Consider the following 60,948-nt stretch of genomic DNA (forward strand, 5'->3'; position numbering starts at 1 on the left):
CAATTTGTCCTCAACAAGATACGGCTGGTAAAGTCTCAATGATCTTCCTCTTGCTAACATTTATCTTGCTGTTTGTAGCCTTTCTGAATTGGTGCTCTGGATTTTTGTGCAAATCCCTGTGGGGTTTCAATGAGATCCTTAAATAGTACAGATTTTCTCTAGAAAACAAGGGGTTAAAATAGCTCAGCTACAGATAAGCTTTTTGATTACATTCAGAGAAGATACTGTGCTTTGTAGTAGTAAGTTGGAGAGGAGTTGGAGTCCCTCTATTAGCTTGACTTTCAATCATTTCCCCATAGGGGGTTCCTTAGGTCCTATTATAGATGTTTTAGTGAGTTCAAAATAGCAGGAGTATATGGTCTGGTCTCAAAGCTACCATCCGGTCTCTCTTTGTAGGCGAATATCATTAGTGAGGCCTGAAATGAAGAAAATTGAAAAGCCATCGGGAATGGGGAAACAAAGATAACCTAGCTAGATTGCATTCAAAGAGATTCCACAGCAGCAGAATGATTGTAAAGACAAATCTCTTTCTTGTTTCAGCTCCAGAAAAAAAATGTAAATAATCGTGGATGTGATTGCAGTCATGTAAATAAGCAGTTGAGCTGAAAGGTTAATCACCGGCTAAGAAAGATGTACATTAAGGATTTAATTTATTTGATTTAGCTGCTCAAATCAATATTTATATTAAGAAATCACTGATGTCTCATGGGAAACTTTTAAAATCATTATTTTAAAATCAATGCTGTTCCTTCAAAATATTTTTGTTTTTACACTTTTTTTCCTTTTTCATTCTTAATTACTAACACATTTGCCTCAAATGCCATCAATGTTTCCTGGGTTCCTGGGTTCAATGTTTCCTGACCGGTTTCCTGGGTTCAATGTTTCCTGTTGCCAAAATGCTGGTAAAGTCACCAACTGGCATTCCCTCCCTTTTATTGTTGAACACTATTTACATCAGAAATACAGAACCAGAAACCTGAGGTTAGTGTAGCTGGTCGGGAATTTTCCAACAACATGTATTTTCAATGGAAAATGCAATTTACCCACATAAGTGAAATTTTCCATGAGAGAATTTCAGTTTTTCTGAAATGTTTCAAATTTCCGTCTAACAAAATATTCCGAGGGGGGGCAACCCACATCGAAACACACTTGTTTGTCAACCTGACTCAAAATGTTTGTTTCTGGATCAATTTGGTGTTAATCTGTGTCTGCCTGTGCTGCTGCTATGCCTCTGTAGTTGGGTACCTTATTTGCCCATCTTCCTCTATGGGCTGGGCTGGGCTAGCTGTCTGGACTACATCTGTCAGGATGTGCCACCTCCTACTTCTATCTCCAGCCTGCTGTGTGACCTTAGGAAAGTCAGTTCCCTTCTCTGTGCCTCAATTTCACCTTCTGTAAAATGGAGATTTTTTGGCCATACTGGGTCAGATCAATGGTCCATCTAGCCCAGTATCCTGTCCTCAGACAGTGACCAATGCTAGATGCTTCAGAGGAAATTAACAGAACAGGGCAATTATCAAGTGATCCATCCCATCTTCCAACCCCAGCTTCTAGCAATCAGAGGCCAGGAACACCCAGAGCATGGGGTTGCATCCCTGATCATCTTGGCTAATAACCATTGATGGACCTGTCTTCCATGAACTTATCTAATTCTTTGTTAAAACTAGTTATACTTTCGGCTTTCACAGCATCCCCTGGCAGTGAGTTCCACAGGTTGACTATGCATTGTGTGAAGAAATACTTCCTTTTGTTTGTGTTAAACCTGCTACCTCTTACTTTAATTGGATAACCTCTAGTTCTTGTGTTATGTGAAGGGATAAATAATACCTCCCTCTCCACACTGTTCATGATTTTATAGACTTCTATCATATCCCCTCTTAGTTACCTCTTTTCTAAAGTCCCAGTCTTTTTAATCCTTCCTCCTATGGAAGCTGTTCCATGAATTAATCATTTGTGTTGTGTTGTGTTGTACTTTTTCCAGTTTTTTGGGGTTTTTTTTGAGATGGGGTGACCAGCACTGCATGCAGTATTCAAGATGGGGGCATATCCTGGATTTATATAGAGGCATTATGATATTTTCAATCTTATCATCTGTCCCTTTCCTAATGGTTCCTAACATTCTGTTAGCTTTTTTGACTGCTGCTGCACATTAAGTAGATGTTATCAGAGAACTATTTATGACGACTCCAATATTTCTTACTTGACTGGTAACAGCTAATTTAGATCCCATCATTTTGTATGAATAGTTGGGGTTATGTTTTCCAATGTGCGTTACTTTGCATTTATCGATATTGAATTTCATCTGCCATTTTGTTGCCCAGTCACCCTCTTTTGTGAGATCTCCTTGTAGCTCATCACAAACAACTTTAGGCCTAACTATCCCGAGTAATTTTGTATCATCTGCCAACTTTGCCACCTCACTGTTCACCCCTTTACCCAGGTTATTTATGAATAATTTGAACAGTACTGGTCTCAATACAGATCTTTGGGGGACCCCGGTATTTATTTCTCTGCAGTGAGAAAACTGACCATTTATTCCTACCTTTTGTTTTCTGTCTTTTAACCAGTTACTGAGAGGACCTTTCCTCTTACCTCTTAACTGCTTACTTTGCTTAAGAGGCTTTGGAAGGGGACATTATCAAAGGTTTTCTGAAAGTCCAAGCACAATATAGCAACTGGATCGCCCTTGTCCACATGCTTGTTGACCCCCTCAAAGAATTCTAATAGATTGGTGAGGCATGATTTACCTTTACAAAAGTCATGCTTACTCTTCCTCAACATAATATGTTCATCGATAATTCTGTTCTTTAGTATAGCTTCAACCAATTTGTCTGCTACTAAAGTTAGGCTTACCATCCTGTAATTGCCAGCATTGTCTCTGGAGCCTTTTAAAAAAAATTGGTATCACATTAGCTAATCTCCAGTCATCTGGTACAGAAGCTGATTTAAGTAATAGCAAAACTGCCAACAGTGGTATGTAACCTATTTCGTGTTTGAGTTCCTTTAGAACTCTTGGGCGGATATCACCTGGTTCTGGTGATTTATTACTGTTTAATTATCAATTTGTTCCAAAACCACCTCTACTGACACCTCAATCTGGGACAGTTCCTCAGATTATCAGGAAGACTGGGCAGGAGGAAGGAGGGGTGCAGACAGCCACGCAAGAGGAGGTGAGCAAGAAGGCTCCATCTCACAGCAGAAGGATCTGGCTGGCTGGACAACCTCCATCCCTCCCGAGCCAATGCCAAATGCTCACACACCTTCCTGCTGTGGTGCTGCTCTGGCCTGTGTGCTGCTACTGCAGCGGCCTCACCCCCACCCCCACGCAGCAGGGTAGGGGTCTGTGCGAGCCCTCCCCCATCTCACATGCCCATTCTGCCCCCATTACTGGCAAATCCCAGGCACTCTTCCAGCATTGAGCCCTCCCCAAAACACACTGCTCCTCCCACTAAGCCCAGCCAGCCTCCCCAGTACTGCTACCCTCCCCCTAAAACCCTCACCGCTTTCCAGCATGCCCCCAAACTGCTGCCCTTGCCTGCACTCTGACCACTGTAGGTTTCCCAAAAGACCTGTCATTCCTCACCACTTGAACAAGTAAAAAAAACTTGGGGGAGCACTCGCTGCCCGCAGGTGCCCCTAATTGCCACCAGCCTGCTGCCCCTCCCACACACTGAGTGATCCAATTCCAGGCCAGCCCTGCAATGGCTTGGAAAGGAGGGAAGGGAACAGCCACCCTCTGCACAGAGCAGAAGGCTGGCCTGGTGGCATCTCTTGTCTAGCTCTAGCCTCTTGCCTCCCACTTTGAAAAGTGATGGGAGTGGGCCCTGCTGCCGCCCCCTCTCCCCCCCATTCACACTCTTGTTCTGGCAATTGCTCCAGCATCAGCGGGAGGAGGAGTCCCATAAAATCCCAATCTCCTGTGATCCAGGAGAAATGCTTATGAATGAAAGGTTCATTGTGAAAACACTTAGCACTTCTAAAGCACTTTCCATCTGATGACCTCAAAGCACCTAACTAAATACAATGAATTAAGCTACACAATACTCCTCTGAGGCAGGCAAGTATTACCCCTGTTTTTTGGGTGGAGAAACTGAGGCACAGGCTGAGTAAGTCCCCTATATCCACTGCCTTTTAAAATCAATGGAAAGACTCCCCTTGAGATCACGCCTTAAATGACTGGTGGTCCAATGTCACAGTGCAAGTCTGTGAGAGGGGGCCATTATAAAATCTCAAATCTTCACATTCCTAGCTCTGAGTGTCTTTCAAATGAGTGTCTTTTAAGGGACTCTTAATTGATTACTGAACAGGCTGGGCAGGGAGGGGAGAGAGGAGAGGAGAAACAGATCTGGCAAGCACAGAGAAGCACTGCAGCAACAGCAATGAGTTGACTCAGATTAAGGGCAGCAGGCTGAAAGCAGATTCAGACTGTAGCACTGCCGGAGCCCAGACAGGTAGGCAGTGACAGGCAGAGAGTGAAGTGAAATTGAAACTGAGAAGATAAGTTGGAACGCTGGAGGCATTCTCATTCTGCCTGCGTGCCTGGTGTGCTGAGCTTTATGCTCCATGCAGGTAGGATCCCAGGAGGCTCAGGGGAACCTGTATGGAGCATATAAACATCTGCCTTCCCTGCAGGGAAAGAGGCAGGGCCACCATGGCCCCTCATGGGAGGCTCAGTCTTTCCCCGCCTTTAATACCAACCACCCATCTTTAGCACCTCGATTGTCCAGTGGCTCCACCGATTGCTTGGTGGGCTTCTTGTGTCTGATGTACAATAAAAAAACATTTGCTATTAGTTTGTGTGTCTTTTGCTAGCTGCTCTTCAAATTTTTTTTTGGCCTGTCTAATTATACTTTTACATTTGACTTGCCAGAATTTATGTTCTTTTCTATTTTCCTCAGTAGGAACTGACTTCTGATTTTTAAACGGTGTCATTCTTTCTCTAACAACCTCCTTTTACTCTGTTGTTTAGCAATGGTGGCATTGTTTTGGTCCTCTTACTGTTTTTTGGTCTTGTTTTTTAATTTGGAGTATACACTTGGTTTGAGCCTCTATTATGATGTTTCTAAGCAGTTTCCCTGCTGCTTGCAGGCATTTCACTCTTGTGACTGTTCCTTTTCATTTCCATTTAATTCATTTTTCTGTAGTTTCCCTTTTTGAAATTAAATGCTACTGTGGTGGATTTCTTTGGTATTTTCTTCCCTACAAGAATGTTGAATTAAATTACAGTATGTTAACTATTACCAAGCAGTTCAGCTATATTCTCCTCCTGTGCTTGATTTAGGATTAAATCAAGAATTGCCTCTCCCCTTGTTTTTTCCAGGACTAGCTGCTTCAAGAAGCAGTCAATTATGGTGTCTAGAAATTTCATCTTTGCATCCCATCCTGAGGAAACATGCACACTGGCAATATGGGGATAGTTGAAATCCCGCATTACTACTGAATTTACTGGTTTTGTAGCCTCTCTAATCACCCTGAGCATTTCACAATACCAGCACTGTCCCAGTTAGGAGGTCAGCAGTATATTCCTACTGCTATACTTTTATCATTCAAACATGGAATTTCCATTGATAGAGATTCTATGGTACTGTTTGAGTTATGTAAGATTTTTACTGTATTTGACTCTATGCTTTCTTTCACATATAGTGCCACTCCCACCAGCACAACCTGCTCTGTCATTTCCTTAAGTTTTGTACCCTGGTATTACCATATCCTATTGATTATCATAGCTCCACCATGTTTCTGTGATGCCTGTGACATCACTATCCTCATTTAATATCAGGCATTCATGTTCAAGGGATAATGATCCTGACCTCCTTTGTAAAATACTTGGAGACTACTGATGAAAACCACTATATAAGAGCAAAATGATATTATTCTGAGTCTTGGTCACACATCATGTTCCACAATTAGGCCTTTGCATGCTGAGAAGTATGTTCCGATGCATAATCAACAGTAGCAGATGGAAAATTTAAATTTATCTGTTTCAGCTAGATTGGCACAACTACAGAAGTTAACGGGTATGCACCAATGTAACTGGGAGGAGAATTTATCCCCTCGTTTTCCTGTAAGCATCTCTAATAATGAAGAACAAGGGAAGAGAAATACAGAAACACAGAAGAATATCCATGGTTCTATAGCTAAAGCTTCTACTTTTTCTTGATTTTCTTCGCCCTTGTGTATACCCCGACTAGAATAGCTGACTTGTTTGCATGCTGGGATACTTAAAACGGTGTCAGAGAAGAGATTTCCCAGTGAGTTTGGAAAGTGCCCGGTTAAAGGTGTTTATCTGCTAATCAATCAAAAATTGCACGTGTGTTAAACTCCCCTACCAGTGTCTCGTGATTTTTCAGCCCAGGCATACTCAGCAGCAGTCATTTTTCAGAGTCCCCATATACCATGTGTGTGTGTGTGTGTGTGTGTGGGTGGGGGGGGGGGTTGCCTTACACACTTTGCACAGGGCATTTACTGTGTCTGATTCCCCCCAGGGGAAAGGATCCTTCCAAACCCTTCCTCCAGTGGACTGGAGCCAGACAACACAGGGAGGGAGATCAGAGAAGCCCATTTCGCTCTCCTGGAAAGTGTCCTGACTGTGATTCTGGAAGACCTGAGAAGTCCACCAGGCTCAGACCAATAGGGAGAGAAACCCACTAACCGAGGGGTGATGGTGGGAACCATAAGATGTGAGCTGCGTGGCAGGTGGTAGCTGACACTCTGTCCTCTTTTCCCCCTACCAGCCAATCCCCTTCATCCAAACACAGACCCAGTGTGGCCTGTGGGGGACACTGAGGGACAGAGCAGCCAGCAGGGGAGGGAAGAATAATAAGCAGCCACCAGCCCAGCAGGAGCTGCTGAGCAAGGAGCAACGCCAAACTTGTGTGCAAAGAGCCTGAAGGTATCATGGAGAGGGTGGGGGGACAAACTGAGGGGCGCTAGGGAGGAGGATTGGGAGGGCAAACTGCGGGGGTGCGCAGGGCAGTGCTAGACTACAGGAAGGGCTAGGGTAAAAGGGGTGGAGCACTAGCACAGGGGAGGATGTGTGGCCTGTGGAGGAGACTGATGTGTCCGGGGGAGCAGAGGAGTATTTAACAGTGGGCGCTTTCTGTGGGACTTCAGAATTGCCACGTAAAGCGAACCAGATGCAGTTCTGTCCGCGGAGGTTTGTTGAGCCAGCGCAGGGGAGCTCCAGAGCAGAGCCAATGTAGACAGGCTGGAGTGGGAGCATGGGCTCCGTTCCCCCACCCCAGCATGGGCCATAAGGACTGTAGAGGCCCAGTCAGTCCTGCTGAGCCTGTTTAGGCTCACAGAGGTAGAACAAGGGGGTGGACAGCGCAGAATGACTGCTAAAGTTTGAAGTAAGAGGAAAGCAGGGGATTCTGGGGAATTTGGTCTTAGCTCTGGTGGTCCAGGGTTCACTTCCTGGTAATGACCAGGACGACAGTGTCCTCCTATTGCCCCACTGCCCCCCAGGTCCCTCAGTATCTAGGAGAACCCACAGGCACACCACCAGTCTACATGTCCCCCTGTACTCAGCCTCTGCTCACCCTCAGTACTCTTCTTCTTCCATTATGTTGCCACACCCTTTCCTAAGCATTTATTTACTGCTTAAATGCATGTCCAGTGTATGCATGTGTGCACATTCATAGTGTATCAAGGTTGTTTGGGAACTCTACAGTTAACCTTAGCTGGTGATTTCCACAGTTAACATTTAAATGATGTGTGCAATGGTTCTTTGCATTACACCATTGGTAAGAATTCATATTTTGTATCACGGTGGTATGTAAGAGTCCCAGTCATGAACCAGGCTCTCTACAGAACAGACCAAATTTTTGACTGAATATATTAATAAAAACATATCAACATTTGGGCTTTTATTAATTTGGGAGGGAGGGGGTGGAATTTTTGCCAAGTCATTTTAATTAAAAAACAAACTATCTTTTGGAAATTTTGGAAGGGAAGTTTACATGGAAGAAAAAGTAGCCTGTTGATTGTTCTGGATCTTTGCATTTAGATTTTTCAGGCCCCCCACCTTGCTGCTTGTTGTGATTGGTGAGCTTAGCCACAGGATGGGAATTTTCAAAATAAAAAAGTTTGCATCCCTGAGTGCCCAAGCTTCTGGGAACTATGCCTAAATTGGTGCAATTTATGCATCAGCCCTTACTTAGGGCTGTATCCCAAGGCGCTTTCCAGTCCTATATGACTACATATACACTAGGACCTGATTGTTCTCTCTAGTGTGCAAGTTTTACACTGGGGTAACTCCACTGACTTCGATGGATTTAATCATGATTTATACCAGCGTGAGAGGAGACAAACTCACAGCTGAAGCAGTTTGATATTCCTGGGAATTGAAATTCCTATATAAATGTGAGATAGTGAATCTATTATTCCTTGCTATGTATTTGAAATATACTGAGAACTGGGCAATATTTAGGATGTATTCTCAAATACTAGCCCTAACTCTCCCATGTTTTGACATTTTTGGAGTTACTTACAGCAGGACAAAGTGAGTATGAAATACTAAGGGTTGCTCTGCACTGAAAACTTACAGCAGCATAGCTATATCTCTCAGGCATGTGATAAACCCTGAGATTTGTAGCTATGCCATCCTGCTGTAGACAGTGCTAGATCGACAGAAGAACTCTTCCATTAACCTACCTCCCCCCTCTCGGGGAGGTGGATTAATTATAGTGATAGAAGAACCCCCCTCATTGCTGGAGTGTGTGTCTATACTGAAGTGCTATGGTACTGCAGTGGGGCCATGTTAGGAATTATGGGTTTGATGCAGGAATCATTTGGTGAAATTATCTGTGTTGTGCAGGAGGTCTGACTACATGATCATAATTGTTCCTGCTGGCTCTAAAAATCTATGACGACCCACTTTGCACTCACTTTGAGCACAAGGTGCAAGGCAGTGAAGACTCAGAGCTATAGAATCACAGTGTCTGTGTAATAATGTGTATTTATCAAAATGCATCAGACAAGGCACTTCTCTACTTATTTCCATACCCTGGGAGCAGAGGGCCACCAGGATGGTCTCCCAGGTTCTGATGACTGACAAGTTTCAAGGGAAAGAACACAATTGTTGCTTGCTGGCTCTTCCACAGCTCGCCATGGCCTCTTCCTGGATCTTACTGGAGAAGGAGGTATTTAACCCCCAGAATGAGACACTGCTGGAAATTGTCCATGTCTGGAAAACGGGAAAGAAGAGGAAGAACTCCATCCTCTGTGTAGCAGGTGAGTGTCCTGGTAGTATATGGGGGGGGGAGGGGGCGGGGGGGGACGACACGACACAGGAGGTGGCTGTGATGATGTGGTCATTTTGGAGGCACTGAGGATTTAATCTCTGGTGGGTGATTTCCTGGCTTGGGAGAAGGTACTTGTCTTTTTGCATTGATACTGTACTTTTAATATTAAAATTCAAAAGGGTACCTGGACCTTAGGGTGGGAACTTGTGTTTATCACAAGATTTCACATCACAGCATATTGAGAGCTGGCAATGAAGGAGACGGGCTCGCTTTGGATACATAAAGATCTCCAACAGCCTATAGAAAGGCTAGCAGTGTACAAGGTTACTCCCTACATGAGTAATTATTATTCCCATTTAATGTCTCATTGTGACGACTTGGGGTTCAACCCAGATCAGTCAGGGGCTGTCTCACCACCTGCCATGCAACTCTGGAGGCCTTAAATACTGTGCTGCTGTGGCTCACAGCCCTGACTATGACCACCAACATACAAGCATACAGGCCACTCTGTGGCTTCCACTGCCCAGTTACTCTTTGCAGGATGACCACAACACTCTCTCAGTCCCACATTTCCCCCAAAGCATCTGCCAATATGACAATCTGCTGAGATTCCCAGAATTGTGAGTCACTGTGTTACCCCTCTCAACCTCGGCAAGTGAGAGTTTCGCTACTGTTAAGCTGTGTGACAATGCCCTGACACGTCGGTTTGTCTGCCTTTCCAGCAAACTCTTCAGGACTTGGCCAGTCCAAACAATGTCTAGCAGGTATCAAACAGTGAACCCCAACTTCTGAGTTCCTCAGAGACTTCTCCCTGCAGTCTCCAACTCCTATCCTGGAACACTCCCTGAAGTTAAGTTCGCTGCTCTTTTAAAAGAGAGAAGAGCAGTTTACTAATTTAATTGGGGTTTGACAGACTCTTACTTCAATTACAGCACTGAACTGGTTTATACTGAAAGTAAGACACGTTTATTAAACAAAGACACAGGTTTAAATGATACCAAGCACAAGGAGTAAAGACAGAAATGGTGACAAACAAAAGTAAAAATACTTTAAGACTAAAACTTAATTTCAGCAAGTTACAGTCTTTGCCTAAGCGGGTTTCTCACCTATAGTCAGTTCCCTGAGATTTCAACCCTCTTGGCTGATAGACCCAACAATCTGAGATTTCAAGAGTGCAGGCCCCTTGAATCTCCCAGTGATGGATACCAAAATAGTTTTCTATTTTGGCTTCCATTGTTTTGATTCCATAATGCTTAATTTACATTGGAGACAGGTAGATGGCAGCCTTCTGTCAGGGAGAAAACCTGTTTTTCCTTGTGTTTGGTCAGACTTTAAAGTATAACAGGCAGTGTCCATAATTCCTCATGTAGTGTTAATACAGACCTTTCACAGCAATGTTGATCATCAGTGTGCCACAGACTTTCCTAAAAGACCTTATCCAATACCCATTTATAAAACAGTAACATTGTATACATTCAGTTGCTTATCATTTATGGTTCAGACCACCCATCTCCCCAACTCACCAGGTGGATGGCTTAATTTACCTGTTATGTGGATATTCTTTCATTGTCTCTGCCTGACGACCAGGAAGGTTCAGACAAGCAGATACACATTCCTGGGTCTAGGGCAGACTTGGCTTATGCATTGCTTGCCAGATAAACATGATTCTCACACATTTAACTCTTCATACACACCCTGTATATACATCTCTCAATATTAATAATCACTGAGTTATTAGTTTTCTAATGGTATATTATATGCTACCTTTTGAGTAAAGGTCATGACAACATGTAACCTATTTTAAAGAACTGTCTGGAGCAAACTACTTATAACATGTCAGGTATAGAAGAACATCATCATTCTGTCGCTAACTCTACAAACAGTATCAGCAGCATCTATGTGAGTTAGGAGCTGAAGTCCAATTGACTTTCAATAAGATTTGGTCTCCTGGGTGACCCAATCCCATTTGAAAATGTGTTTTAGGTAGGGCTGGTCAGACAACAAGAATTCCATTTTGCAAAAAACAGATGCAGAACTAACACTATGCCTTTCAAAAAAAAAAAAAAAAAACACCTGAGACAAAACATACATGAGAAGGAGATCTCACTCTCTCACATCCCCCAGAATAGCCATAGCCCAGGAGCTAGGGGACTGACGTGGGGGACCCAAGTTCGAGTCCCTCATTTGGAGCAGGGATTTGAATCTGAATGTCATACATGGGAAGGGAGTGTCCTAGTGTCCTAAGAGTCTCTCTGGTCTAATGAATATTTAATTATTGATACAAAAATTGAACAGCATCAACAGGAGATGTTGTGAGAACCTAACTGACTCAATAACTCAATGATTAGGGCTCTAACCCAGGATGTGGGAAATCTAGATTCTGAATCAGGAAATTAATTCAGGCAATTCTAAGAGAGCAAATCCCATATGGCAGCATTCACTTGAAAAGCAGCGTCAGTGCAATGTTTGTAACTCTCAATGTTAAAAATCAGAAAGTCATATACCTACTTGTGCACATTGAATTTGTCTCTCAGGCCAGCAGTAACATCTGTTTTTTCTGTCTCCTCCCATCCAGTGACTGCTTGTAGGCCAATGCAGTTGTTCTTAGAGAAAGTAAAGAAGGCAGATCGAGGTGATCAGTACAAGATGACTGACAGGTGGCCCTTAAAGGATCTGAAGCTGGTAGATGGGAAGAATGTCAATCAGGTACTGTTAACTCCTGCTTCCTATCTGAGGAAAGCACACAATGAAATTCATGAGGGTGAAAGGTGAGAGGAATGGAGTGCACAGGATGTGAAGCCAGAGATACTTAGTCCTAGACTTAGTTTTCAGTAAGAACAACATGTGTGTGTGTTGGCAGGGGCAGAGGGTAAGAGAATGGACCCAAATTGTTTTTAAACCACAACTAAACCAGGTGGAACAAACCTGTCTCAATAAAATCTTGTGAGAAGAAACACACCACAGGCAACATGCCAGCCTTTTACTTTCCTTGGGCAGGTTTTGTGCCCTGAGCTTTACTGGTGTTTTCTCTTCTCATGTCTCTTTTGCAGTGGCTGTTTAGGAGATGGGGGCAGCAAGCAGGGAAATGCTCCTCCTTCCTTGACACAAAGTAGTGGGATGAGTGTAGCAGTATCAGGTTTAATAGAACCCAGAGCAGATTGAGCAGTGAGTGACTGTTGCATGAACAGAGCCTGACCCAGCTCCCACTGAAACCAACAGGAGCATCCACAGATTGAAATAGGAGTTGGAGCAGGTTCTGTCAGTGCAACAGTCACTCATTATAGTCATACATAGCCTGCCCACTCCTGACAAATGAGAGCTTTCTAGCTGTCCTCATACAGACTTTGGAAATGGCCTTTGTCCTCAACTCTGTAAAGCACTCTACTTATTAGATCACCCCCGTGTTTGCAGAACCCATGGCAAGACTGATCTGTTTGTCAACATGGAGATAGGTTACGTACAGGTAGCTGCACCAGGTATTGAATACTTATTCAATATGCAGAGGATATTTATTGAAAGGATGTTACTGGAGTGGAGGGTGCTGCATTAGCATTGAAGTACAAGCTGACCGTGACATTACGACAGTTGGAAAAGCACTCTTGGAAAGGGGTATTTCATTCCTGCTGCTTGTTGTTGGCAGCCTATTACATTTGTTATAATTCATTTTTTATTAATGGGAATGTGCTGGGGGCTTTAGCAATGAGCCCATGTTTGTACAAACAGAGAAATAAATGAAAGGTAGTCATCTAAATTGTTTTCCATTCTGCCTCAGAGACAAGCCTGTAGGCACCAAAATGGTGGGGAACATAGCCTGCTCATTAGGACTTCCTTAGAAAATAATACTTGCAGCTTTGCTGAGGGGGTTTGATCAAAGGTTGCAAGCTGACCTGATATTTCATCTTGTTAAGTTTCTCCGTGCACAGAGAACAAACAAACCTTCCACCAGTCTGATCTTTAATTTAGGTGAGAGGCTGGATTCCACTACCCATTAAATCAGTAGGAGTCTTCCCAGGTCTAATCAGGTCTTAAGAGAATAAAAAAACTGAACAAAAGTAGAGGCTCTACAACCAAGCCCATAGTGCCTCTCCTTTTAACAGCCTGCACTGACTTGGACACAAAATGGCTGCCAATCTCAGCAGACAGCCCAGCATTTGGCATTTTAAGAGGGAAAACAAAGCATACTGGTAGCAAAATAGACCGCACTTTTCTGTGATGAAACAATCTTAAAGAAATAATAGAAATAAAAGCTTAAAAAACATTTTACTCCAAGAGCAGCAGGCATGCCCAGAAAAGGGCAATGGGCAGCTAGCTGTCACATCCCAGAAATATAGACATTGCCTATAAATTGTATGTATTATGCAGAGTGTGAATCTCATGGGAAGGCTGAACTGGTGTGTTGGGCTATGTTTGCATCATGATATTACCTCTTTACCTCAGCTAGAGAAACTTTCACCCTGATAGATGCAATCTCACCACACTGGCAGCACATCACTGTACAAAGTCACACCACTACCATGCTGCAATTCCCATAACTCTGTAGAAGGGAGGCCTCACCATAGGTACACCCCCTCTTGGTTAGGTGTGGTATAGCACCTCACACCCCATGCCAACAGCTGCTCTAGCTCTGCAGTGGTCTGCCTCTTCTCATTATTCAGCCCTCCAGCCAGGTCACTTTAATGTCTCTCCCCCCAAGGGTAATAAAGGCCAACAAATAAAAATCCAGTGTCCACACATCTGGTTTTCAGCCCTCAACTCCAAGCCCATAGTCCCTACTCCCCTTTGCTTAGGTCTCTCAGTTGTCCTCTCCTTCTCAGGGGATGCCCATCATCTTCCCCAGGCCCACCTACTACAGTGGGTTCCTATCCAGGGATCCCATAACCTGCAACCAAGGTCAGCTCTGTCAGACTCCTCACTGCAGCCTCCTGGCCTTATTTCTACTAAAGACTTTTTGGAGGCCTTCTGCTCACAGCCTCACTAGGTTCAACCTTCTCCCAGGAGCAGGGCACACAGGGCTCTCCCCTGGAATCACATCCACAAAATTCAAAGCCACCAGTACAAACTTAACCCAACTTCTGCCCTCTTAGAGTTTGTTCTTTCATCTCTTCTTACATTTCCCCAGCTCAGCTGAACACTGCCCAGAGTTCTCTCCCTGGAAGTTCAGATCCTGCCCACTATCCAAGTCAATTACCAGAGCCTGCTGTACATATCTCCTGGCCTCTCATCAGATTGCTCTACTCAGGGAAAAACTCCTAGGACCAGCTTTCCCTGAAAACCCCTTCCCTGACCACACTTCTCTCTACTCTTCACTACCCACAGAGAAACTACACCATTCCTTCTTTTTCTCCCTGCAGCCTTCTTAAGCACCATACTTCCTCTCCTCATAGCATAAACCAGCTCCCCCCCAGCTTCATCTTTAACTAGGTCTGGTGCACCCTGCAGGTGCAACCAGGTGGGTTAATTGGCCTCTTACGCCTACATTATCCCTTTCACCACCGGTGCAGGGCAGACACCCCATAACAAGTCTATTTACGACACTTGAAGCATCTTGTGAGGGTAGCTTGCAAGATGCAGGCACAGGTTTGTGCAAATTAGCATGGGTGGTCACTTTGCTTGCATGAGCTGGGTACTATGCCTTTAGCTATACCACTTAAGGTTTTGTTATCAGGGCTGCTGATGGGCCAGCCTTTTGGAAAGGAATTACTGCAAGTCCATCCCCCTCATGCCCCTAAGAAGAACACTGTACAAATGCAGCAGCTCCCTTGGATGGAATTCCACCCTTCCCTGGAGAAGAGCCCATGTCTCCAGAAATAATCCCACCATCACCTGTTGGGAATCAGCTGCTAGAAACACACAGACCACTCCCTCCACTTCAGAACAAACTCAGAGAGTCACCTCCCTCTCCCCCAGACCCAATTTGTGGAAACCACTGAGAATGAATTACTTAGCAGCACCAGGGTCCTGTTAATTAATACAGTTCTGTGAAAACCCCCCCTGATGCAAAATGAAAGTGGATGGTAAAATACCAGGGAGAGGGCAAGCACTGTATACAGCTTGTGCTCCATCTCCCCTGCATCTCACAGCCTGCTCCTGCAAACAGAGCTTGTGTTTCATGAGGAACCTATCTTGCCCAAGCGCTGTCAGAGCCCTGACATTGCAGATTTGGCTGCACTTTAAGTTGTAGCTCCCTTGACAAAAACGGTATTAATATTTATGAAACGATTCCTGGATATCCCCCTGCTTTAATAGCGCCTTATAAGGCATGCTATAAACCATTCTGGTCATAAATTCTCCGCAGAGGGCACTGTTACAAGCTGTTCTAGAGGCTGCTAGCGAGCCTGTAAAACAGCGCTGGGGCATGATGTATCACTTGCAGGTGTTTAGAAAGCACCCGGTAAAGTGTCATAGGACTGAACAAATCATCATAAAGTCTAAGCCTATTATTGTTATTAGGATCAATAATAATAAGTGTGGCCTCCATAGTCTCTGGAAGATGGGACAGAGCAGTGCTAACAAGCTGAGGAAGACGTCGGCTCAGTGGAATATTCCAAGCCCAGCTCTCCGCATCCCCTTACTCCGTTTTGCCCCAGAAGCAGTCAGCATTGGCCCCTAGAATGGAGCTGGGCAGTCCAGGCCTAGACTTCAGGAGACCCCAGATGGTGGGCGTAGGCAGCACAGGCTGGGAGCGAGAAATAACCACAGGTCTGTCCCGGTTGAACAGCTGCAGTTTATGTTCATTACAGTGCAGTCCTGTCTCATCTACACCACAAGGGGGGCTTTGGTCACGGTCAGAGGAAGTCACTGCTGGTCTGTGATGGACTGGCAGTTCCTATGTTCCTATTGTCACTGAAGGGCTAAAAAGGGGTGTAACAGGGGCCACCACCCAAGCAGCCCCTTGTGGCCTCTGCTTTCCCCTTCTTCAGGACTTCTCAAACAAACTCAATAGGAAATTAAAACATTTCCCCACCTGGGATCCACTGTAATGTCCTCAGATATATACTGGGCTTCCAGGTTCCAATCCCAGTTCAGCATCTCCCCCCCCCCCCCTTAGTCTGGGGGTTTCCAGCCCCTTTCCCAGAACTGGGGCACAGTTCAGTGGCTCTGCAAGAGCATCTTGCTCCCTGCTGCTGCTGCTGTTTCTTCAAGCCAGCTACAGCTTCTTAGGCTTCTGTTTCCTGAGCATCCTCCCCGCCCTCACTACATACACCAGTTGCTCTTAAAAGGGAGTCAGCTACTCTGTGAGGTATACCTCCCTCCTTCAGTAATCAGGCTTGGCCAGCCCCAGGCCCTCCAGCCATTAAAGGGCGGGTCACGCTGTCACAAGGAGGAATTGACATTTTTTCCTCTGGTACCCAAGGCTTCCCTTTTCCAGCTTGCTAACGAGTGAAGCTGGGATAAATCACAGGGTTTGTTTTTTTAAAACTGCATTTAGAGCTTTCCCCTGCTTTGAAGTAGAGGAAGGGGATAATGTAAACAAGAAGCTGTGCAAATAAAGATCACATTGCGCTATTTTTCGCTTCAGAAATTCAAGCCAAATTAAATGCCCATAAAGGAGATGCTTTTGACCCTTTCACTGTTGTGTGCTTGCATATTTCCACAGTGTCCTTTCATTAGCACGAAGCAGGGAATATCCCAGGATGCTCCACAGAATTGTACATACAGCAGCATCGTGGCAGAGAGAGTTAAGAATAGGGATGGGGCAAGCCATTTTTGGAACTTCTCTCCAATGATCTGAACTCCTGGGAAAATAGAGGGTTCAGATTTCAGACATGGGTCAGGACCAATAAGGGTATTTCCTTAGCTGAAGTGTACATTCCAGTGTTTACTCTAAGTGCTTCATCCCAAGCATAGTTTCACAATCGCAGTTCTCCAAAAATATTCCTATATCTGTCGCTCTATCACCCTCTGCACATTGCTCATAATTATTCACCAAGTAATGTGGCTATACAGGTTGGATCCCATGCCCTCTGATGCCAAATTAAGTCCTGTAAAAGGGCGATCACTCCCAACAAGAGGGTGCTGCAGGAAGAAATTGCATCAGTGACTAACAGCCAGAAACTGTATTAACACACAAGATTTGGTCTGAGTCTCTAAAGCAACATGCAATATTCCAGAGGGCTGATTCTGCCAGCCAGGTGACAAGACTTCTAGCTAACTTCTTCTCAGTTTTACCTGTGCAGCTCCATCGAAGCCCATAGACTATTAGGCATGCCATAACTAGTAATGAGTAACAAATAGGAGGGGAGATAGCAAGATGAGAATGAAAATGTGGTTCATAATAATGCATGGCTCTTCTCCTCTGTAGATCTCAAAACACTTTATGTTAGCCCCATTTTACAGATGGGGAAATTGAGACCCAAAGGGCTGAAGTGACTTGTCCGGGGTCTTCTAGTGCTCAAGCTGAGAACAGATCCCAGTTACCTAGAGTCCTATTAGTTTTCACTATCCACTAGGACACATTGCTGCCTATTGAAACCAAGATTTTGGTAGCTTGCAGGATGGCACTTCCACTAGCACAACATCCCCTACTTGCAAGCTGAATCACCAACACCTACAGCAGCACCTGAATTTTCCTTAAAGGTCATCCCTCTATTTGCTAGCCAGACCCAACACATTTTAGATTATGAGAGCAGACATAATCACGGTCCAAGGTGGCATGGATGCAGACATGCTTAATTGCTATTGAACTGTTAAAATTAAGTTACTCTCAGTATCAATGAACTCAGTTCAGATTAACCCTATGTCAGACTCTTCATTTTCAATGTGACCTCGTGGCAACATTAAAAATCCTAATCTCAGAGCTACAGCACTTCAAAATTGCTCATCCAATGCTCTGTTAGTTTAGCAAACAGTTTAATACTGCAGCCTGCTGCATTAGCTAGATAGGATGTCTTTCTCTTTTACAATATTCAGCACATTTGTTAAAATGTATCACAAACATATATGTAAAGTGTACAGTACATTCCTTATAGCCAGCAAATTAATTAATCGCAGCTCTTGTTCTTGGTGTCTAGGGCTGTCTGGATTTTGAGCTGCAGTTTGATAAGGTTTACAAGTGGACAGCCGTCAGCTTTGATGAGAAGAATGCCTTTATCAGATGCTTGTGGAAGCTGAACCGCCGCTACCTCTCTGGCAGCACTGCATTTGTTAGCATCCCCTCCTGCACATTGGAAGGTAATTATGGCTTCTTGTCACACTTGGGCAGAGTGGCTTTTTATGCGTTGATTCCTGTAATCTTCAGTCCCTTCTTCCTATGGCATCGTGTGCGACCCTGGCACTTTTTGTGACCATCCTGACTGGCGTCAGTATCGGGGTGGGGGGCACTTTTTAAGGGTTTGCCTCAACTGAGTGTTCCAGAACAGGAACCATTTTCACATGGATTGTCAAAAGGTTGCCGTTCCTTTAAGATCATAGGCAATGGCTTCACCTCAAAGCAATCTAAGGCACACATGGTCTAATGAAAAATAAGATTTATTAATGACAAAGTGCAGGATCCTGAAAAGGGCAGTTAGGACCAATGGTCAGAGCAGCATCAAGCCTGAGGCTGAGAGCAGCAAAGGAATTTGTAGTCAAGTTCCAGGCTGGTGTTGATGCCAACCATCAGGATCAGCATCCGAGTCACTTTTCAGATCAGGAGGCAAGGTCTGAATTAAGCCAAAGTCAAAGCCAGGAGTTCAAGGGCAGGAATAGGAATGGTAGCTACATGAGATTCACACTGCTTCCTAGAATGCCCCTTGGATTTATACAGGGCAGGGAGCCAATAAAGGTCTATGAGGCTGCTGCCTTGTTGGACCCCTTCAGCTGGGGGTTCTTGAGGTCTGTGTCTGTAGCAGGTCATGGGTAGTGGAGTGCAAGTTGGTTTGCTATCTTATGTTTGCTATCTGCCAGCTCTGCAGGCCTGGGTTCACAACCTGATGGGCCTTCCAGGGAGAAATCAGATTCAGACAAAAGAAACGTCTGTGAAACAGATCTAGTCTTGGCCAGCAAGACTGAAGCTAAGCAGGACCATAGGTTAAAACAATTTGAGAGCATGCTTTCTCCTTTCCTGCCCTCTGAGCCTTGCACAGTAGCCCTGGCTGCCATAGACACACACCTTTTTGCCACTAATGGAGAGTAGACCAATTGGCGACAGTGGCTGACTTTTGGTTAATGGGGTGTGTTGGTTGGTCAGAGGTCAGCTAAACGGGCCGATACTGGCTATACTTTGCCTGCTAAGCCACTGCCTTACAAGTGTATGGGTGGCAGTCTCGTCCTCCTCAGTGTCACATTAATTTGGTGGAAAGGCCAGACTGAAACAAAGCTCATTTTATTCCCCATGACAGCAGGGGAGAGTGATCTTGTGCAGGGGAAGGGGAAGGGAAGGGCAGATTTAGGATTGAGGGCGTGCTGCATGCAGTGTGAGAGACAGTCGCAGACAGAGAGAAGGAATCACTCATCTAGGGAGTTCAGGATGAAGAGAGAATTTATAGAGCAGGCTAATTTATTCTCGGGCCTGTTGCCACATGGAAAAAGTGCTGGACTGGGATGAAAAAAATGGACAGTTTATCTTGCCTCTGATGGCTCTATCTGCTCTCCAGGGCTTGGGCAAGGTGCGGAGGTGGGGGAATAGCAAGAGCTTAAAGAGAGGCCATTGACTTATTGGGGGAATGCTACAAATCAGTGTGTCTATTGAGATATGTGGATGTCTAGTGGATATGTCTGTCAGTATATCTCAGGATATTAGGGGGGTGGCGGCATCTCTGCAGCTCCGATAGGTGCCCTGTAGACCCCTCATCACCAGGTAGGCTTTCCCTCACCTTGGGTATGAGCAGGCAAGGGCACAACCAGACTCCAATTTAGGCTTGCTCTGCCTACGTGCCTTGGTCCCGATCTGCCACAGTGCCCTGCTAGCCCAGCCCTGAGCCTTGCCTCACCAGAGACTGATGGTTGTGGTACCGGCTGTGATGTTCTTCCAGTGTAAATAAATATCATCTGGGAACTAGGCTAAGATGATTGCACCCATTTCACTTGTGAATGACTGGATTTGATTAGACTCTGCAGAAAGGGAAGGCTAATACAATGAAAGTAACAAGAATGCACTGATCATCCATGCATCTCCCCCATGCATGCAGGGAAACAAAGTCTACAAGAGGTTGGAAATGCCAGCACAGAGGCTGGGGACCAGGCAGAGCACAGCACCTACCAGGAGATGACGCCAAAGGAAACTGCTGACATGCTGAAGCTGATGGAAGAGCATGAGCCGATAGTGAACAATTCCATAGCCTTTGCAGAGAAGCTAAGCAAAGACCTCCAAGTGCTGGACGAGGTGAGGTGCAAAGTGGCTGAGGCTTTCTTACATTCATCTTGGGTATTTGCTTAGGTCCTGAGCCAACTCCATCTAACTCAAGGGAAAGAATCCCATTGACTTAAATGGAAATTGGATGGGGCCCGTAGATAGCTCTGGCTTTTTTATTTGAGCTAAGAATTCAATTATCAGGATACACAGCAATTTAGGGCCAAAAGCTTGTCCCATTGAAGTCAGTGGGAATGTTGCCACTGACTTTAACTGAACAGTGCTTTGCACTGCAGTGGACTATATTTCCCTGGGTGCGAGAATAGGTAAACAGCCCCTGCTGGAAACTGCCCTGAAAGTATCTTAGGGAGTGTGTCTACAATGCAAAAAAAAAGTGGACTCTTAACTTAACCTGCACTAGGTACTTGGGTTGAAATTGTAGTGAAGATAGGGCAACTCAGCTTTTAATGGGTTACCCTCTAGAGTTCACATATAGGCTATCAGAAGGTGATCAGCTGTCAAAGGGTGTTGTTGCAGTAAATACCTCTACCCTTCTTCTAAAGTGTTCAAAGACATTGCTTCTCCAGCGTATGTCAGGTATGTATTCCCAGGCAATATTCAAATTACTGGATTATAAAGGGTTAATACCACATCACATGGTAGGGACCAGCAATCACCAGTTTCTGTTACATTCATCAGCATGATGTCTCATGAAAACTATGGGTATTTCCCAATCCCAGCCACCCAGGCCTGTAAAGATAGCTCCTGCATACAGGTCCTTTGATTTGTTTGGAGTACCTGGAGGAGAGGCAACTAGCCTGCCACCAGTGGTGCTAGGGCCACTCCTGAAAACAAGCAAAAACAACGAGAGTCCTGTAGCACTTTAAAGACTAACACATTTCTGCAGGCATAAGCTTTCATGGGCTGCAACCCACTTTGTCAGATGCATCTTTTCACCCTGAAAACAAGGTATCCCTATCCATTGGGGCCCCAGTGTCTTGGGGGAGGAGAGAGAAGTGGAGGAGCTAGAATGGCTACAGGCAGATGGCACCGGGAAGACAGAGGGACAGGGGACCCACTCTACACACACACTCAAGGATATCGGGGGGATGAGGCAAAGGAGGCAACACTGAGGGCAGAGGAGGAGGAGGAAATAGGCTCAACAGCAGCAGTCCGGCAAGGGGAAAGGGGGAGGTGGGAAACTATGAGAGTGGGGTTATAATTTCAGAGGGAGGGAGGATTGGGGTAAAACTGAAGAGCAGAGGACAGGAGAGATGGAGATCTTTGGGACAGGACAGGGAAGGAGGTGGGGACTCAAAGGCCTTGACTTCACTGCTCAAAAAGTTGTGTTTCTTACCTTGAAGGCGCTAGAATGTGTGAACTTTCCTGAGGGTAAAAACCCAGTGAAGATGAGGCCTGAGAGACATGGAGAGTGGGAAGGCTGATGGGGAGGCCCAAGAAAGATAATGGAATTGTAGGGAGGAGGCAAGGGGCTGAGATGGCATGTGAAAGAGCAAGGGAATGATTGACAAGTGAGAGGCTGATATAACAGGAAAAGAAAAAGCTGCTGGGTTTTAGTCCATTCATTTATGTTCCTATATTTTATTACATTTCCCTGGAAGACGTCTTATTATCTCTGAGTACTGGAGGAAACGTGATGAGATGCCTGTTTAGAGCACACAGGTTACAGTAATATTTCTGCTCTGCTGGATTTTATAGTTAATAACTAAAAAAACAAACAAAAAACTAGAGGAAATAACCTATAATTTACCCAGAATCCACAAAATCCTAAATCCATCTTGCTTTGTATTCCTTTATATTTGCTTTGTTCCAAGCTTGTTTTCTATATTGCTTCCTACCAGTCTGCCTTCTTTATGCTTTGGTATGTAGTCCTTAAATCTGGAAAGCAGAACTCCTGAGGTCTGTTTCTGACTGCAACAAACTTCTCTGTCCTCCTGGGCAAGTCACATAACCTATCCGTGACTCAATTTCCCCATCTGTAAATTAGGGATAGCAATATCTACCTTACACAGATAAGTAATAAATGTCTGTTAAGTACTTTGAAGTGTAAGGTGCTGCAGAGTGCATTATTTTAAAGGAATGTTAATTGATAAATAATTATTAACACTAATAAATAATACAACATTTATATTTATCAAAAGTATAATATTAATATTATTGTGTAAAATGGAGTCGTGCATATGCTCATATATTCTCTACAATATAATAACAATAACACTTTGTTCTTCTGTAGCACTTTTCATCTAGGGATCTCAAAGCACTTTCCAAACATTAACGAAACATTGCCAAAGTTTTGTAGTGAGTGAGGTGGTGGCCATTGTATTTGTGGGATCTGCAGCTCCAGTTTGTATATTGATACCCTAGTTCACGCTCAGATTTCCAATGCATTCTTAAATCCACAGGCATTTCTGAAACTTGGAGACGTCTCATGCAGCAGAGTTATTATCCTTAACTGAGCAATAACTCTCCAGACAGCTGTCCCGGCTAACGGTTCCCCTGCCAGTTTGATTGGTGCTGCTTTGCTAAAGGCAAAACCCTAAGGGTCTGAAAAGCCGTAATAAGAAAATCAGAAGGTACAGCAGTGACAGGCTTGCTGGAGGTTTATAGCTATAATTTAGTAGCACTTACTAAAAAACAAAATGTCAGTTGGAACCTTGTAGAGCATAGACAAGCTGCTGCAGGGAGGCTGGAAACCTAAAAGTCAAAGGCAGCTGAGTAGCCATGGGAGGGACAATGCTGGTTTGTTTCTTGGCAACTTCCAAGAACTTTCAGAGCAGGAAGAAAAGTTGTTTGCCTTAGTTTTTGTGGTTCTTTGAGATAAGAACCTGAGTGAGCCACATGCAAAGGCCCAAATGCAGCTCAGTTCCTGCTGAGCGTTGGGGGGGCAACAAGCAAAAACTCACTGGTGTGTGTCATTGCCCCTCTCAGGCTGCTTGCGGAAAAGCTTGCCCTCTTTTCTCTGTGTAAATGGCTTTTTTAGAGTTCAAGGAGCGAGTGGCAGGCTATTTGCGAGGTGTTCAAGTCTTTGTTTTCTTTAGGGCTCTACCAAACTTTTCCTGCTCCATTGTGGGTTGTTTTGTCTATGATTGGAGTTAAGCTCACCAACTTCAAGCCATGCCTCTCCTAAAATGGCAACGTGTGGGACAGACAGGTACACCCAGTGCCTCAGTTGCCTTGGAGAATGGCACATACCCAATCCAAGGCTGCTAAATGTACTTCCATCCATGCCTTCACGCTGCATCACACTCTGGATTCAGCCTCTAGACCATATGCTAATTTCAGGAAAGCAACAATGAGATCTTTTTTCAGTGAGGCTCCCTAGACTGACCTCCTTTAGGTCTAGGACTGCTGGCTTCCCACCTGCAGGGGGGAGCACTGCAGGCCATGCTTGAAGGACAACAGCTAATTAATGTGGTGGCTGTGGTTCTTCGTGGTGGTCTACTGTGTGGAACCACATCACCCACACACTCTGCCCACTATTTCACACAGTAGATTTTTGATTGGATGGAATGAATTAAGTGTGATTAGGGCTGTACCCTGATATATACCCATGGCTGGGGTGTCAAGAGGAGACAGCCAGGGTGTGTATGTAGCGCTAGCAGATACTACTTTGCAGAAAGTTCTCAGCTTGAGCACCACAGTGCACACTTAACTGAGAGTACAGATCTATGCAGGCAGTCATCTAACAGAACCACAGTTATTATGGTAAATAACTAGGCAACATCACAAAGAACCACAGTTACTATGGCAAGTAACCAGGTGATCACCTCAAAGAACCCATTACTATCGTAAGCAAACCTTCTTTTTCCACCAGAGGATGGATTCTATCCTCCAACATTGCAAGATGGTTTTGCAGCCCCTTCTAGTTTCTCTAGGAAGCCAGGCTTGAAGTTGATTTACATAACCTCTGTCTCCTTTCCTTCATGGTTGCAAAGCACTGCCTGTGATTACTGTGGGGCACTGATGTTTCTATTGATGTTACTTTTTATATAATAAAAAAGCCATTGCCTAATTTCAATATTAACAAAGACAAAGCACATTTGAAAGCTTCATTATTACAGAGAAAAACAACAGACCAGAGATCTCGAGCCTCCCAACCCTGTCTATCGATTATCTTATTTGATACCCAACATGGTGCTAAAACCAGTGGCCATGATACGATTAACATTTCAAAAGCAGTTAAGCTCTAATAGATTTTGTCAGTGATGATTAACAAGCAATTATAGCCCCATGGCCTGTCAAAGCAAATGTCTCAGACCTTCCGAGGCTAATAGTGCCTTCCATTTTTTTTATACACACACACATCACGCATGATTTAACTGTTCATTAATTCCACCATCAGAACAGCTCGGTGGGGTAATAAATAGGAAACAATGCGCCTGGTGGCTGTTAGCTCAGAATCTGCGTGTACATCCTCACAATGGCCTGGGTCAGACACTTTTGTGGGAATACAGAGGACTATGATCATGGGGTGAGCTGGCCATAGGGTCATGCAGTGCACCTGAGTCCACACTCGCCCTCGGCAAGTGGAGGGAAGCAAGAGCTCCAGCAGAGTGCCATGAGCCAGTCAGCATGTCTCCTACAAGGAACAGGAGATAGCAGGGCACCTGTGGCCCTGTAGGAAAACCAGGTGCCATCACTAACCCTACAACACTTCTTTCTTTGTGGAGTTGACTTGAGGAGGTAGCCATGGCGGTTCCTATTTCCTTTTTTCTCCCTGGGCTGGCAGTGGCTGGGGCTCCTGCAGGATCTCCTGCTCTTCACCGTTTCTCTGGGACAGCAGCCAGTTCAGGGCCATGGGGAGCTCTTCAGGGAGCTGCACAAAGGAGCAGAAGCATGGAAAGAAAGCAGCATAGAGCCTTCCTTTGTGTGTCTCAGGGTGGATGAGGCTGAGTGCTCAAGTGCATGTGATGGACATGCCAGAACTGGATATACAGAAGCAGAACATTTCCACTGCTCAAGAAAGAAGGTCTGGTCACTTCCTCTCTCAAGACCAGTGGAGCTTTCCACACCAGATCTGGCTATCCTAGCTGTGCTGGTGGGACAGCACATGACCCTTAGACCATGTGTCACAGTGAAATGGTTATGGGAGTGGACCCACTTTGTGGTATTTCATAGCCATGGATGGCACGGGCTCCATGAAATCTCACAGCACACAAATTGAGACACATAAACTGCCCTCTTGGATCCCTCCGGCAGCCCCATTGAAGACTTCAGAACTCCTCAGAGCAGGAAGGAATGTGGACACAGCAAAATGCAGTGGAGCTTGGCTTCCTGTCTGACTACGCAAAGCATGTGCTCCACTCAAACCCAGGATGTGACATTTCCTTGACATAATATCACTCAAAGGCCCTCGGAGGCTGCATTTGGTCCCTAGGGAAGGGTCTTGTCTTCCTGGCTTCATGTTCTCAGCTGGTGCTGTGGACATGTCTGACCCTCAGGACCTCGCAGGGCACACAGCAGAACCCTATGGCATGGCCTCCAGAACCCTCTGCTGCTATGGCACTAATCCAGAGGCATTTTATCGCAGTGCTGTATAAATAGGATACACTGACTTAATGTGTGTGACAATGTCTCTCTCTAGTGGTGGACCCCAGTAATTTTAACAGGCTGTTGCACATTGCCACTGAAGGAATTCTGCTTTGGCCCAAGTGGCAGAGGCCTTGTGGCTTTGTAACAAAAGTCCCTGTGTTTGATCCTAGCTAGTGGTCAAAGTGTCTGTGTGCATGTGAGCACGGTGCACTGTGTAAGCAAACCACAGCACCCATCTGTTCCAGAGCTCTCTGCTTCTCTTGTTCGCAGGCCAATCTCCAGGCCATCATCTCTTCCGAGAAGCAGGTGACACTGCTGATGGGCTCCATTGACGAGGCCCTGGCCGAGGTTGCCAAAGTGGAGGAGACCTTGCAGGTTTATGATGAGCTGCTGGGGAGTGTGAAGCAGCAGATGGATCACATCCAGCAGGGGAACTCCTTGCTGCACCGGATAGACACCAACCACGAAAAGCTGATGAGCGAGATTCTCTTCCTCACGGTAGGTGAAGTTGCAGAGGGACTGATGCACGGCCCATTGAAGTCAGGGGAAGGACTTCCACTGGGGCTAGGGAGCTTGAGCCAGAGCAGCGGAAGTCAGTCACGAGCTCCGTGGCTTAGGAGTGAGGGAGCAGGGCAGTTCTTTGAGGCCTCGATGCTAAGTTGATGGGCACAGTATCCAGATGCAGCAGAGGTGATATGACTGGAAGCAGTGGGTCTCACGGGACACAGACAGCTGGATGTGTCATGCTGCGAGCTGACCAGGCCACAGAAAGGAGCACAGAGTGGCCCATGTGTTTACAGAAAAGATCAGTGCTTTATTAGCAATGACACAGAGAGTTGGTACTACTCGTGGGCACAGCAACAGCCTCAGCATTAACTGTTTCATTGCGTTACAGCACAGCTACTATCAACAAGGGTCAGAGTTGTTCTGGGGGAAGGGATGAAATGTTTGATCATGTTTGCCTGAAATTCTTCTTAGCACCTCACCAGCCAATCAGCTTCCAGGATTGTGCTGCCTCTCCTGTCATGAAGTACATCAGTCATATGGGAACAAGAACACAGGCATGAGGTTTCTGCACTACTGCTGAGGCATCAATCTGCTGCTCAGATAGGTGCCCCTGGCTGCATGGGCTCTAACCGTCCTCTTTGACTTGTACTCTTCTGTGGGCGGGGACTGTGTGTTATGTGTTTGTACAGCCCCCAGCACCTTGGAGCCCTACTCTGTGATTGGGACCCCTAGGCTCTCCCATGATCCCGTTTGGGAGCTCTGCTGTTTTTATGGCGCTGACCATTATTTGCGAAGGGGACGTGGCAGCACGATGCATTTGGCTAAGAACACAGCCTGGCAGTTTACTGTAGCACTATGCCAATGCCCATCCTTCATATGTGCGCACAGGGGATAGGACACCGAGCACAGATACTGGTGATGGGAGGAGAGTAGGGAGGCAGCATGTGTTAAATCACTTCTCTTGGATTTTTTTTTTTAGAGTTACCTGGACCTTAGTGAGAAGCACCGTGAGGTGCTGAGCCGGGGTGACCTCTCTAGCCCCAGCAAAGTGAAGGCCTGCATTGCGGCAGCAGATGCTCTCTCCAGCTGCATGAACATTCAGATACAGCCCGGTGAGTGTGAGTAGAAGCTAACCGCTACCTTTTGTGCCTGACCAGCACCACTGGCTTACAGTCACTTGAGCTGCTCACACAGCACAGCACTATGTTGTCCAATCTTTGCATAGACTCACTGAGTCACGGGGCTGTGAGGTCCTCCTCAGAACCATGGCCTTCTGGATTTCCAAAGACTGCCCCAAACCCTTCACCAGCAGCCCTGTGGGCTGGCTGAGGCAAAGCAGCAAAACAGAAGGAAGCCTTGAGTTCTAGTACTCAACTGGAGCAAAATCCTGGAAGGAATGAGAAACCTGAGAGCCCAGACATTGTTCAAATTACTTCATCTTCTTGGGCCTCAGCCTTCTGAGACATAAAACTGGCTACAGCGCAGGAACTTCCTGCATTTGGCCTGACCTTTCCCCACCCCCAGGCTTCAACTGACTGGTCTTGTCTCCTCCAGTCCCATCTGAAACGCCATATACTCACACAGCACTACTTCACGTTGTTTTCTGACGTGAGTGATGTGTTCCCTGCTTTCCTGCTTAAAGTGACATTTACCAGGAACACAAACCAGTGTTAGGCTGAACACAGACCCTAAACATTTTCTCTCCGCACCAAATTTCATCTCCCCCCATCCTCAGGGAGCTCTGCTGTCAATCATTTACTCGGGCTGACAATCCGCAGCATTCTGCTCCAGAGTGGCCCTGACTTGCTAGCTTGGGCTATTGGTCTCTTCAGTGGCACAGAACTGAGACCCATAGAGAGCTGAATCTGGGGGTACATGTTAAGAACATAAGTACGGCCATACTGGGTCAAACCCATGGTCCATCTAGCCCAGTGTCCTATCTTCCGACAGTGGCCGGCTGTTAGCTGGGTAGCTGCTTGTAAGGGGTAATGCTCTTCTGGGAGACATACTGGTGGTGACCCTACTAAGACCTTCAGGATCATCCTCAGACAGACCTAACAAGCCCACTCTGGTGTTGCCTGTCATCCTGGACTTCTTGTTTTGCCAGCCAGGGAAGAGGCTGGGATAGCAAAGCAGTGAAGAAAGGAATCACAAGAAATCCTCCAGGTCATAGACTTAGTCAGCCCACTCTCTGTCTATAGATGGGGTAAGGGAAGCATTGCTAGAGCAAGCTCAAGTTAAGCTTTGGCTCCCTTTTCCCAAGATACAGTGGAACAGACATAGCCAAGAGCCACCTAGACACTGGTTGCTTATCTGTTCTTAGCTTGTTTTTAGCACAGACCAGAGGGGCAGCCCAGTTGTACTTATATGAGTGTTGGGGAATTATTTTCTCCTTTAGAATAATACACCATGGGTCTGATTTCAAAACCCTGTGGGTGCAGTGACATGCTTAATTTGTGCATGAAAGGGCAGGGATTGCATCATACAGAAGTTGGATATTTTCACATGAAACCGGACAGCTAGAGATGTACTTTGCATGCATATTTTTTAAACTCCAGTGCTGTGCTTGTTATTTTAGTGCTGCAATGAATATTTCACTCCTTTTGGGTTTGAACTAGATTATTTCTTCAAAATTGCACGTCTCTGAGACCTGTCATATTTGTCACTTTGAGGACTGATGTGTCTCTTTGGACACAATGCTGCATGTGCAATCTCTCATGACATCAGCCTTCTCCTCTCCAAGGTTACCGGAAGCTGCAGGCCATAGCAGAACAGTTGATCATGTTTGAAACACTGAAGCAGAACTTTGAAAACAGTTTCATTGGCCATATTACAAGCATCTTTGAACTGCAGGTAGGTTAACACCAAGATTGTCGTGGCTTGTGCTAGACACCGAAAGGAATTAATATTTTGGCAACACAATGTTGGAGATACAGTAAGTGCTACCTTAAAAACTGGCATGGAAAGGGTTAAAAGACATCCCCGCCTTCCCCAGCCTGTCTTTAAACACACCTACACAAATCTACTTTGGATTGACTCCTTCACAGAGGGGTGGTGTTGCACATATTTGCCGATGGGGAGAACTGCCCTCCCCATGCCACTGTCTTTTGCCACAGTCATTTAAAAAAGGCTTACACTTGAAAGACACTTTTTTTTACATATAAAGTAGTGATTTTTTTTTCTGCTTTCCTATTTATATTAGAAATGTAGGTCCTGTTTCACTTGTAGGACTGTATGTTTACTGGAAACTAATGAAATGGTAACCTCACAAGAGGGAAGAGACTGAAAATTGCAGCAACTGAGACTAAAGAAGGGATATTAATCAGATTGCTGATAACTTCATTTTTGTTCACAACCATTTCACTTCAAAGCCTAATGAATGCACCTTCATTTGAAGTGTGAGACTCCTGATATTGCTAAATTAAAAAATAAGCAGAAATCTCCTTTTTTTTGGCAGAGAATGATGGGAGAGGGAAATAACACCTTTCTTGCTTTCTTTATATATGAAGGGGGAAAAAAGGCACAAACCCAACTTCCTTTGAAGTCACCTTTAAACATCTACATTAGTTTTGAAGGGGATATACTTGTTTGGGAATGGACACAGCAGAGTTTTGTAAAGGAGAAAGGGTCAGTTCCAGGAGAGCATGGACGTTCAGTTCAGGGCTTTTCCAGCTGGAGTTGTACTCAAACTCCATTCCAAAGAGCACAGAACTCTGGTTCACATTTCCACCTTCTCATGCCCATTGGAAGACTAAAGTAGTCCTTGCTGCTTCGTTAGTGAATATTGTTTGTCTGGAACAGTCATGGGTCCTGATTCTGATCTCACACAGCCTGTGATCATGTTGTTGCCAATGGGGTTACTCATGCTATGCCTGCTTTCAGATGAGAACCCGTCAGGCCCAGGGCTGGCTATTATTGCCTGCAGGGAGTGGATTCTAAGTATGCTACTGTGCTGTTGGAAATAGCTGTGTTAAGTATGGCTCACTGCTAAATGGCTCCTACCTTGTTTTCTAGATTCTGAGTGTGACTAATCACACACACAATGCAACGATATTCACGGGGAGTAAATACAAATGGTTATTTTACTGACTGACATCTTGGTTTGCCAGTGTCCTGTGTTTATTCTCCCATTCATTTTAAACTTCCATTTGGAAATGGTGAAGGCTAGAGGTTGTAATCGTTCCTCAACCTCCCCTCCCCCAACATGTCTCCCCAGCAGCCTGGAGTGACTGTCTTGCAGTAGCCTGCACTATGCTATCCTGGGCCGGCAAGCAGGCCCCCCATCCAGATCCTTGCACCTGCATGGATCTGATTGCATAATCTGGGTCTTCATAAGCAGACGTTGAATTTAAGATTAACAGAGTTTGCTGCCTCTTCCTCTGAGATCCAGCATCCCAAATGGGGCCTGTCCATTTAGTTCCCACAGCAGATTGACTAGACAGTCCCAGTTTATCACTTGGTTCAGCCCTGTTCCCCATACAGCTGGATGCAATGCAGGTCACATCTGCACTGCAGACTTCTGCCAGCATAGCTACATTGGTCAGGGGTCTGAAATGAGGTGTTCCTTTTTACCAGTATAGCTTATTTGGCTGAGGGATGGTGGTGATGGAATCAGCTATACTGGTAATAGTCTAGCTTTGTATCCACACTAGGACCACGTTGTTGGCATAACGTACCTGTGTAGCTCAACTGGAAAGCAGTTAGTGTAAACACATGGCCATCGTGGTTTTTAGCATTGCTCTTCCAAGTTGCTCATGGCTTCTCAAGCTTTTTCAGAACTGGAGCTGCCCAAGCAACCCAGCAGAGATTAATCTGCAAAGTGCTGCAATGATTTTCAAATGATTTTACTGAGCTAGGTTTTGCTCTTGCTGTTGTTTCAGGGAAATGGTCACGTTCCTGCTCGAATGCAGCAGGCTAGCAAGCTCATTTCACCCACCCATGGGCCCTACCATGATGAGCTGCTACCTTATACACCACTTATGGCCTGGCTGAAGAATACCAACCCAATCTTGTTCCATGATCTCCCAAAGGTACAGCCTTACATCTGAAATATCCAGTGCAACAGAGGTCATGTTAGGTTCACAATAAATAATCCTACATTATTCCACTTAAGTGGGACATTTTTAATTGGGGTGGACACTTTGACTGCCTGACTGTTATCTCAATTTAGCTAATGATAGGGATTGGTAATGACTATTTAATAAAGACAGTATTTATAAGCATTTAATGGGCATGCATTTGGCAGTGTCAAGAAGTGGTGTTACACATATGTGACATTCTCAGCTGTGGTCTTTTAATATAGAAATGTCCATATAGAGATGAAATAACTATGAAAATATCCTTTTTATTCAGAACAATAGTTTATTTTAAGTCTTTTAGACTTTGTTTTAAAGTAAGGACCTGTTTTCTGAATGAGGACACTACTAAACAATAGTCATTGTCGTTTGAATTTCCCCCACTGAGCTCAGAGTCCGATTATGCTAGGCTAGTGCCTAATTTGTAATACAGAGGTGCTGGGGCTCAAACACATTTTTTACATGAATAAATGATGCAGCAAGCCCAGAGATGCCAGGGCTATGACCTGCCAAGCCTAGAGGTGCTGGGGCTCAGCCCTAGCAAGCCCTGGCACAAGTTAAGCACTGTGGTAGGCTATGGGCATGTTTATAACAACAGAAAATGTCTGCTTAGAGGAGCTTACAGTCTAAGTAGACAAGACAGGCAAAGGCAGCATTATCCCCATTTTACAGTGATTTACCCCAGTTTGCATAGGCATCTGTGTTAGAGCCAGGGACTGAACCCAGATCGGAGTCCCAGCCCTGCTTCATAACCACACTCAAAATTGGATAAAAGAATGCCCGATGAGGTTTGATCCTTGAGAGTATCAAACATGTAATGGGCCCCTCAGTATTCAATAAGGGCCAGTACCCTAGCTTTACATCCGATCAGAAAGGCAGCACTGCCTCATACCAATACTTAATTGCAGAGACTAAGGGAACAGTATCAACTGCTGAATCACCAACACTGCTCCCAGAAGCCCCTGGCTTCCTTTAGAGCAGCGATACTCAGACTGAGGCTGGGGAGCTGCAAGTGGCTCTTTAATGCGTCTCCTGTGGCTCTTTGCAGCACATGATATTAAAACACTGTGTGATTTAATTACTAACCAATCTAAGTTATTAACCAGTCAGGATGCTTTTACTAGGTTTTGAACCTGTTGTAGAATACTTGGTCAGTCATTTTTGCTGTGAGAACTAGAGCGAGCGAGAGAGAAAGAAAATGAAACAATGAATTCACACTGCTGTGGCTCTTTTGAGTAATGTTGATCGCTAATTTGGCTCCTGAACCCCTGAGGTCTGAGTATCACTGCTTTAGTGGTTTCCCATCAAAGTACTGACCAACTCCCAGCCTGCTTAGCTCGTGAAAGCCCCCCATGTGCAGTTTGAAGACAGATAGCCCTTCCAAGAGAAATGTGCTCCTTACGGGGAGACTTTCCTGCTTGCCTAAGACAAGGGTTGGGAAGGATGCTTGAAGCTGTTTTCATGTTTGGGGTAGAACTCACACTCCTGGAAAGAAACACCCAAGCCTATGCTCTTGTCTACGGCCCAGCATGGTCGCTGTGGCATAGAGTGGGTGCCCGAGTCTTCGCAGTGCAACGCATACAGCATGACATTAGAATGGGCGTCAATGCTGAGGATCTGGGTTCTTCCTTTACCAGGTTTTTGCCATCAGTTCCATAGCTCTCCCAGAGGCCTGATCCAAAGCCCATTGAGGTCAACAGGGATGTTTCCGTATCCAGGCTTTGTATCAGGCCTAAAGTGAGGGGCAAGTTGGAGAAACTGCTAGGACAGCTTGGTGTTTGAGATGGGGAGCTGTCCAGAGACACTGGCATTTCCACTCATTCCTTCTCCTTCCAGGTCTATGCTTGGAATCTTAGCAGACTCTACGAGAGGGAAATCAAAGCCTTTTTCGAGCTGGCCAGAACGTTGCTGCTGGGAAGAACAAAGGACAGTAAGTGATTCAGTGAGCATGTTCTCTGTGCTGCGAGACAGTGATTGATTTGTTAGTGGGGTACAAGAAGGAGTTGTATCCCCTTCCCCAAATTATCCATTCCTTGGATGGGTTTTCCTCTCATCTGTGGGCCAAGTCCTCTGCCAATGCAAAATGGCAAAGCTCCATTGCCTCTAAGAGAGCTATGCTGATTTACACCAGGTGGGCTTTATGGGACTAGTTGCTACGTGTTTTATTCAGTACTGTTTATTTGCTTCTGAGCTTTGAGGGTTTTATGGCTTCCCCTCAAGGAACTCACCAGTAAATCTCCACTGTAGGAAGCTGAGCAAATGTGCTGAGGCATAGGCATTTCTGCAGATATTAGAGAACCAGAGGGCCTTGTCTGCACTAACATACAAACAGTGCGGGCCAGAACCATTCTTAGGTACTGGGTTTTCCCTGAGGTATGCTAATACAGAGCTCTCCCCTACAAACAGAAACACATGCGTAACTACTTTGGGAACCATGCATTGGCTTTGATACAGGGCCTATCAAATACTACTACTTCCATGAGGCACAGGAGAGCCCAGGCAGATGCAGAGATGAATATCAAAATTACCCAAAAACAAAGTGTTTCAGTTAGATATTTCCCAAAATAGGGGGGGGGGGGGGAAAAATCAAAGTCCACATTTTCCCCACAGAAAATTTCAGTTTTTCCACTGAAAAAACATTATGATGGAAAATTCCCAGCTAGCTCTCCTTTAAGAGGACTGTTCCCATGACAGAAGTTATGCATGTGCTACATATTTATAGCATCAGGTTTCCCTAGCCAGACCATGTTATAAACTGCCTTGCATGCCATGTTCTAGACTGGATAGAGTTCTTAGAGCCAAAGCATGAGGAGGAGGTTCGGGCGAATCAAAGACTGTTGTGTCATGAATTGCTCACTGCAATGGGAGGAAGTTGTTTGCACAGTGCTTCATATTGGTCTGATGGTTTCAGTGACTGCTAAACCTTTATGTTGTTTCCCATTGTTGCCAGTGGCATGGATAGTAAGTAGTAATTTGCTATGGTGGAGCTAAAGTTGAATGAAAGGCACTTTCCATGGTTGTCAGACCCGCTGGTCTACTTATATTTTACAACTTGCATTGAGGCATCAGGAAACACATTGCTCCCACAGCACAGGACCATGGATCTATGGTCTGGGGGTGGAGGGGAGGAATAATTCAGGACCAGTGAGCAGCCAGGGTCTAATGATCCAAGCAGAGGGCTGAATCCTGAACCCCATTCTAGGTCCTTTGCACTGTTCCCACAAAGATGGGCCAAAAAGCAGCCCCTCTGCGGCTGGCAAAGAGCCCATGTGACATTTCCCATCCTGCAGCCCTTGGTGTAAAGGGTATTCCCCTGGGGGGAAAATGGCCTGGTTGGAATGCACTGCATTCCAGCAATCCTTCCAGGCCATAGCCAGCTGTGCTAGGAACGCTCTAAACTACACCAGGACCTGAACCGGCTCTAACATCAGCTCACCGCAAATAGTTTCCAATTCTTCAGCTGTTTGTAGGGTCCTCTCCAATAGCATCACTGCTACCGGCAGTGGCTGGGTGCTAGTCTTCCCAGTCATAATTTCCTCTCTGTGCTGTGGATCTGCAATGGAGGCGGTAGGGGCCAAGCAGTGAGTGTCACTGTTTATGGAAGAGCTCGCTACCACACATGTGAATCAGTGCTTCCTCCTTGATTTTCTCCATCTCGAGGATGTTTCCTGTAAAATACTCCACCTGTTTCCATTTGCTCCTAATTGGTCAGTGTTGTATTTCTCTGGATAGGATCATTAGCATAGTCATGCTCTGCTGTGGCCATCACTGCCCAGATATAAAGGGATAGAACAGTGACTAAAAATGACATTGGAACTACCAACACAAGGGCCCTGCTAGTGCAATTCCCACTGGATCTGCCAGCTGGGCGTCACCCTACCCACGTATACCTTTGCTGCTCTTTTGCAGTGTGAGCTCTCCACCCCCTGCTCCGGTGGGTGGGCAAATATTTCATCGTCCCTTCTGAATGCAGGTGTGCCCCTGCTGGCCTCCTGCACATGCTTTCATCTCTCTACATCCTTGAGTCCTGAGTCACATCAGGGTTTTGGTTTTCCTCCCTGAAGCATCACTTCCACCTAACTCACACTTCCCTTCGGCAGTCACTGTCTCCTTTCCATATGTCCATTCCCTTTACACAGCGTCCATTTGGCACTGGACTCATCTGGAAAGACTTGGCAGAACTCCAGTTTTCTTGACTTTGTTAGATCATTCTCTGCCACAAGTCCCAGCTGCAGGCAGACACTCTCTACCCTGTCTTCCAAATCTGTATCCATGGCCTCTTCCGTCTACAGAACGTAACTGCCTGAATCTGTGCCAGATCTTTCTTAAACTGCAGGAATCTTTCCAAGGATTTTCCAGCAGCATATGGCTTCAGTTATTTCACCTGACATGGCTGCATCAGATCCCCAAAGCTGAACAAACTCTTCCCGTTTCATGCTCAGCTAAATAACTCTTTTGATCCCAAAGGCCTTCGTGAAGTGATTATGAAAAACTTGTGTGTGCATGAAAAATACAGACAAGGTGGCTCACCCATGCAGCCTGTCTCAGAGCCTCCCCTCCTACTCCCAGGGTAAAGAGCAGTCGTGTTGGAGGGCAATCTCCTCCCTGACTTTCATTTGTTTCCCTCCTTGTGGTTGGCTCACAAGCTCTTCAGTGGCTCTCCTTCTCCTCCCACTGGAATACAGAGTACAGCTCCCAGCACAATTCACCATTTACTTGTCTCCAGGCATGAGAACCTCACCCTGCTCCAATCCCAGAGCAGCGTATGGCACACCAAAAGCCCTGTCGCTGGCAGAGGATGGATTACGGCACAGGCACAGTGGAAGACAGCCATAAGGCTGCTTTGTGGTGGGACTCGAGAGAGAGTCCTAGGAGAGGGTATGCCAAGGGTGCAGATTCATCACACAGAGGAGATTCTGGGCAGCTCTGTGAACCATAGAGCACCCTTGGAGAGTTGCTGTAACTTAGGCCTGTAGGGCTGGCTAAATTATTCCAGGAGCTTCTGCAGCTGCTCGAGGAACCCAGGATTAACAAAGACCAAAAGGTGGTTTAAAGCCACTTTGGCCCCCTGTCCGCCTGGGCTGCGCCTCTTCAAGGAGCAGCACAGCATCTCACCCCAGCTCCCCATATTGTCTTAGCTTCCCCACTCTGACTTAACATACAAGATGAGTACAGAATCCATCAGGTGATTGAGCAAGGCTTGAAGCTATTTCATGTGATCACCTACACTGGAAGGGGAAGATGAGATTATATAGTTACTTGCTGAACTCAATTTTCCATATAGCAGTTTCAATTCATTTTCAGGGGTTACTTCAGTACAGCTTGTTAGGCCTGAAGAATAATTTCTTTAGCAATCTGACTAGAAGTAATGTTGTTAGAGCACAGCCATGCTGAATATATCAAGCTGAAAAGTACTGCAGAAATATCTAAGATACACCCAGATCCTGTGATGGGACTCCATGCAGACATAAAGGGTCATACAGTCAGGGATCTTTCTATAGAATTGGGTCCATGGAATCATAAATTGTAGCCTTGTAAATATACATGTATAGAGGTGATTTGCAAAACAACTAAGTATGTTTTGTGAAATATTTAGAATATTTTGATGAAAACATTAAAAAATTGTAAATGTTTATTTTGTTATGATGAGGAAGACATCCCCCTTTCCCTTATTTTTATTGCTTCCTTTTTCCCCCCACCCTTCTGGAAAAATGAGGGAAAGTAAAAATGGAAGCAGAAGTCCTTCACTCTCCTCCCCCATTCTTTCCGTTTTAATTCCCGCATCACTTTTGGAAATGAAGGCATAAGAAGAGAGAGTGGGATTTCTCTCACACTTTCAAAATGAAATTTGCTCAAGTGTTGTCTCCAAATATTGTTGGAAAGTGAAAATAAATTTAATGACTGGAGGATTTTTCCTGGGAAAAGTGTCATTGCCATTGAAAGCCCATTTTTCAATGGAAAAAAAAACTGTTAAAAATTTCAACCTAGTCAATTTACATGGAACAGTGGGGGGAAGTGGGTGAGAAGGGATGATGCTTCCCACTGGTACCCAGAATTGAGAGACACCTCACCACTACGTGCTGTTAGCACAAAGGTATGTTTGTGCCTGAACCCTGAAACCACCAGCCTCTGGCAGCACAAGCACTGCCTTCCAGGGCCTCGCAGGCCTTGCTCTCTCTGTATAGGTTAGCAGCAGGAACACAGCAACTCCCAAATACTCTCAGTGTTCCTTGCACCATCTAGCACCTTAATCATTGAACATTCACAGACGTACCAGGCCGACTAGTCCCAAAAGAACAGTATCCGCCAGCTTATAAGATTCCACTCAGAACCAGAACTTTGCTTGACACGACAGCACTTTCATGTATTTATGGTGAAAAGAAGAATAATTTATCATCCCAGTAATAGAAAGTAAGTATACTGAAATGTAATTGAAATGAAATGAAATGTAAAAATTATAAAACACACTTTCCAGAGACTAAACTTAACTACCAGGTTAACCTCCTGTCTAAAGAAGTTTTATCTCATCCAGCATTCTCGTTAGCATTTTTTCAACCACGACTAGTTGAGACCCAACTTTCATGGCTGCAAAGTGCTGTCCTTTTTCTTCCTCAGTGAAGGGGGCCAGGGTGTCGTCTTCACCTTCTAGAAATACTTCCAGAGTTCTTTAAAAAAAAAAAAAAAAACATTTAACTTTGTATGTAAATGGGCATTCACTGAGTTAACTTACAATGCTTAAATTTACTTCTCTAACAGAGAGAGAAACATTTCTTGCTTCCTGTCTCCAGGAATTGGTCTAAGAGGCACATCACCTTTTGGTGACCTGCTTTTAAATGATATGCTTAAGAACAATTTTCTGGAACAGATATGTACCTCCTTAAACAGTACCTGCACATACTTTTCACAGTGATATTGATGACTAGTGAGACACCAGCTTTCAATTGAGACCTCACATGACACTCTTTGGTGAGCCAGAAAGCACATACCAGAATCAGGAGATTCCTGTAACCCATCTGCACTCCCTTGTCAGTTGACATTAAGAGGTTCTTGGGTCACAGGGAGTGAGTGAGCCAAACAGTGAACAGATCAACCTGCCCATCCATATTCAGAGATATCTAATGAGAAACAGGGTATAAAATAATGAATGGTATAGAGACAATCAGACATTCCGACTCCAGTCACACCTTCTCTCATAATACAAGAGCAAGGTGACATTCAATACAATTGAAATACGACACATTTAGAAATCATAACAGGAAATCCATTTCATACAATATGCAGTTATCTGTGGAACTCATTGTCTCAAGGCATTACGGAGGCCAAGAAGTAAGCAGGATTCAAGAAAGGCTTTGCTACTTATCTGCAATATCTGTAGTTATACTAGGAATGATAAAATTCATAAGAGATTGTATCGGGGCTGCCCCTTCCTGGGGTGCCCTCCTACGGCAAGCCACATCATGACCAGTGTGTCTGCCTCAGTTTCCCCTTCATTCACCCACTGAAAGGAATATAGTCACTCAGTGTCCAATTTAAAGACTCACCTCTAGGCATAATTTATTTATGGACAGTAATCTGCAGAACCCTCATGATAAAACCATTCTCCCCACCCCCTCCAAAATACAACATGTACAGTCACAGCAGGTTTCCATGCCCTCCTCCAGGGGCACCATTTCCATATCACCCACCCAAGAGTCAGTCTCCACTCTGTTCCCAGGTCTTTCACCATTAGTCAAGGGCCCCATTCTCCAGGCCATCCACCTGAGGGTTACCCAAGTTGCTTCTTTCCTGTGTCTCTGCTCCCAAAGCCCAGGCCAGGTCTCCTATAAGAGAGCTCCCCACCATGTTCCACTCCCCAAGCCGCCCTGCCTGTGAGACCTCCCCCTGCTCAGGGAACATTCCTTTAGAGTCAGGCCCCTTGTTTCTGGGCTCAGCTTCCCCCAGCCCTCCACTCAGGCCCCACTGCAAGGAAACTACCTGTCCTCTTCCCTCTTACAGGGGCTACTGACAGGAATATAAGGAACTCCCCCCTCACACCATGGGCACATGCTTGAGTAATTGTCCACCATGAAGGTTTCACACTTTCTTCTGCAGTATCTGGTACAGACCAGTATCAGAGATAAACTGTTGGATTAGCTATCCTGTTGGTTTGATCTGGTGTGATAATTCTCATGTTCCTTAGGGTTAACATTGCTGCGAGCTTGATATCTGGAAGGCACTTGTAGCTGGTAGCGAGCTACAAAATTTATTGACACAAGACTGGGATTACTGCAGATCAATAGAGCCAAGGGTGAAGTATACAAGTCTCTCTGAACTGGAACCACAATCAAAATAATATAGCATCACACATATTTGGTTTCTGCTGCATTGGGGCTGGATCAAAGGCTTTATCCAATCTCCATCCACCTGCTTTAGGAATGGGTTGGGCAAACATAAACCCAGATACAAAATAGAATCTGTATAGTCCATACACCTCTAACCTCCCAATTGGGCTGTTGCAGAATGCAATGCCCACTTTCTGGTCTTTCCAAAGGTGCTGCGCCTGATGCAAGGGGAATAACTGGTGGTGTGTGCTTCCTTTTGCCCCAATCTCTATATGCCTGGTGAGAGAGACTGTAATAATATGCCATAGTAAATAACAGATATAGAAGCACACAGCAACCAGCACCACCATCAATAGGCAATTTCCCCTCTGGCTGATATCCATTCATTTCCTACATGGAACCATATTTCCAAGAATCTATCATCCTTCACAGAGGATGAATCCAACCCATAGTTTTCTCTAATTAGATGGCTGCTTAGAGCCTTTCACATGAGCTCTGAGGCCTCCTGCATTTGATGGTGAAGGGAAGAATGTCAGTGGCTGTTATCCCAAGGCAGTCAGCAAAGTTGCTGTGGCTTCTAATGCCATCTCCCTTTTACAATTCCACAGGCTGTGTCTGAGTCAGCCACAGGTATGCTGTGGTCATCCAAATGCCTGGAGTTACTGTACATCCAAACTGACCTGTGCCACATTTGAAACCTTAATTTGCATTCCAGTAGTGTTATACTTATGAAAATAAACAGCAGGATCTTATTTAGGGGATAAGGCAATATGCCGCATTTATTATGAATACAAAAAATATCCTAAAAAGCAATTGCCTAAACACACACACACACACACACACACAGTTCTGCAGGAGGGATATAATTACTAGCCTCTGTGTTGCTCGAGCTGAATCATTGGCCACGTGACTTAGACACGAGGATGAAGCTGGGCTGTGTCGGTCATGACACGATGCTTTTTGGGGTTTGCAGAACGAGCCCAAAGTCCTGGTTTTTTCACCCCATTGTTATAGTTATTTATTTTTATTTAGGTTTATGGAGTTTGCTATGTTAGATAGTCTCTTTGTTTGATGTAATTGTTAATTACATTTGATATTATAAGTGTGACAGGTTTTTGTTTTTGTTTTGTGTGTTAATTTTTTTATATTCTAGGGTTATTTTGAATTTTGGCCATCTGGTTTGTAAGAGCTTTTCAAACAAAGCATTTTTTTTTTTTTTTTGGCCTTTGGACACTGAGAGCCATTACCTGGGCTATTGCCTTGTTATTGGTTTATTTTTTGCAGACTCAGACTGCATTTATTTTTTAATTCTACTAACTTAAAATATAATTGTTTTCAAAAAAAGTTAATTTATTTTATTTAATTAATAGAATTAAATTAGTACTTAATATTACAATAAAATTTTTATACTTACAACATTATTATTAATACAACTTTAATTTTACTAAAATAAATTTTATCTACTCTTATATTGCCCTATGATTTACACATTAACTACTTTTCTGATAGGCATTGGGCACTTCACTTGTAAATTACAACAATTAAGGTTCAGGATGTTTCCAAACATTCATACAGGGATCTTGACAAACGGCCCCAATGTGTCAAATGTTAAACCACAGAATGTGTAGGCAGGATGTTTCTACTCGTGTTTTAGCAGTCAGTTATTACTGTGGAGCCTGAGATGGCATAAACAAACAGTCAATGTATCCAGAACACCTTATAAGGCATATTTCTGTCCTTTTTTAGAGTGAATATTAACCCTTGTATCTCGAATACATGGCCCAGGCCTACAGTAGCACTCAGAGATCCCTCAAGTAAAATCAGGGCCCCATTGTGCTAGAGTTATAAATTCACATAACAAGGGATGGTTCTTGCCCTAAATAAACAAGGCAGACAAAGGGTATCACATAAGGGTGGACTCACCACTAGCATATGCCCTCATGGGTGGGCTGTCCTCACCTAGCACCCCCAGAGAGCACTGCTGAAGCCCTGTGGGGGAGAGTCTGCCTTGTCCCATGTCTCAGCCCTCTGGTCAGGTCACTTATAGCCTCACCTCTTCCAGGGTATCAACATCCCAAGTCAACAGTGTCCAACACAAAGCTAGTAGCCCTCCTCCCATGCTGGGCTCCTTTTCAATCCCACACTTCTAGGAACCTGTCACCCTGAAAGGCTTCTCCCCACTCCACCATGGGCTTAAGCTTTCAGTCCCTCTGGGTTCTGGCCAGCTCCCAGTTCCTCTCTGGGAACACTGATCCACAGCACTGCTTCACCTGGAGTCTTGCCCTTCTTTGAGGGCCCCAAAGACTAGCTCCCTCCTGTAGCTTCCCTCTGGTACCCTTTCCCAACAGGGGGGAATCCTCAGCCCCATCTCTCCTGCATTTCTTCTCTTCACCAAGAGCCTCAATTCCAGTCTGCCTGCAAGGCCATCTACCTGTGGGTTGGCTTTCAGGCCCGCTCCAGAAATCACCTTCACCCCTGCTGCTGCCTTACATCAAGGCCCATCCCAGCGTGTAAACTTCCTCCTGAAGATGGCGGTTAGCAACTGAGTGCACTCAGTCTTTTGTGTAAACCCTCTCACCCTCACTCTTTCTGTTGGGTCCATCTTTACCCAAGGCCACCTGATCCCCAGCAATTAGGATCACCTGGGAGGTAGCTGATCTTCAAAGCAGGGCTAAGTCTGGCTCCTCTAAGAGGGCCAGCCAGCCCATGTCAGGCATGGATTTCTCCCCATACAGATGAACAGGGGCAGCATCTCTGACAGAGGGGGAAACTGAACTCTGATCTCCTAAGCACATGTGCTGTAACAAGGAGAAACAGAATAAAAGCTAGCTCTGTAGCTGCTAAAACAAAAGCATGAAACGTAGGCTAAAATAGATGGATTATAGTTTTGCAGTTTTTTTTCAGTCTATCAAGTAGAAACCCAGTTGAAAGCATTTAACTAATTTATCCTTTTGGTGCTTAGCTCTTTTGAAAAATTTGGCCGCAGTTGTGACTTTTCCAAGGTCATCCTGAATGCCCGTGGCAGATCTGGGAATAGAAGCCCAGGTCCTGGTGCACTTTTAGCCATGCCCCTTGCCCCAGGCAGCCATTAATCACCCCTCTGTCAAGAAGCCAGACCACACAGCTCCCTCTGTATTGTTTATGCAAGAGCATTCCACCAATGTCACCCATAAGGTGAAGAGGGGATATTCTGGTCAGATCCAATTTATCTTGCAGCAGCAGCTTGCATAATCCAGTGTAACCTTTCTAAAGCTGTTCTGTGCCTCACTGAGAAGGAGATAGATTTATCAGCTGGGATTCTGCAAACAGCCAGTCCAGGAGAGCTGGGACCCTGCTTTGGCTCACCTGAGTCACATTTGTCTAAACTAAGTCATTAAAAGAGAGAGAAAACATGCCTCTCAGTTACTCTGATGCACAGCCACAGCCTTTCCTGAGGGAACTTTGCCCATTTGCTCTTACAAAGAGGAAGTCCTGCTAAGAAGCGATGACCATTCTGGCAGAGAGCCATTGGAATTAGCAATGGGGACAACAAACAGCACAAGGCGAGGTGTATCAGATAATGTGGTCAGATTCAGTTTCCTGAAGAAAAGCAAACATGCTTATTTAAATAAAAGGATTAGGAAAACCAGTACAGAAAGCAAAGGGGCTGACATTTCCATTCAGCGAGGTAACTGATGGGTTCCAAGCAAGTGATTTTAATGTTGTGGGGTAATAGAAAGCGAAGCATTGCAGCTATTAAAAATGGAGAGACACATTGGGTGGGGAGTTAGCTTCATTATTTAAGAAGCCCTTTATGAAAATAGACATTATAAATAATAAGGGATGGCATCGGTTCTGAATTACAGCAGGGCTGTGTGATCCTAACTGGGTTTGTAAGTTACTTCAATGATTTCCCTTTTGCGGCACACTGATCTTTTTTCAATGGCTGTATACATTTAATAAAAAGCTAGTAATTAAAATAATGACAGGAAACAGCGTTTCTGTGAAACCAATTGTGGTTTCAGCAGACATCTTTGATGCCTTTGTACCTGGTATTCGGCTGCAGAAAATCATTCATGGGGGTGTAGTTCATCTAGAGGCAAGATGACCTCATTGGTAAGACAGTGGCCAGGGGATCTGAGTTCTGATTCAGTTCCGCCAGAGACCTTCGTTGTAAGCTTGGGCAAGTCTATAGGCTGAAAGTGGCAGTGGAGTGGGGTGCCTCTGTCTTTAGAAGCCCAGTGGCACACCAGTTGTCCTTGGAATGACTGCTGTAGTGCAACCGGTGTTGTTCAGTCTCTCCTACCTGCATGCTCACCACATGGTTTATATTCCTGAGCTCCTGTCTGCACTAGGGACATGTAAAAACACCTGCTCTCACTGGTTAAATGACAGTGAGAAGTGGCAGCCCATCCACTGCAGGGCTCTCAATATCGCTGGAATTGAACTCATGTTAATGATGGGGGGAATTTTTAGGAAAAAAGGCCAACTTGGACTCCAAGTCTTTGCCCATTGTGTCCATCTGCTTCTGAAGAAGCACAGCTCCTGCCCCACCCTCTGCTGCTCAGATTTACCTAGGATATCCTGGAAACACTGGAGGAGCAACAAGGAAGAAAAAAGTTAGGGGAGCCAGGTCTCATCCAAGCTCACATTCCCAGCTTATTCCTTACAGAGCACAGAAATGACTGCCAAATATCTACATCTCTACATCACTAACCTGTACTTGGCTCAGAAACTCAGGAATATACTGCTTCCAACAGTGACTATCGATAATGGATACTAAAGGAGAAGTCACCCAACCTTGTCCCTAAACCAAGTCAGAAGAATTCTGATGAAATGAGGTTTTTTGCTGGAATTCAGCGAAATTGATCTGTTTTGCAGAGAGGGCTTGAATTGGGTGAAGTTCTGATTAAACCCAGGCAGTATTCCATTGGAAACCTGCTTCCTGCAAGTCTGACTCCTGGGCATCCCAACTCATGGGTTAATGGCAAGCCCGGAAGCCCTGAGAGCCCCAACTCTAAGGCTTATGGCTTCTTGGTAGCATGGGATCTCAGGGTTTCCAGGGTCTGCGGTTCTGGGGCAGCCCCCAGGAAGACTGTGCCAGAACCCGGGCCTCATTCCCTTTCACACAGAATTATGAAATGTTTGATTTTTTGTTCCAGATGGGAACAAAACCAGATTTTTAAATATTGACATCCTCTGCCACACAGACTTATTGTTCTCTGCTCATTCCTGGTGTAGCTAGCCATTTGTGCAATGCTGTTATATCAGTGGCTTTACATGGAGTGATCTGACACCGAGAAACTGGAAAGACCAGGGAGATGTGACAGAACCCCTCCTCAACAGGGATTAACACACAAAGGCACCCATTTTTTGTCAGATGATCCTCTTTGCTGAAGGGAAACAGAGACTCCAACTGGAGATCCCTTCGGTAAAAGCAGATTGCACTCTGCAGAGGTGTCATCCCCCAGTTTTCTGTGCACTGCATTTTCCATTAAAAAAAAGTTTTTATAGAAAGTTTTCAACCAGTTTTACTAATTTATACCAACTGGGGGATCCTTATCATCCAGGATTTCTCATTCCCTGATTTTCCTACATCAGTACTACTACTGAGGAGCAAGGAGACAAGCGGCAGTGGAAGGAAGACAGTAGAAGAATGGGGGAGAAAGAAAAGAGAAGGGGGGGATAACAGGAGACAGAGAGAGAAATGAGACCACAATAGCATGTCCATCAGAGTCTGTGTCTCGTGTCAATCGGGCAGTAAGGGCTGGTTTCCATAAAGCCAACTGGGCCATATGTAAGTCACAGGTGTAACAGGGAAGGGCTAACTCACCTGACCCTAATGTCAGAAAACAAATTAGGTCTTGGAAAGCTGAGAGCTAGCTTCTGATCATAGGGGAAACTATTGTGCAGAAAAGGAGGGATATCCCTTCTTCAACTTTTTACTCCCCTTTCAAAGTTGCAGTAAGATTTATGAATTCTCAGTCCTGGTCCACCCTGACAATTTGAATGTGGCTGTCTCACTGCCTACAGTACTCTGATTCAACTCAACTAATACCCAGACCCTCCCATCATTTACGCCTGGTTGGCTGAATGAGTGGATGGAAAGCTATGGGTGATCATCTCTATGGTTGACATGCTGATCATCCCATGGCTACCGTGTCAGAGCATGGAGAGGGAGAGAAGCAAAGAGAGATACAGGTAAATACAAAAGCCTGCAGAAGTTGTTATGTCTGTTCCAGGTTTGCAAGAAGGTTTAGACAAGCAGACAGGTATGATGGCCTGTGCAAGCAGACAGCACCCTCGTTTCTGTCTCACTGACAGCAGAGAAGGGGAAGAAGATGAACTGGACAGAGGAAATGTTGTCCAAGTAAGGAACTGAGAGTTAATAGAAGAAGATGGGGTTTGTGTTTTAGAAGGGTGGCTATGGAATATGCAGAAATCCAATAGAGGTTCCTTTTCCCCCATCTGTCAATGAATTAACAGAGCAGAGCTGTTCTCTAGTTGCAACAGGTGCAGATTACCTAAGCATATATGTCAGGGACTTGTCTCCTGGGGTTACACAGAGTCTATTCCAAGGGGACACAGAAATAGAACACAGGTGGGTTTTTTTGTTGTTGTTCTGGGTTTTTTAAATGAAGAAAGAGAATGAGGCAATTTACCAAAAATTTAGGAAAAAAATTTTTCAGTTTGACCCAAAACAATTTTTTGTAATTTTTCAGAATTGGCAGCCAACCAAACAAATCCGTTATTCACCCAGCTCTACTTGAGAAGTACAATTCCAGACAGATTTAAAATGGGGCAGGCACTCCCAGCTCTCCATCACAGAGACTGATGGAGAACTTTCTGCACTTTTAGCCTCCAAACCTGTGGTTTTTCCTGAATCTCCTCCTTTGACTATAGTAGGCCACCGTGTTATTTATTCCATGCTGCTGAGATCAAACTGGGTACCACATTGGCTGCGTTTACAGATCCAGCCGGGGTAAAATTTTCTCCAGATTAAAAGGTAGATCTGGGAATGCCGAAGCAAACTGGGATCCATGGGGTAACTGGCACAGCGATGCTCTAAATGCTTATGCTGTTTCCTGGCAGTACTGACCTTGTAGCTCTGAGGACAGGAGGAAAGACTGAGGCATGCTAGGTGGGAGGCAATATTGAACAATGTATGTAATGTGTCTGATTGTTTCTAAGTAGATGCTGGAGCAGGTTTTGAAGGAGCTGCAACCCCTGTGCATTGCGGAGCAGAGATTTATTGAGAAATTCTTTATGCTGAGCCAGGATGCTGCAGCCCAAGAGGTGCTGGGGGTAAGTCAGCTAAATGAGCCATTGATCCTACCATGACAGAGTTAACCCTTTGGGAGCAAGGAGCTGAAATTAACCTGATGCTTTGGCTTGAGCAAACTCTTATCTACCTTAGCATCTCTAGGATTATGTCCCTAAGTGTTGCAGATGGAGTTGTAGTGTTAGGTACTTATACTGCTGCTGAATTGACACCCAAAGCTGATCTTCTACCCTACAAGTGGGAGAATGGAAGTCTCTCAAGCTGAATTGTACTCTCACCTCCCCCCGATTCTTTCTTTCAGCAACCTGCCACAAGCAAGGGAGGAGAGGATGTAGCGTTTCCTGAGAAGTCTCATTGGCCCAGGACTAAGACCCAGTACGTGAGTGATACGTGATCAGTCACTGTGCCTGGAATCCCAGGAAACTTCTGACTGAGGAACTGGCTGAATGTGACAAGGGTTTTTTGTCTCACACCTGTGGTGATTTCATACCTCTCCACCCTTCATCAGACATTTCAGGGGACATACTCCAACAGCACGTGTTTGTGCAGTGCCTAGCAACATGGTCTCCTGCTCCATGATAAGTTTATGGAGTGGGTGGTATGAGATTGCCTACAATAGGATATGGCCTGTTTGCAACTGCTAGCAGCAAATATCTCCAACAGCTGGAAATGGAACACTAGAAGGGGAGGGTCTGAGTTACTACAGAGAATTATTTCCCAGGGGTCCGGTGGTGGGTCTTGCCCATATGGTCAGGGTCTAACTGATCGCTATATTTGGGGTTAGGAAGGCATTTTCTTGCAGGTCAGAGTGGAGAGAGCCTGGGGTTTTTCGCCTTACACTGCAACATGGGGCACAGGTCACTTGTGGGTTTGAACTAGAGTAAATGGTGAATTGTCTGTAACTTGAAGTGTTTAAATCAAGATTTGAGGACTTCAGTCACTCAGCCACAGCTTATGAGCCTATTACAGCAATGGGTGGATGAGGTTCTGTGGCAGACAATGTGCAGCAGGTCAGACTAGAGATGAGCATAATAGTCCCTTCTGGCCTTAAAGTCTGTGAGTCTTTGAGATTAGCGCTCCTAATGGCTACTGTAATACAAATAATAAAAAGAAAAGACAGCCTGCATCTTAATGGAGTGTTTGGACATGCAAAGTAGATCTATCATTTTTGTCCCTGCTATAGCAGTGACCTAGCAGAGCCGGTTGGGAAAATGGAATTTCCATCCATGGGAAATTGACACTTTGAAATTTGTTTTCATTCTGAATCAGAACAAAAAGTTGAAATTTATTACAGAACAGACATTCCAAAAGATTTATATTTGGAATGATCAAATATTTCATTCCAATTATGTTAAAATATTATAATAAAAGAGCTCTGTGTAGTTCAAAAGCTTGTCTCTTTCACCAGCAGAAGTTAGACCAATAAAATATATTACTTCATCCACCATCTCTCTCTGTTACATGCAAATGCACACAACGTTAAATATAATCCAGTACACTCCCAATCATCTATCCTGCCAAGCAGCTGGTGGTATTGCAGAAACAGGATCAGGTCTCACTAACTGTAGATAACCTCTCAACCACTACACAAATACAAAGTCATTGATTAGCACTGAGAGGCTAATTGAGCTGTAATAAACTGATGATTAACAACATGGGGGACATGCTGTGGATTCAAATAACGAGGATTTTTGGATAAAGGGCATTTAATTATTATTAATTCAGAGTTAACTTATGGCCACAGAGGTTTTAATACAATTCTGGTGTTTTAATAAACTCAGTAAAGTTGGTTTTTTACTCTTTAATAAATGACAAAGTATGACACCAATATCAGCATTACTCCCTGTGTTCTATGTATTTCTACATCAGTGATTCCACAGCTCACTGACACTTCCAGTTATCCAAAAGTTTTGGCTGACCCCCGCCTGGGGCATTCAGATAACTGAGAGTGTCCTGCATATCAGTAAAATATCAATATTTCATATCATATAAGAATCAAAACAAAATTACTCAGAATACTAACATGGAAACAAGCTGTTTTAAGTCATCAAAACAGAGAAAAATCAACTTTCTCCCATCCAAAGTAAACACAAGCCTATGTTTTGACGAAACAGCATTTTCTGATCAGAGTCAGAATGTGTCCAGACTGCATAACACAACAGACTCAACTTACCATGCAGTGTAGACACACCCACTGTGTCATTCAAAGGCATGTGTTGTCCAGTGCCAGCCAAGAGAGGAAGGACGCTCCAATGGTAGGGCACGGACTTGGGATGCAGGAGACCTGGGCCAGCCACTGTTCTGCCACAGACTTGCTGTGTGACCTTGGGCAAGTCACTGAGTCTCTTTCTGCCTCAGTTCCTAGTTATAAAGTTGGGATAGTGGCACAGGGAGGTTTTCAGGAGAAATATATTCAAAACTATGAAGTGCTCAGATGCAATGGTAATGGGGGACATATAACTACCTAGGGGGCCATTGCTAATTAATTATCACAAGAATGAAAAAAGGAAGGGAGCTGGGTAAGATTTTGCCCTCAGTCACTCTGGTACATGAAGTTAATTGGACAATGAATGAAGTCAATGGGACAAAAATGTTGGCTGTGTTCTGATCACATTTAGGCTGGTGAAAGATCAGGAATCACTCCCATGGCTTACATCAGTGTAAACAAGAGTGGAATAGGACAAAATTTGGGGCAAATTGCCTGAAACGTCAAATGAGTGCTTAACCTGTCAGTGTCACAGGACTCAGGGTGGTGCTGGTTAGTAGCTAGTATTTACTCAGCAGAGGGGTTGTGTGAAAGGGTTCTGCATCACTGCTTCTAGTCTGCGCATATGGGGAAACAAGGCACAAAAATAGGAGCAAAGATATTGTCAAGATAACTGCAAGAATTCAGATAGTATTGTACCTTAGGACTGGGTAGGACAGTAGATTGGGAGTTTGGCATGTGCCCAGCTGCTGTTAACTTCAATGGGACAATCTCAGTGTTATTGATCATGGTTAGACTGTTATTTTAGACAAATCACTAATACCATGGTGTAGAGCTGTAGTACATGATTTGCCCCAGATCCTTAAAGATATGTAGACTCCTAACTCCCATTGAAATCAAGAAGAGTTAGGCACCTCAGTACACCTGTAAGACCTGGGCCTTTGTGCTTAGCTGGTGTCTACACTCCTGTCTCCTGGTTTGAGCCTGGAGAGGCTGGGTTTGAGCTTCACCTGCATGGGTCTCTCTGGCTGACCCTGGCCTGAGCATCTCTCTGTCCCAACCCTCTCTCTGTGTGTCACACTGATTCTAGACTAGAAGAGCACCCCACACAGCTGCTGTCTGAGATCTTCAGTTCCCTGGAGCCAGAGCTGAGAGGGTTGATAGATACCTGCAACAAAGTCCACCCGTTTAGCTGCCTGCAAGTCCTGGTTACCCTGAATGACTACATGTTTGAGATGTGGGGCTCTTCCACAGCTTCCTCCTCCTCTTCCTCCTTCCTCAACGGCATCCTCAGCAACATCCTGCTCCTGGCCAAGAACAACTTCAACAAGTGCATTGTGAGTGTCCAACCACAAGCAGAGAGGAGTCTCAGGTAGTGCTGGAGCCCTAAAGCAGGGTTTACCCTTTGTGAGACAGGATGGAGTTTCTGAGCCTGATCCTTAGCTAGAGCAAACCAGCATGTCTCCATTGAAGTCTGACTTCAGTGGGGGAGCCTCTACCAGTGTGGGTTTCTTGTGAGAATTAAAATCTCCCTGCATCATCCATCCCTATTGTGTACGTGAGGATCTCCCCACTTGTCTGTGCGTGCTGCATAGGCTGTGCTTGCACACATGGCTGGGGGGCCAAGGGATTTCAAACAGCACTTTCCTAAAAGCAGTGGCTGAAAATGCATTGCTAGGAACTCTCCTGTCTAGGTTGTTGATTCCAAGCTAGCACAGCTCAGGGATGACTGCAAGTCATTGTCAGCTGGTCACAGTTTGGTCAGCTGTATGGAGCGCTATGGGGCTTTCACACTAGCTGCTAGTAGACAGGTGCCCATATCACAAAACCAGCACTGCTGGTACTCCTGCCTGACCTTCTTGGCTGTCTCAGCCCAGGCTGAGTGCTAGATAAAAATTATAAGTATTATTTTAGCATTATCGCAGAGACCAAAGATTAAATGGGCCATGGAGACTGAATGCCATGCTTTCCCTTAGTAGCTGTCCTTCAGATCAGGGACGTGGCACAGTGTGGGGCATTGTAGGGGAATCTTGCCCTGCCCTTGCCTATGTTGTATTTGGTCTGAGGCAAGTGGACTCCAAGACTGTCATTTTAACACCTTTCAGTGCCCTAAAGACACTAGAAGTATTTAAATTAAATCTGCTGCTGTTTGAACACTGATCTCCCCCTCAGGGTGAATGAATTTCTTTAGGTCAGAACTGAAGGATCTTGACAAGGTGTGGGAGGCCAGGACTAGAATACCAGGACATATTCCAGGTTAGAGCCCAAAGAATCAGCTGAGCTGTATGAAGTCCTATAGAATAGCAGGGGATGCTGGAGGATCAAGCTGAAGGAACAGGGCTGTGTGAGGACCCAAAGACCAAGGAAATTCATTAGCAGAATTGTTTGGGTAGGCAGGTGAGGGGGCCCATATATAAAATCCTTTGAAGTCAAGGGGAACTCTCACCTTGACAGCAGTGGTTCCACGTCAGGCTTGAGATATACTCCAAGAACTGTGGGTAGTTAAAGCCTGTAGTGTGTGTGTGCCCTGTGCGACACAGTACACAGCTTTAGCTCTCAATTTCAAATGTGGATGTCTGAAAGACACACTGTCATTCAGCTGAAAATTACTGGGGTGTATGAAGGAAACACTGGGTGAAATTTGCTAACCTGTGCCCTCAGGAGGTCAGACTAAATGATCTCATTGGTCCCTTCTGGCCTTGAAATCTACAAGCATGTGAATAAGAGCACTGAAACAGACCATTTTATCACCTAATGCAGATTCAGTCCTGTCTGTTATGAGTACAAGCATCAGATGGCATGATGCTGGCATGCAAGCCCTAGTTCAATTTTTTTTTATTGCTCCAAGTGTCTCCTGTGCAAAGAAATCGAGGAAGCGAAGGTACCTAGCAGGGGTAAAGGTGGGATCCTGCCTTTCGTCAGCCACTTTGAGGAGTTCGTGAATTTCTCCGAGGAAGTGTTCAGATGGGCTCAGCGGAGAGGAGAGCTGGACAAAGCTCACGCCAAACTGGTGGGCACAGTCTTCAGCAGCAGTGAGTACAGAAAGCCAGCGATGCATGGAGTACGCTCAGACCTGAATCACAACATTCAGCTCTGGATCAGTATTTCAAGCCCTCATTCTAAAGCCCAGAGTGTTCAGATTTGGGTTCTGATTCTGTTAGCGAGAGAGAGAGGAGCCAGCATTAAATTTGGATCCAGATCCGAGTTGTAACACTGAAATCCCTCATAACATGCACGTATGTGTGTATGCACAGACATACACACCCACACACAAGAGCATGTTTGGGGTCCCAGAGGGGTGGCATAGAGTCACTCTTCCTTCCTCAGCTGCACTAGGTGTGAACCCACTTCAGCAGAGGACTGAGCCCAGCTGGAGCATTCTGGAGAATGCATTTCCTGGCTATAGATACACACAAGCTGAGACAGATCACAAGAGTGATATTAACAAATTGCAGGCGGTGCAAAGTCTCTGGAATAAGTAAGTTCTCTCTCCCCAAAAAGCATTGCTGTACATTGGCCAAGAGAAAGAGGGTGAGGTTGCTAGTTTGCAAGTTGCACTCTGCGCTGCCATGACTGAGATCCTAATGTGGTTCTCAAAGCCGGTCTCTTGCTTCCCAACCTGGCAGGGGCTCAGGAAGCTGTAGAAGTGATACCACCTCACATACCCCACCACAAGTCCAAGCTGTAGATCACTCAGGGATGTCCAGACTTTGCAAGCTGGATAGCTGCATTAGCAGCTTTCCCCGATGCAGAGGGTGGAGCCTTCTTTGCATATTGTCTTGGATCAGCTGCAGTCAGTACCAGGCCACTTAGGGCAGCATCTGTGTTTATTATAAAGCTATTGACATAGGAAATAAAAATAATGATTTCCTTTCATTCATATTATGCTGTTTTTCTCCCACTGGTATTGGAACAAGCCAGCCATTCAGATGGGACAGGCTAAGAGCCATTAGCTATAAGCAAGATTATAGGGCTAGGATAGGAAGGTTGAGTCAGTCTGTAAATTGGACTGATAGGACTTGCCTAGACTCTTTGAAGACCCTGCTCATGGTGGGCTTAACTCGCCCTGTCTTTTCATTTCTTTTGCCTTGTGTCTCCTCTCCCTTCCTCCCCATCTTGATTATCAAAAGGTCCCTCTAAGCCTACATGCCACATCCCTTTCTTTTTAGTCAATAGTCTGTCCTCAGCAAACCTGAAGATCAATACAGACATGGTCATGATGGAAAACTTTCACCACATCCACTGCTTTCTGTGTCAAAAGAAGATTCACTGCTTGGAAAGCAAGAGAAGGGAAGCCCAGCAAAGGTACCGGGAGCACCTGGAGAGATACGTTGTCAAGTACCTGGGGCAGCCACTGGAGAAACTCAACGTGAGTAAATTGCAAACCACAACCTTCCCGGTCTCTATCTATAGTACTTATATGTCACCACATTGCTATCCTATCTAAACACCTCATAGTCTTTAATGGATTTATCCTCAGACCATGCCTCTTAGATCCTTTTTACAGATGGGGAACCAAGATGCTGAAAGGTTAAGTGACTTGCCCAAGGTGATAGAGCATGTCCTAGGCTAGTGCCCTAACCACTAGGCCATTTTTCCTTTCCAGCAAGCACTAGCCAGATAGACAGTCCCAAAGCTAATCTGAAGTACCCTTTTGACATTGCAAAGGGGAGACCGGGGGGTGGTTGGGTAGCCATCTCTGATTAAAATAGCAGTAAAGACACAGCAACTACGGTCAGCCACCTAAAGCCGGCCCCAGGCTGTCCTATAGGTTTGAACCCAAGTTGCCCTGTCTTCTCTGCAATCTTAATCCCAGTTAGCTAACCTGAGTTAAGAACACACCTTTTTCTGTTGTGTGGACAAGCTCTTATTTTGCGCTCACATCTGTCCCCTACAACACTAGGCAGCCTTTGCCAGCTATATCCATTAGCACATTCTAGTGCTTTAGTGTCAAAAGTGCTTTACAAGCATTGGCTGAATGAAGTCCTTTTTCCCTGTGGGGGATAATTCAGTTTCTTCCCTATAGCAGGGGAGCATCTGACCTCTAGAAATGAAGGTAGCCCTTCCCAAAATGCTGAGGATACAAATTCTGCAACTAGATCCTCTACTGAATTCACACCCCCCATCCAAGAGAGAGATGGAGAACTGGACAGGAGGGGGTTGCCACCTTTGTGGCATCAAGGCCAGAATTACGCAGCTTCACTTGTCTCACGAGCCTCTGGAGGGAAGAGCAGTGCACAGGGCAGAAGGGGCCATCGCGCACTCTGCATTGTTTAGGGCCAGCTGCCAATACTCTTTCTTGTGTTGAGCAGCACCTCCCTTGACAAGTCCTGCTGACTTCATTAGGGCTACACGTGGGGTAAGGTGCTTCTCAGCATAAATGAGGGTGTCAGAATCTGCATCTTATTCTGGGTTCGTCCTCACAGTTGTCCATAGTGTTTTGTTAATTATTTGTAACATCCCAAGCCTGTTTCAATTGCATCCCCCCTTATCCTTTTTACAGTAGTGGGTGCTGCTGCACTGCAGTTGAGAGCATGCTTCCCAGCTCAGGCAGACACACACTAGCACTGCTTGAGTTAGCATGCTCAAAACAGCAGCGTAGCTAGGGTAGGGAGGGCTGCACCTCAGGCTAGTTGCTGGAATACAAACCTGCTCAAACCCCATGGGTCCATCCTTGGTGGCCAACCTGAACTGCCACCCAGGCTACCCTAGCTCAACTGCTAATTTTAGCATACTGCTCAAGCTAGCATGTATCTATCTACCTGGGCTGGGAAGCCCACTCCCAGCTGCAGTGTAGGTGTACCATGAGAGAGAGCCTCCCCGCTCCAAAGAGTTTCAATCTAAATAGACAAGACAGGTAGAAGGGGAAACTGAGGCATAAAGAGGGGAATGACTCACTCAGGGTCATACAGCAGCTCAGTGGCAGAGCTAGGATGCAACCCAGCTCTTCTGACTCCTAGTGCAGTGCCCTATCCAATGGGCCACACCACCTTTTTGTTTATACGATGCATACCTTGTATTGTCCTCTTCACACTGCCGATAAATGTCCATCACTAAAGACAGCTGTAGGCTTGAAACTTTCCTAAAGTAACCAGAACACTTGGGGTCAAATTTTCAAAAGTGGTCTCTAATTTGGGGGGTGTCCCTCCTTAGACAGCTGAAGGTATCAAATGCTGGTCATTCATAAATAAAGGCAGCAGAGGTCACATTTGTAAAACATGAACCTCAGTGAAAGAATTTAAATAAGAGACACTTCCAGAGCCATCCTCACTATTGTAAATGCTTGTGAAGCTCACCTGAATTGGATTTGAACTGAAGGGACTGATTTCTATCACTGGGGTGGCTGGCTGGCGCCGGTTTTTTCTAGATGGCTGCTTGTGCTGAGCAGCCTAACAATTTCAGGGCACCCCAGTGATTGATTTGTTAACCAAGCTAAAAGCATGGCTCCACTCAAGCAGACATACAGAGTTTTCCCATAGTTCCTTGCCACTCCACTAACCCCTTGCTACTCTGATTAATGCTCACCCACCTGCTCACTGGCCTATAACATCTAATAAGAGCTGAGCCCAGCTGTACTTAATTGAAATGCCTGGTGATTTTGATTTGCTTCTGGTCTTTGCTGTCAAATGCCTCGTGCCCCTGGTTGGGCTGGAAGATCTGCTCAGTGTATGACACCAGCCACGGCTTCAATCAACTCACTGCCTGTGCTAATTGTTTTGGATCTTCCACTGATGAGGGCGGTGTGTAATTTCCTCGCTGGTGACAAGGCAAAGTGACTACATTTGTGGCATGCAGTAGTTGTGCTCTGTTCAGGGAGAGGAGGCCTGAGCAGCATCTTTGCTGCCCGTAGCTGCTCCCTCATGTGACTCTTTTATGAGCTGCTTAGTTTACGGACATGGGGTAAGACTTTCAACCATGCCTAGGTGATTGAGGGACTTAAGTCCCTTTTTCAAAAGACATGAGGTACTGAGGAGCCTAAAAGCTTGTCTATGCAAACCCTTCGTTCACAGCAAGCTAGGGGGACTGGGCACTAGCTGTCCAGTGGGCCCTGGTATTGTGTACCAACAGCTCCCTAGTGGATGGGCGGGTTAGATGCACACCCCAGCTTGCCACAGAGTAAGTAATTGTCACTGAGAGTCAGTGGGACTGAGGAACTGAAGTCACTGTTGAAAATGGGACTGAAGAGGAGTCACTGGGCAGCCAGTGCACCCTAAACATGGTAGCATTTTTTTTTGCCCCCATCAATGGTCACTCCAACCCTGGGGTGATTTGCCCCTTCTCAGGAGTCAGTTCTCAGCCCAGTTTGCTCATAGTTCCAACCCTTCAGAGCATAACAAGGCCAATGAAGCAACAGTTTAATGACCCTGCCCCAGGCCTGCAGCCCCACCCTGGACTCAGTAGTCCTTGTCCCCCCTGTGTGTCAGGGTTTTTGCCTCCCCTTCCTGGTGTGTCTATAGGAGAACCCAGGCCCTCCCGTTCCAGCCCAGGGACCCTGCATTAAGCAGCCAGGATCTGCTCACTGCTGTTTCCCTGGGCCACTTCCTACCTGCAGGCTCATGCCCCTCACAGGCTGGGCCTCCTCCTTCTCCAGGCACCTGGGACACCTTTTTAGCTCAGTTGTTTCTGATTAGCCACTTAGTCACAGCTGGGGAAGTAACTGTTCTGTCTATTAACCTCTTTGTGGCTGCTCCAGTGTGTGTGTGGGGGTGTATGCACACCATCACAGGGACAAACTCCTAAGCCACCTCGGTGTTTGGGTAAATGTTACCCATGAACTAGTTTTTCCTGCAGCCAGTCCTGTGGAGCCAGTATCTTGTGTTCTGTTCTGCTTTATGCAGCACCTATAAAACCTGCTACAGATATATTTGGACACCGGAACCATTACAGTTGAGGAGGTATATGGAGGAATAAAGAACACAGCTTGCTTTTCAAATGTCAGGTAGCATCAACATTGCTACATGATGCGGATGTCTGCCAGAATCTCTGTACAGAGCATGGAGCACTGAGAGCTAAAGGCATCCCCCTCTGCAGAACACACAGAGCAATCCAGGTTCTCTGGCTCTGCACTAACGGTCAGATCTGACAGTCCCTGTTCAGCGAAAGCCCAGTGAGAGAACTGAGCAAGGCCTTCCGGAGTCAGCCAGAAAAGGCTCAGTAGAACCATCGCATGGAACAGCTGGTGCATAATTGTCTCCTTTGCCTCCTCAGCACTTCTTCGAAGGGGTGAAAGCCCGCGTGGCTCAAGGAGTGAAAGAAGAGGAAGTGAGTTTTCAGCTGGCGTACAGTAAGCAGGAGCTGCGGAAGGTGATAGAAAAGTACCCTGGCAGGGAGGTGAAGAGAGCTCTTGAAACTCTCTACAGGAAGATTCACAAGTATCTCTCCCCTGAGGAAAACCTCCTGCCGGTAAATATGGCTTGGCCATCGCTTACAGGGTGCAGTGTGGCAGTGGCTTAATGTGTTTTGAGGTTCAGGTTTGCCAAGCAACAATAAATGACAGAGGGAAGGGGCTTCCTAGATGTCTCTCCGACCATCACTTCCACTCTGTTGTCTCCATCTTCGTGTCCATTGGTTTATCTCCTCTTTCTCTTTCTCCTCAACCCATCCTCTGTTATTTCTCTCCTCCCTCTTCCCTGTGACCTGTCTCTGTTCCCTGCTTCTCTTAGTATCTTTAGTTACACATGAAGTCTGAAAACTAGTGGGAATTCCTCCATCTCTGCTCCTGTATGGGGAAGTCTTACGAGGCTAGTTTTGAGCTCTAGAGCCCAGAGCCTCAAAGGTATTTAAGCACCTAACCACCGTTGATTTCAGTGGGAGTTAGACTCCCAAGAGTCCTTAAAGATCTGGGCTTAGAAGCTCCGAAGTCAGCCCCGTGCATGTCCCTTCCTCTCTGACTGGCAGCTGCATTCGTGCAGCATGGGGTGGAGAACGTATGCCTCTACAGGGGTGGCTGGCTACGTAGCTCTGCAGTGAACCAATGAGGGGAGCCAGGTAAGACACATCCAGTAAGAGAGGTCACTGACTCCAAGTGTTTTACCTGCAGGTGGTCTGGCGAGCCATGGAACAGGAATTCATACGGCAATACCAAGAGTTCGAGAACCTGATCCAGCGCTGCTACCCAGGGTCAGGGATCACCATGGACTTCACCATGGAGGACTTGCTGAACTATTTCATCTCCATCACTCAGTCCAGCATGTAAAAGCAATCCTCTCTGGATGTGTGCCTAGTGAGAACAGCTCCCACTGGTGCCAAAAGTCCCATCAGCAGCCGAGGAGCTGAAACTACCATGTGAACATTTACTCTGGACTGACCAGCCTAAAAATGGACCTTCCCTAAAAGTGGAAGCTTTGGGATTCCCTTTCCCCCAGCAGACACAATGCACAGCCAATAATAAACCCAAACCTCTGGGTTTTTGTGATTCGCAAGGTCAGCGCTGTCCCCTCTTACAGCACTGCTTTGTAATGTCCTGCAAGAGTGAGTGGTCATAGCAATCCCGTGTCAGAGCAACCCGTGCTCATTACACCCATCCTGAGCACGCTTGTCAGTTTATTTATGCTAAGTCATGGGAGAAGCCAGTGGGTTCCCCATGACAGCATTGATCAGATGGGGAAGGAAGCACGATATATCTGCAACTCTGAAGTTAAGAATTTCTAGGAGGGTCCAAGTAGGGATGTGATTTTTGGCCATTTTGACTATTTCCGGTTAATCTCTCTTCTGCGTTCAACATACATGGTTTTGTATAAAACTAGAAATGGATCCAAGGTTAAAAATTTGGATCTGGATTTCAAACATCCCAAAATACCAGGGAGTCCAGATGTAGGGGTTTGGTACAGCCCATTGTAAAATCTGGAGCTGGGTTTGGATTTCCAACACCTTTAATGTTTATGGTTGTTTGTTTGTATTTGAGGTTTTGGTTTCTATCTGTCTATACAAAGCAAAAAGTTTGTTTCCCTTCTGTAGCCCAGCATCTCCCAGAGTTCTGGTATGAATGGGCTAGTCTCCTCCTGTGTGCAGTTTCTGGAGGTGGATCAAAGCTGCAACACAGCCTGTGCTAGTCACATCCCCTTCTCCTGCTTGCTGCCAGATCTTCTGTTTCCACAGTAGGAGGCCAGTGGCGGTTCACTTCTCTCCTGTCCCTTACTTTTAGATTTATTATGTTTGACCATTTTGGGGTAAGTTACAGTATTTTTGTTTGTTTTCTAGTCTCCTCACTTCTTCCCAGTCAAGATATAACCAGCACAGGAGTCACAGCCACCCCGCTCATCCTCAGAGTCCGAACCAGAGCAGCCCATTCTCTCACTGATGTGTCTGAAATGAGCCATCTCTCTGTTCACCAAGATCATGTCCAAGGGCTTGCCCAGTAGCAACTGGACATGCCGTAGGGGATGGTTCTTATTTCTTCCTTTGGCTGTGTTGAAACAAATGACTCCATGCTTATGTATGACTCACTGCAACTTAAAGGGCTTTCCATTGCACCTGTATACATGCTGTTAGTCACCTCAAGTGTTGCTTAATTCATCAATTCTGTTGTACAAAGCGTTTAAAATAAAGAGTTATTTTATGTGATATTGTTATTAAAGTTTTATTTACTAGTTTGGGATGAGGCAGACTCTATCAAGCACAGAAACCTGGGGCAATTTCCCAAAGATCTTCCCACTCTTAACTAATTTAGTTTGTCTGCCTTTTGACAACATCATAAGATAATAAAATCCATTCAGTGTTAGCCTCATTGCTTCTGACCTGTTCTTGTATCCCAATGTTGTTGCCTCGCATTATACGTAATGTCAACTCAGGCAGCCTTGCCTCATGGCACCAGAACTGGGATAAATCTGAAGCTCTTGGCTCAATACAAAGTAAAATTTTTAAAAAGCCTGCCAGATTTTGTGTGAATTTGGTGATTGAAAAAGACCCTATCTTTCCCCATTGAGGGACATGGGAGCTTGGCCATTGACTTCGGTGGGAGCAGGCCCGAAGACTGAAAAGGAAGGCTGTAGAGCTGGCATATCATAGGCAGGAGTTATGCTAGTTTCCTCCCAGCAGCTGTGCCAACACACCTCATCCCAGCATGCAGCACTCTCCTTGCTAGTCCAGGCCTGAGCTTCTGCTAACCTGAGACTTCCACTTGTGACAAACTGCAAGGTGGCAGTGTGAAATGAACCAGCATCCACTCGGCTCTAAAATGATAACACAACCAAATACACGATCTTCCTCCACCTTCAGCCCCGATCCAACAGAGTCCAGACTTGCTGAGCTCCAGGGCATATTGCCAGGCCTAGCTTTCTTCCCAGGCTGTCCTTGATGACTGGGGTTGTCAGAGTGCAAGTGGATGGAAGGAGGGGTCTTTATGGGAGATAAGAAGTTCATCCTGGATAGTGATGTATCTGAATGTTGTGCTTTTCAGAAGGTGCTTAGATGTTTAAACAGGCACTTCCAAAGCATTGAAATAGGTAACTACCTTGGAATTCTGCTCTGTAGGGGTGAAGGAATAGTGCACCAGCCACTGGCATCACCCAG

The 60,948-nt window shown here is 45.4% G+C and overlaps 1 protein-coding gene across 1 annotated transcript; it reads left to right on the top strand.

Annotated features, from left to right (window-relative positions):
* The first annotated feature begins 8,958 nt into the window (after positions 1 to 8,958).
* LOC137153298 (exocyst complex component 1-like) lies at positions 8,959 to 60,000 on the top strand. The gene is made up of 18 exons (XM_067548475.1): positions 8,959 to 9,234; positions 11,821 to 11,951; positions 18,257 to 18,416; positions 20,354 to 20,547; positions 26,338 to 26,565; positions 27,554 to 27,686; positions 29,318 to 29,427; positions 31,455 to 31,604; positions 33,486 to 33,579; positions 46,192 to 46,319; positions 47,144 to 47,254; positions 47,533 to 47,606; positions 50,528 to 50,774; positions 52,286 to 52,469; positions 53,607 to 53,806; positions 57,646 to 57,840; positions 58,478 to 58,860; positions 59,638 to 60,000. Exons 1-17 carry the CDS (start codon positions 9,030 to 9,032, stop codon positions 58,631 to 58,633), a joined length of 2,700 nt encoding a protein of 899 aa, XP_067404576.1. The 5' UTR covers positions 8,959 to 9,029; the 3' UTR covers positions 58,634 to 58,860; positions 59,638 to 60,000.
* Positions 60,001 to 60,948: the final 948 nt, after the last annotated feature.

This window comes from Emydura macquarii, unplaced genomic scaffold, assembly GCF_026122565.2.
Source record: "Emydura macquarii macquarii isolate MOO-44397 ecotype Brisbane River unplaced genomic scaffold, CSIRO-AGI_Emac_v2 contig_1253, whole genome shotgun sequence".
NCBI lineage: Eukaryota > Metazoa > Chordata > Testudines > Chelidae > Emydura > Emydura macquarii.

Excerpts from the sequence above, each read along its gene's own strand:
- LOC137153298 (XM_067548475.1), top strand. The coding sequence starts at position 9,030 with ATGGTCTCCCAGGTTCTGATGACTGACAAGTTTCAAGGGAAAGAACAC. Across the intron at positions 11,952-18,256 it reads ATGGGAAGAATGTCAATCAG|GGCTGTCTGGATTTTGAGCT; the intron begins GTACTGTTAACT and ends CTTGGTGTCTAG. Across the intron at positions 18,417-20,353 it reads CCCCTCCTGCACATTGGAAG|GGAAACAAAGTCTACAAGAG; the intron begins GTAATTATGGCT and ends CCATGCATGCAG.